This window comes from Phaenicophaeus curvirostris, chromosome 1, assembly GCF_032191515.1.
Source record: "Phaenicophaeus curvirostris isolate KB17595 chromosome 1, BPBGC_Pcur_1.0, whole genome shotgun sequence".
NCBI classification, from domain to species: Eukaryota; Metazoa; Chordata; class Aves; order Cuculiformes; family Cuculidae; genus Phaenicophaeus; species Phaenicophaeus curvirostris.
The window spans coordinates 137,553,105-137,624,954 of record NC_091392.1 but is presented as its reverse complement, the minus strand read 5'-3'; the positions used below and the strand labels follow the sequence as shown (position 1 = coordinate 137,624,954).

The following is a 71,850-nucleotide window of genomic DNA, read 5'->3' as shown; positions in this document are numbered from 1 at the left end:
AAATAATGTCTGGCCTCATGTTTTCTGTGTCTTCAGATAAATAGGTACTTGAAGCTCAGTAGATCAAAAAGGCATATTCCTAAATACACAGTCTATCATATTAAATAAAGATGTTTGTTTTGTTTAACTACCAATACACGTACAGTAGTATTGTGCTTCTGTTTTTTGCCTGTCAACATACAGAGACAAGCCTGTGTGCCAGTTTCTCCCCATAAATATAGCACCCTTCCATTGTACTACTTCCCCTTTTATACATCAAGCAGATTATGCATAGAGAGGCCCTTTTCTCGGCATGGAAAGCAAAATTTTCCCTTGTTAGCAGTCAGATGTTAAAATCTAGTGGAGGAAAAGTATTACAAGGCTCTTGTTTAATTTGTGCTGAAGTTAACTGTAAGGGCCAGAGCATATATATTTAAATGAGAGCTAAACCATATCCTACCTCTGCCAGATAAGAAATTATTCCCCTGATGTAGTAAAAGAAATGTTAGACTTAGTCCTTAAGGACTGTGTCGCTTCATGAATGCCATGACTTTTGTAGATTTCTTGGCTTACTAACTCCAATTGAAGGAATTTGTAGAGATGCTTGGGCTGTCCATTGCAAGGCAACTGGGGCAGTGGTTTTGGCTGCTGACCATTAATGTTTTCTAAAGTTTGTGAGGAGTCGGATGTAATTTACCTTAGGAGAACATCCCTGTGCTAGACTGCCTTATGATCAAGGTAGTTCAGTTCATTAGAACTGGACTGTCTTGCCCCACAGCACCTAGAGCTGTGTGAGCCTGGTGCATGCCATGGACCTCCAGGCACTGTCATGGTACAATAACACATTAAGGAGAAGAACAGATGCAATAATTAGTTAAATACAGTTGAATGATAATAACATATCTAATGATAAGGGTTATGAATAGTAAGTACATGGTAACTTACCATCATAAATAAATACTGGTTCACTCCATTCACTCCAAATCTTGTTCCTTATGCACACCTCTTTCTTTACCCTCACTTGTGCTGCACATTTTTTCACTGGTTTAGGAAGTGGATACTCATATTTCTCTGCAGTGACATCTACAATCTATCAACATAGGTTAGGAAGGTTATCTTAGGTGATTTCACACTACAATTTAAACTGATGTTAATCTAGGGATGTCAAATACTCTTATTTACATCTCAAACCTAGTGGGAATAGTGTTTCTGTAGAACTAGTGTTTCTGCCCAGACTCAATCTGATTCTTTACCTGGAATGTGTTACAACTCAGGACTGAAAATGAAGTAGACTCTGGAACTGATAAGACATTGGGAGGTATCATCTATAATAGGACTATAAGAATTTGAAACATTTATTCACCTTTTTTTTTTTCACAGTAAGTGTAGGATAAATACAGTAGCTATGAAATTGCAGATTTCAAGGTTTTGGTGTGGTTAGTGTGCCACACTTGGTTATCTGGTAGAATAAAATCTTGTGTTTTTCAGCTGACTGGTGGTGAGGGATGCTCATTATTTTAGGAACTATCTTGAAACATCTTTAATTGTGCCTATAATAGAAAGCACATCATTTCTTACTCACAAGTTGATATGGGTAGGTATAATAACTATGACCTTTTATTTTCCCGAGATGGTTAACATGAGTTACACTCCACTGTGCTATGTCCCTCCACTCCTACAGCACAATTTCAAAGCTTATGATCATTTTGATAACTCTCACTGATGTTCTCTGAACTGTTTTGCAGCATATTTAAATTTTGCAGTGGTGCCCAAAGCAGTTTCAAATTTCAGGTAAAATTCAGTAGCTAGAAGGGCAAATTATTCACAACCTACATCTTACATGTGATACGCCTGTCACATACACTTGAATAACATTTGACCTTTGTGTAAAAACATGGAATGATTGACTCAGTTTGTGGTTCAGTGTAATCCACAGGCCTTTTTTCTTCTGCTTTTCTGCCGACATGTTAATTCCTTATTTTGTATTGACGTATTTGACCTGCACTTGCTAATCATAGGTTTTTCTTTATTACTGAATTTTGGCTTGTTGATTTCAGACTTACCCATCATTTCAAATTCCAGTCTTTCTTTCCTTTAGTACATTGCAACACATCATATATTCTCACTACACGCAAAATCAACTCTCTGTTTTCAAGCTTTACCAGTATGTGTCACAGTATTATTATTTTTGTGCATAAGTATTCAAAAAGTCATATTTTCATAGATATTCAGAATAAAAAAATATAGGCTAATGTATTTTTATCAGTGTACTCTTACATGTCCTTCAACAAATGCCTACAAGACTGCTTAGGGACACAAATACCTCAACTCACTAAGTATCTGCAACAGATATTAAGACCTTGCTTTAACCAGGAAACAGAATTTCAGGCTTGTTCCATTCCTCTTCTTCCCGTGTCACCTACAATACTTCTGCAGTTTTCTTCTTTACCTTTACACACACACGTCTCCTCGTTTTGCTCCTTTGGCTAGGTAACTACCATTTAAAAAAATTACTAACTTTGACACTAATTCTCTTAAAATCTACCTTAAAGCCCCCTCATTTATCTCATGCCCTCATGTGTCTTTTTTGTTGTTATTTCAGCTCCATCTCTTCTGTATGCTATATGTGAAAAAAAATCCGTGATTTTCTACTATTGTTGGTGTTTATTCCCTTCCAGGCTCAAATGATTTTTTCTTTGCTTTCCTCTCCTATATTTATATCCTGCAGATATGTACAAAGAAGAGGAACAGCTGTATAAGACAGGGGAATTAAGACAGACCTATTCCAGTTAAGTAAGGATGTGGGATTATGTTACGTATTTGATATTTCCTTTCAGAGAGTGGAACATTTTAGGAAGCTGGAAACAGAGGCTGCAGTGGCCACATGAGTACTGGATTGAAGCATCCCCCTGCTCACCTTGGGCATACCCCAGTCCCATTGTGGGAGGGGATACCTTACTCCTGGCGCTCCCTATTTCCACCTCCCTTGCTGTGAGTCTTGAAACAGGAAGGAAATCTGCATGCATGGACAGAATGGGATCAGAAGGACCTTAGTAAAAGTCTAAACAGATACCAAGGATCCACCATGAACCTTGCTTTCTCCCTCTTCTTGCAGCCTTTGGTGATTAGGAACTTTGTGAATGGCCGGGGCAAATCCTTGGATGTCTCTCACAGGGTTTTTGAAGACTTGAGAACGGTTAACAGGACAATAACTATTTGCAGAGGTGGCTAGACAGAAAAACCCAAAGAGGAGTGGGAAACTTTATTGTGTCTATATACAGACCTGAGCTCCTTTTCCACATGCCACAATGAGGGAATGTGAGAAGAGTCAACCCTGTTCTGGAAGCTGTCTGGCACTATGATCAGCACTGCATCTGACTTAATAAATCCTGCTGTAATTTGTGAAGATAACATTATGTGATCAATAATATATCTACCTCATTGCACTTCTTTCTACTATGTCTATCAAAGAATGCATGCACATTAATTTAGTCATATGTTCTTTCAGTCTTTAAGTGTGTCTTAAAAGTTTGCAGCCAGCTTAGAGAACCTTTTTATCGCTAGAGTACTGTGCACTGTCTGAGGTGTGTGTGTTATCTAAATTTTACGTTCTTAAAGAAAAACACAGCTTCAAAGACAGCTTGAATGAAAATACCAAAGATTCACAAAAGTCACCTTCCACTACATATCTGAATTTCATACCTATTATATTCTGAATTAAGTGCTTGGCTTTCTTCTCTTTGAGATGTAAAAGAAGAATCTGTATGAAAAAGCTTCAGCTTTTATTTCCAGGTAATTTAAAAATGTCACTGGTAGTACCAGGTTCAATATGGCATAATCTAAACTGCTATATTGTTCTATTTCTTCCTGGTAAGACTAAGAGAAGCTGCTGATATAACAGGAAAGATTTTTAAATATATGTATTACGTATGTAAACAGTAGGTATGATTGTTTTAGTGATACATGTAGAAATAACACAAATAAAGTGTAATTTTTTCTTTAAAATGCTATCAAAATATCTGTTAAAATTTTCTTCTTAGCAATGCTTCTTGTTCTACAACAAAAAAGTCAATATCCTCAACCAGTCCATCTCAATGCAAGCATGACTATGATAAACTTAATGAAATGTGTTGTTTTTTCCATTTTTTACTAGAAAGATGAGAAAATGTGGATTCTTCATGAAAGAGTTTAGGATTTCTGTAATGCTTGATTGACTTTTAATTCTGCTAAATTCAAGGGTTACCTAGTTTTTATAAAAGTTAAGCTATGCAGATTAGGTATATTACCAAAAAAGTTATTACCTTACTATCTGTTATTTTCACTTGATACAAAAAGCATTTGCTACTTGCAGAACCAATAGTAGGTGGGGGTTTCCAGCGAATTTTAACACTTCCATTTTCAAGGGAAAAAGAGACATTGATTGGCGGGTTCAGTTTCTCTGGAAAACCAAAGAGTACAGAGAGACCTTTAGTACTTGGTGCTCTTTGTCATATTTATGCTGATACATAAACAAATGCAGTGTGTTAGTCTCTAACATACAGAGCTGACTATTTTGAAGTCTATCATGCACAAATAAGGAGTTCAGTGAGTGATACATTTTCTTTAAAAATGCTGCTTACCAAGTGGCATCCTTTTCTGTCTCACAACAAAGAGAGGGGGTTTTCTTTTTCACCTGCCTTTCCAGGGAAGATGGCAGGAGTGGACAGGAGGAGCAGGACCCTTGAGTTCACCCTCCAGAGTCTGAGTGGGTGTCTAAGGAGACCTCTGAGCTGCTACAGGCTCCCTCACATGTCAGATTATTTTCACTGTGTCTTGTGGGATGCCACTTCTTCTCTCACTAAGGGGTTACTGACAGTATACCAACTCCTGGCGGGTCTTATATGATACATGAGGTTTTCTAGATACACTTTAGAAATCTTTCTACCTTTTTGGTAATTCAGCTGGTGAGCACTTGCTACAGAGGAAGAACTATGTGATTAGGCAGCTCAACTAAAGAAACAAAACCATCTTTTCCACCACTCTGCTCCTGTCACAAAGTGTAAGGGGTGTGATGGCAATGGGGTTTTTTTCTGGGAGAAATGGGATATAGATTTGGAAGCAAGGGACATTGGTGTTCCCAAGATTTTTGCCTTTAGTTTAGATATGCAAGTCTACAGTTTCTTTCTAGCAAGATGAAAGTTAGGGAACTGGTCCTAGGTGTATGTTGGAGCAGGCTGAGCCCTCTCCAGGTGCTGTTGCATTGCTGTGAAAGGAAAAATTGCAGGGGGAACTCTTCAAAAAAAGCCCTCCCAGCAGAAGCAGAATTGCACAGCAAGTATCTGTGGACAGGGGCAAAGTGGTCTGGGGCCGATATAGTTGCAACGCGATGTTGGAGAGAAAAAATGGAAAAGGGTGTGGGGGGGTGGGGGTGTGAGTGACAGCATTACTGGTCCATGAAACCATTGTGCTTGCTCTGGCAGCTGTAGCTGCATGTCTTTATGTCTCTCCACAGGCGTATATGTCACAGTGGGGTTTCCTTTTTCGTTTTTCTTCTTCCTTCCCCTCTTTGAGAAGTCCCCTCTTTGTGAGTAATGATCCCATAAAGTTAGCAAAAATCACATCTCCCAGGGTTACATTGGGCTTGTAAAACTGTTCACTTCTGCCTGTACTTGAAGCTGTTGACAGTGACCAACACACCTGCCTTTGAGGGTGAAGGAACACAATGAGCAATGAAAGGTGATAGGAGCAAGCACCAGCTTTTTTTTTTCAGTCTCTGTAGCTTGAAATATATTCCCAGAGCTTCTTGCCCTTTTTTGAGTACACTAAGAGAAGGAAAGAGGAGGAAACAATTTTTTTTTTACTATTTAGTCACCTGTCATCTGTGAATACCTTCAGTCCCCACACAAAGGGCTGAATTATTTTTTGACTATCTGCAACATAGCATCTGCATAAGTTCTGTTTTGTCAGACTGTACATCATATTACTAGAGGATTGCCACTTGGATTGCAGGGACATTTTTGGTGCCTCATAAACAAAAATGTAAAACTGCTTTGTTGGAAGAAGACAGCCATGGTAATGATGGAGCCTTGCAAAAGTAATTCCACTACTTATTATGAGTAATGTTCCCTGCACACTCACTTAGATTTTTCTGTGCCCTATCAAGACTTGGCAATGGATTTAGAGGCAAGGTGAGCTAACAGGGTTTGTTCCTGGTATCGAGACAGGAGAGGAAGCTGTTGGTTGAACCAGCTGGCACACACCCTGCACATAGCTAAAAATAGCTAAAATGGGAAGGGAAGAAGGTCAGAGAAGAAATACTTGCAGTCTGGCCTCTGCAAAGAGGAGGTGGTGGCTTCTCTGAGCAGGAGGAAAGAGATCGAGTGGATGGAGAGAGAAGCGGGGAAGGGACAGCCTGCTCCCACCTACGTATTCCTCCTGCTCATTCCTGCTCCCCACAGCCCTGTGCTCCTTGGGGAAGGCCTGGGGGGAAAGGTTGCATCATCAGCAGCAGAGGGGTGGGAGAAAGTGTGAAACTGCCAAGGTGAGACTGGGAGAGCCCTCAAGAGGTTGTCAGGCAAGCTAGAGAAATTCAGGCATCACCTCTGAACACTACATGAAATCATTTGCTGTTGCGCGAAGCGTTCGATCCTAAACCTGAGTGCACTATGGCAGCTTTCTGCTCTGGAGACTGCAGGTGGAATCAGACCCAGGCAGCCAGTTTAGAAGTGAGCATTTTCCACTTTGGACTGAAAACACTTAATATAGTCTTCCTGCAGATTCACTCATGCTCCTCCCTCCCCCCCCACTGCTTTTCTTTCTTTTCAGGAAAATTTGTTTATTTGGAATATGTACTATTTTGCTGAAATGGAAGATTTTTCTTGTAGCTGGCTCTGACTGCAGTGTAAATCTTCAGGTTAAGCCAATAATTCTAATGTATTATAACAGAATAAATGAGATGTAACTCAGAATAAATTTTGATGAATTTGAATAATTTTTTTGATAAATCTTCGCTTGTGATAGATTCCCGTGCTACAGGTCTGGAATATGATCAATGTGTTTATATCTGAAAGGTATTCTAATTTTCAATCTGTGCTAAAACTCAGGTGAATTTCTTACCCATGAGATTAATTGAAACTTCCTACAGAAGTAAAGAAAATGATTTTTTTATGAATATTCAGAACTGTCACCAATTAAAAATTACCATCAAAGTATTTTTAACTGGAAAATGGTGTCATAAGTAAACAGAAATCTTACTAATGTTTGAGACATTCATATTTTAAATTCAGTTATCAATCAGACTTGTGTCTATTTATATTTCTTTTTATCACATTTTCTTCAGCACTATAAAATAAGAAGGAAAAGGTACGGAAGATAAAAAATTGAGAAAAGAAAGCTATAATGCTTTTCAAATTGCATTTTCTCACACTAGCCTACCAATTTTTTTAAAATATCAGTTAAAGAAAAACCATGATATTGCATCAGAGGAAAAAAATAACAAAATACTTTGAGTAATAATCCATTTTGTTCAATCTTCATGCAAAATTCCCAAAGGGATGAATGCATATGGTTAGAGTTAATATTCTGACTTTGTCACACTTCCCTCTTTCCTTTCTTTGCTTTACAGACCAGTGAAATAACCAATAAATGAACTTTTCCTAATAGACAAAAAGATAACACTTACCTATAGTCTGAGGTGTAAAAGATTTATAATAAGACAGTCCTCTTGAATTATTTCTTAGATCTCTTACAGTTATGTTTAAATTGATTTTTCTTGATGGTTGAAAAAATATTTCTTTCATATGACATCCAATGTTTTCCTTTCTTGTACTTTTTATGTATTGCTGGCATTCAAAATATTTTCCTACATGTCTGTGAGAAGGAAATATGAGTCTTGTAAATCAAGAACCTGGGTACAAAAATATGGTTACATACTTATTTTGCACAAGAACCTTACCTGTACGAAAAAAAGATCTGTATATCTTCAGGAACTTCTGATTTAATGTACCATGTACAATTGAAAAAAGAAAGGTTATATATGATGCATGAAAGATTCTGAATATATACTGCAACAAAGAAAGGGGAAAAAAAAAGAATGATGTTTATTTTACACAGATTTTCTAATAACATGATGGTTGCCTTTACAAACCCATTATATTGCCTTATTTCTGGAAGTGCAAATAAGTGGTAAGTGAGAACAAATGAGTCTTTCAGCTTTTTGGCCAATGACACTCAGAGGCACATCTGTTACTGCCACCAAAAGGCTTACTAACTCAAAGAAAAAATATCCAGAGTGGCAGCTGAAAAGCTCTGCTTTTTTAAGATTTACTGAAAGCAGGTGATAGAGAAGACAATCTTCAAGTGACATGAGTTGCAAGGGAAAATTGAGAGAGTGATTGGGTTCTTCTGACATCTTTCTCAGTAGAGCTGGAGTTTACTGAATGTGAGCATGTCTAATACAGAAAATAATTCTGCAATATTCCATGGTGATATGTGTCATTTTAACAAATCCACACCAAAAAAATTAGCATAAATTAATGATGAGCTTTCAGAAATTATTTATCTCCAAGTAAGACAGAACATTATTACAAATGCTGAATGTCTTAACGCATATAGGAAATAGCTGACCTGGAGGTGCCTTGTAAGTAAATTTTGTCCAGCCACTCTCCTTAATTACGTTTTCTGTGTCTTTTGCAAAAAGTTGTGTTTTAACTTTAGCATTAAAACCAGAATGCAACTTAAGACGTATTAATTTTTTCTTCTCCTGAAGTCTTTCCTAAGAGGAGGAAGAAGGAATTTTATCAAGGTAGATGGTACTAAGTATTGAAAGAGAAATTATACAAAGTCATCTACTGAATATATGCAATATATGCTTTCACTTTAAACTATGCATAACAATTGAACAACTTACTTCCCTTTCATAAGTGGTATTGAAGAATTTGTAACTCAAAATATACTTCACAGTGTACTTCTCAGTTTCTTCTTTTGTCAGGTTGTTGTCCCAGGATAGAATAACACTCGAATCATGCTTGGTAATCCACAGAACATTAAGTAACCTGAGATCATCTGCAATTACAACAGAGTTACACAGAGGAAGAGAAGGCCCACCACTGTGTACACAAAGGATTTGACTCTTAGTAAGGCTTGTATACCCAATAGCTCCCCAAGGAGCTGTGTTCTTACATGGAGCAGGTGGTTGCAGAGCTCTGTTGAATATGACAGTGAGATTCTTACATACCTATCTACAGTTTTCAAAATGTTACATGATTCACTTTATCAGTCTTGGACACTTCACCTCACATAGGTTCCTCTTTCACTCTATGGGATGTAGAAAGTGCCTTGACAACAAGTTCGGAATAGACATCTGTGATCATAGAATAGTAGAATTGTAGAATCATAGAATCACAGAATCATAGAATAGTTTAGGTTGGAAGGGACATTAAAGATCATCTAGCTCCAACCCCCCTGCCATGGTCGGGGACATCCCACTGGATCAGGCTGCCCAACGCCCTATCCAACCTGGCCTTGAACACTATAAGGGGTGGCAGATCCACAGCTTCCCTGGGCAACTTATTCCACTGCCTCACCACTCTCATGGTGAAGAAGTTCTTCCCTATGTCTAACCTAAATCTGTCCCTCTACAGTTTATACCCATTATCCTATTACTACAAGCCTTTGTGAACAGTCCATTCTCGGCTTTCTTGCAGGCCCCCTTCAGGTACTGGAAGGCTGCTATAAGATCTTGGAGGCTTCTCTTCTCCAGGCTGAACAACCCCAACTCTCTCAGTCTGTCCTCATGTGGGAGGTGCCCCAGTCCTCTGATCATCCTTGTAGCCCTCCTCTCGACCCATTCCAACTGTTCCATACCCTTCTTATGTTGAGGATTCCAGAGCTGGACACAATACTCCAGGTGAGGTCTCACACGAGAGGAACAGAAGGGCAGAATCACCTCCCTCAATCTGCTGGCCAGGTCATAGAATCATAGAATCATAGAATCATGGAATCATAGAATAACCAGGTTGGAAGAGACCCACCGGATCATCGAGTCCAACCATTCCTATCAAACACTAAACCATACCCCTTAGCACCTCGTCCACCCGTGCCTTAAACACCTCCAGGGAAGGGCACTCAACCACCTCCCTGGGCAGCCTGTTCCAGTGCCCAATGACCCTTTCCGTGAAGAATTTTTTCCTAATGTCCAGCCTAAATCTCCCCTGGCGGAGCTTGAGGCCATTCCCTCTTGTCCTGTCCCCTGTCACTTGGGAGAAGAGGCCAGCACCCTCCTCTCTACAACCTCCTTTCAGGTAGTTATAGAGAGCAATGAGGTCTCCCCTCAGCCTCCTCTTCTCCAGGCTAAACAACCCCAGCTCTCTCAGCCGCTCCTCGTAAGACCTGTTCTCCAGCCCCTTCACCAGCTTCGTTGCTCTTCTCTGGACTCATTTTAAAATATGTAGCATACAATAGTTAGCATAGTAATGTTCAAACGCTTTAGATCAGAAGTGGGTCAATTATACCAAGGACTACATAAACACACACGGTACTTCAGCTGGCAAGAATTCATTTCAGACATGGAGCACCATGCCATGGTTAGCATAGGATGAACTGTTACTTAATATTTTACTTACCGTCTACATCTGGTTGTCCACTTGCCAGGCTAGTGGAAAATAGCATCTTATGCTGAAAAAAGCTTAATAACAGCATGACAGGAATGACTGTAACACGTGCCATAGTAAATGCCTTAGGCCACAGGTCTGCAGAAACTGAGACTCTTTATTTCCAAATTTGGTTGAAAAAACACTTAGAACATGATGTTTTCATTTTGCATCTGTGAAACAATATGAAACAGTTACTTAACCACTTAACTGATGTCTGAAGTCTAAGAAGTAAATATGATATTATATATGTTTAATGGGTCTTGTTGATCTGTGCCTTCTGTTCCCAGGATATTTGTATTTAAGTACACTCTTTAACTGGGTGCCAGGGCCTGAGCTGGTTTTGAATGACAGTATTGCTTAGATTGCAAGGCAGGACCAGAGACATGATGCTACTGACCGAAAGCAAGACTACAGAAATGTCACAACTGATACTGAAAGCAGACAGTTTGTGTAACAGCTACCTGACCCAACTTTGGCTAGATACAAAACCAACATCTATAACTGTATGAGTTATCTAGCTTCTGGTGGTAGCAGAACAACTGTCACTTCTAAGTTGTGATTCATGTTACCTGGTTTAGGCATATGCTTTAGGAGGATATGAACAGCCTGAGAAGAGATGAATTTGCCATGTGCAAAAGCGACTGTCATCGAGAATATACCAGCTGTTTGATAAAACTGGGATACAGTGAGAAAACAGAATCTGCACTAGTCAAAGTCAGTTTTAGAGAGACATAATTGCTCTTTGATGGCTGAGTATTCATTCAAAGGTTGCACTAATGTAAAACAGCCTCTGAGACCTTACAATTCTCCACAGAATTAATATGTCTTTTTTAGGATTGTTCACTCACAAACTAGCAGATTTATCTTGACTCTGCTTGTTTTCAATACGAAATCCTCAAACACACTCTGTTTGTGCTATTCAGGGATCAGCAAAAGGACCCCTGGAGCCATATCCATATGTTCACAATACATGGCCAACTCTAGGCATCGGTGATGTAGAGGAAAATGGTTCAGCACATTCAAAAAATATGCAATGAGGTTACCTGGAAAAAGACCCATACACATACAGTTTCGTTTATGACGCTATTTTGGTACAATGCAGTGAACAAGAGGTCATTCAGTGAATGCTGTCATTGTTTATGAAGTGTTATGAAAAATCATAACAAAATGCTTTAAGGCAACAATTCCCCTGCCTGGTTCATTCTGGTACTGATCTCAGCTGTAGCAGCAGCAGCAGCTGTAGCATGCGTGCCACACCATGTCCATGGCAAACAAGAAAAGTGTTTAAATTCTACTTGGTGCGTCTGGGAAAGAAGTCAATGTTAATTTCCTGGAGAGGGAAGATGTGAGCTGTTCTCACGCTCACTTCTCATTAATGATATCCCTGGAATGGCAGGGGTGAGACCAAAGTCGTGTAAAATTTAAAATGAAAATGAGAAGCTTTCAAGGGCTGATAATTCAACAGTCAGTGTCTCTAGTGGGCTCATCCATTCTCAAGAGACAGAGCAATCAAAAGTAGTGCTAGGGATACATGTATACTTTATTTAAACTTGGAGAAAGGGGAAAAAAGGATGGAAAACCCTAAGCAAGTTAAAATATTTCAGGCTGTTAGTAATACGTGTATTTTAGTGGAAAACACGAGTCAAAAGAGGACTTGAAAAAGGAAAGGAACAAAAAAAATCTTGAAGTAGCAACAACTTTTTGTGCTAGAAACAAAACCAGATGTCACCTGTGAGGTAATATAAACGTATTCAGTTGGAGAAAGGAAACGTAGAGGCAGCGAAGGAAGATTTTTAAAGTAAGTCTGAACAAACTCAGAAAAAAAGCAAGCAACTTGAGTCAAAGAAAGACATTTCAGGAGAGACCATTGTTGTTTCCTGGAGCTGACTCCTTCCAAGGAGCACCTTTTATACAGCACTGAGAAACAGTTGTCCACTCAGTGTGCACTGAACTTCTGCACCTCACTCTCACAGATACCGTGATAGCAGACAGTGTTAACAATATGAGAATAGGATTAGACAAGTTCATGGAATGTACTTCCAGGAAAAGCTATTAAAAAGTGTTAGAGATGGATGTACCCTCTAACAACCCTAACTCAGCAGCTGTGCGTGCTGAGGGAATATTTGTAGGATGGGTTGCAGGAAGTGTCCAAAGTTGTAGATTTATATTTAAGTAATAACTCCTATTGCCACTGCTGCAGACAGAATAGAATCATAGAACCGTAGAATAGTTTGGGTTAAAAGGGACATTTAGAGGTCATCTACTCCAACTTCCAATGAGCAGGGGCATCTTCAACTAGAGCAGGTTGCTAAAAGCCCCACCTGACACAATGTTTTTCCAGGGATGGAGCACCTGTCACCTCTCTGGAAAAACTGTTCCTCACTGTAAAAAAATGTCTTCCTAATATCTAGCCTAAATCTACCTTCTTCTAGTTTCAAACCACTACCCATTGTCCTATCACAACAGACCCTGATAAAACGTTTATCCTCATCTTTCTCACAAGCACCCTTTGACTACTGAAGGACTGCAGTAAGGTCTCCACAGGGCCTTCTCTTCACCAGGCTGAACAAACCCAACTCTTTAAGCATTTTTTCATAGTAGAAGTGTTCAAGCCCTCTGATAATTTTTGTGGCCTTCTCTGAATGTGCTCCAACAGGTCCGTGTCTTTCCTGCTTAGGGCTCCAGGGCTGGATGCAGTACTGCAGGTACAGTCTCGCCAGAGAGGAGTAGAGGGGGCCATCACTTCCCTTGACTTGCTGGCCATACTTCTTTTTATTCAGGCCAGGATATAGTTGACTTTCTAAGCTGCAAGCACACTTTGCCAGCTGATGTCCAATTTTTCATCCACCAGTACCCTCAAGTCCTTCTCCGCAGGGCTACTGTCAATCCTGTCATTCCCTAGACTATACTAAGACTAGGGGGTTCCCCCACCCAGATGCAAGACATTGCACTTGGCCTTGTCATCCTTCATGAGATTCACATGAGTCTGTTCCTTAAGCCTGTCCATGTCCCTCTGTGCTGGTCTCAATATGGACCCCTGAGGGTCACCAGTCTCCACTAGGACATCAAGCCATTGACCATTACCCTCTGGATGCACTCATCAAATCAATTACTCATCCAGAAGTGGTCCATCCATAAAATACATATCTGTCTAATTTAGAGAGAGGGATTTTGGGAGGGACCGTGTCAAAGGCCTTACAGAAGTCCAGATACATGACATCCACAGCTCTTCCCTTGTCCACTGATATAGTTACTCCATCATAGAAGACCATTTTTCAGGCAACGTAGTTACTCCATCACAGAAAAATGTTTGGCTGGTCAGGCAGGACTTGCCCTTGGTGAAGCCATGCTAGCTGTCTTGAATCACATCTCTGTCATTTATGTGCCTTAGTATGACTCTTGGGAGGATCTATTCCATGACATTCCCAGGCACAGAGATGAGACTGACAGCTTGGTAATTCTCACAGTCCTCCTGTCTACCCTTTTTAAAAATATGTGCACTGTTTCCCTTTTGCCAGTCACCAAGGACTTCATCTCACTGCCATGACTTTTCAAATATCATGGCCAGTGCCTTGACAACTACATTAGCCAGTTCCCTCAGGATTCTGGGATGCACCTCATCAGGTCCCATAGAATTATATACATTCAGGTTCCTCAAGTGGTCATGAATGTGATCTTCTCTTACAGTGGGAGGGACTTTGCTTCCCCAGTCCTTCTCTTAAGGTCCCTCCACTCAAGAGGCGGGAAAAGAAAGATTGCCAGAGAAGAGCGATTTTAAAAAGTGTTGAGTATCTCATCCGCTTTTAACAATTTGACAGTCCTGTTCATCAGGGGGAGTACGCTTTCTTTGACCTTCTATTTCTGGCTGACATACTTGTAGAAGCCCTTCTTGTTATTCTTTTAATCCCTTGTCAAGTTCAGTTCTACCTGCTCCCTGGCCTTCCTGACCCTATCCCTTCACAACCAGGCAGTGTTCCTATACTCTTCCCAGGATACTCATCCCTGCTTCCACTACCTGTGCATCTCCTTCTTGCCTTTTAGAGTGACCAGCAAGTTTCCACTTAGCCATGCCTGTCTCCTACCTCCCTTTCCTGTTTACTTACATATGGCAATTGATAGGTCTTGCACTCTTTGGAACACATCCTTAAAGATCTTGCAGTTCTGTGTTGCTACCCTGAGTGCAGTTTCCCAGGGGATCATATTGACTAACACATTGAAGAGCTGGAATTTTGCATTCCTAAAATTCAGAGTCCTGACTTTACTTTTTGCCTGCCCCTATCCCTCAGGACTGCAAACTCCACCAGAGCGTGCTCAATGCAGCCCAGGCTGCCTCCAATCTTTATGTAACCATTTAGCTCACTTGCATTGGTGATGAAAAGGTGCAGGCTTATATCCTCTTTGGTAGGGCTGTCTATTATCTCGCTTAAGAAGTCATCCTCAGTGCATTCCAAGAGTCTCCTGGATTGCCTACAACTCCCTATGATAATTTTCCAGCAGGTGTCGGGGTGGTTGAAGTTCCCCATCAGGACGAGAACCTGCAAATGCAGTGTCTCCTGTAGCCAGAGAAATAAGGCTTTGTCAATAGTCTCCCTTTCATCGGGTAGCCTGTAGAAGACACCAAACACAAGATTGCTTTGCTTTTTTGGTCTCTGATTCTTAACCACAACCTTTCAACCTGCTCATAGCTATTCTGCAGAGACAGCCTTTCACAGTCTATCCATTTCTTGATGCAGAGGTCAATGCCTCCATCCTTGCCTGTTCCTTCTGCACAGCCTGTAGTCATTGATAGATGCATCTCAGTAATGAGATTTATCCCACCAAGCTTCAGTAATGGCAATTAGGTCATAGTTTTCTAGCAGCACAGTGGCTCCCAGCTCCTCCTGTTTGTTGCCCATGTTGTGTGCATTGATGTAGAACCACTTCAGATGAGTTGTCGGCTGTATCATCTTCTCAGAGGAATACTCCTTGATTCCTTTGAGGTATTTCACTGGTGTTTCTTTGTTAGCTTCTATTAACTCTGGAACTCCCACTATTCTCTGTAAGAATTCAAGTGTGTTGCAGTGTAACCAGCATGTCTCAGAGCAACCAGCTGAAGGCCCTCACTACACAGCTTATCACAGGCAGACAGAAGGACTGCTGGGCTGAACCCATAGAATCCTTCTCATGTTTATATGTAATGAACTAATCCACAGAAAACAGCAAAGGAAAAGCACTGCAACATAAAGGCATTCAAAATTATCAGGATGAAAAAGCCATCCATATGTAAAAGTCTTTTGATACATGACTTTACAAAGAATGCATATTTATTTCCAATTATGACAGCCAATACCTGTTTGTTGATGGCTAGTAACATCTGGCTTTACAATAATGGATTCCTGGAGTAAGAGAAAGTGGAGGTGACATAAGGAGAGCTGCCAGCCTATGTGCCATTGCAGCTGCAGAGATTTTAAGGGCTTGTGAAAAACCCATCTGGTGAATCTGGGAAGTAGACAGTTAGGGCAAGAAAAAAGAAAGTAGTGAAACAAGTCTTCACCAACCTTGCAGTTACTTTGAGTGTGGGGAAAATAAACTGTTTAATTTCAAAAATTCAAGAGATCTGAGAGTTCCCTGAAGTGTTGATCTCTTCACTCTCCATGTGTCTAAATAAAGTAACTTTAGAAAATTTTGTGGAGCTGATAATTCATCTTCCTAGACACAGAAGTTAACATTTAAAGAAATGGATCTTTTAATATTTTCTTAATATTTTTAATATTTTCTTAATATTTTTAATATTTTCTTAAAAAATTAGTAAAATTGTCCAAAAAGACAATTTCGAGTGCTCTTGAAATATACATTAGAACTAATTCAGAGGTTATATTCAACAATTAAGCAAAGAAAAATTTTATTCATGGCTCTAACACAAAATCTTAGCAAAAGGAAATCAGTAGGAATGTTTGTGTGATTAAGACTACCTAAAACTTACGCTTCATTTAAGGCTGTCAATTTATATTTTTCAAAGCTCTCATATTTGATAGTAAACAACGCTTAAATTGATTAATAAACAGTGAAATAAACAATATAGGTCAGATACATTTTAAAGATCTGAGTAGCTGAAGAGTCAAAGTCAAAAAAGGCAGTACCATTTATGTTCTTTTTTCAATACTTACCTTCATTTTATTGTGTGTTCAGTTCTGAATACCTGTGCATTCTTTGGTCTGAGAAGCAGGCAAGGTCAGCTCTTGATTGTCTTTATTTAAGATTATAATGAGAAACTCATTTGAGAGACTTCCCTTTTTGCAAGACACCACCTCAAAAAAGCCCATTTCCACGGCCACTTCCTGCTGTGAGACCTCTGCATATGCAAACATTAACTAGAAACTTAGCCAATTTCTTCAAAATACCTTGAAAGAGGAGCACCTCTGTATGATTAACTCAGTTGTCAGAGCTGTTACTAACAACCAAAAAAAAACCCCAAACACCACAAGATAACCAAAAATCCTAGAAATAACAAAGGAAAAAGAATAAATACATTTTGGACAGACACCATTGTCTGTTTTACTCTTCATATCTGAAGCTTTGCCCAGTCTAGTCTCTGAAATTGTCCTGCTTTTACCTTGTTTACTTTGTAAATGGGGTTAGTTTGCTTCAATCACACTTGTATTTGCAAGCCATAATGCATGGTATGATTGGCATTCTGAGAGATACGACTTGATAATAATGGGTTTGAAATCAACTTATCTCTTGCTTAATACAAGCTGATAGCTCACATTCCAGCTTTGCATATTAAGTTGAATTTGGAGGGGGAATAATGGATAAAACTGTTCAATATTTTTTCTGGGAATGTGGCTTTAAACAGATATGCCTCTTCATTCATATTTAAAAGTATATGCTCTAAGATTCTGACCCAAAGTTTTGGGACAAAAACGAGCCTAGGGTGTCAAGAATTTACTGTCTTTTAAACATTTCCAAAGTTAGACAGGCTCTGCTTTGTTTTTCTGCATCTTCAGCTACTGTTATGTTGTTACAGTGAAGTATAGAAAGATTTTTATTCTTTCAGTATGTATGTTAAAAATATATGTCAAAAAAGACCAACCAAACAAAGAAACCCAAAACCTAAACATAAAGATGTCATAGAAAAGCCCAATGGAATGTTGAAAAGCCTTAAAACCTGCTGTTTTCATCTTGGGCATAAACCATGCGCCCCTTTCTTTTAATAACAGATTTTTTCTGCGATTTTCCTTATACATAGATTCAATAAGTCAATCTTGGTTTTAGAGTAGAAAAGAATGTATTTATGTCTGTGTGTTTATTGTTAACACTAAGTGATTCAATCATCCTTTATGTCTGTTTTTAAGGTGGTTGTGTACACACTCCCCATACTTTTCTAATTATGGACTAGGTGAAGGGAAGTATTTTTTTCTTGAGAACTTCATCTATATTTAAAAGTATGCTGTATTTAAGTGAGAAGAGTGTGACTTAGAATCTCAAATCTAATGTTAATTGCAGCAAACCTGATCACAGGTCCAGTACTCTAATTTTTAAACTGCAGAAAACTTGCTTTCTCATTGTGTCTTGTGCTTATTAGCAAATCATGTAAATTTTATCTGGTTTAAGTGTGGTTTGTGCATTGAACTGACGGTAGCACAGCAGTAATTGAAACATGCTTCTTCCAGTTTCCTTAAATCAATAAAATACTACCATTGGTGACTTCAGAAAAAAAGCCATTTGCTACCTCCTGCTATGTTGTCTGGAGTTTACTTGTAATATAAAATAATTAAAGATGTGAAGAAAGCTACACCTCGCGATTTATTTTTATCATTACTGTATTTATTTTCTCACATTGATAATTTATCCAGAAAAGCAAGGATAGTAGGAGTTCAATGCTTTTTACCATCCTTATTAGACTCTCATACTGAATTGAATAATAGTTCCAGTTCATCAAAGTGGTGCGTTGGAACAACATGAATATCTAGCTATCCTGTCTCATGAAAAAAATATTGACATTAGTCTTACTGTGTATTACTTGTAGAAAACTAAGTATTGACCTCTTCAGTTAATAACTATCCCTAAGTGAGTAAAATGCTCTATGGAAGACTGTATAATTTTCATCAGTTAGCTAAATTAGTGGTACAGAATCTTGTACAAAAATCTGTACCACCAGCTACAAATATTTATTTTATATCGCATAAAGTATTTTTGTATTTATGAAAATCTATATTTAAAACCTCAGCGGCCTGTTTGAGAAGTGTAGTTAGGTGGCAAAATGGCTGTCTGGCAACACTATTTTCTGAAAACTATTTCATTTTTAATGGCATATGTGCTACAAAATTCTATTTTCCTTAGTTATGAGTTGTTTTCGAAGTTATGGTGCTTGGGGACATGGTTTAGTGGTGGAGCTGGCAATGCAAGACTAAGGGTTGGACCAAATGATCCTAAATATCTTTTCCAACTTAATCATTCTATGAATTTGGGTGATCAAAATGGCATGTCATAGAATTAAATATATCCATAAAGCCAATGCACTGTGCAATACTTCATCCAGGCTTTAGTTGCCTGCAAAAAGAAATAACTGCTAATAATTGATTAAGCCAGTGTTTTAAGCAAATATTAGTACCTAGCAGTCATTTCTTTCATATATATATGAACCCTGTGCTCAGCTAATTCCAGTGAAGTCCCATGTGTATGACTAAAGGACATGGGTTTTCCCTTCTCGCATTCCCTTGAAGCGTACATTGTGGTACCTCAACTAGTGTTTGTAGTCATATGTTGGGGACATTTGGGTTGCTCTTTAGTTCCACCTTTGTTTACATCAAGAGAGGAAGAGGGTAAAAATCTGATCTTTTGCTTTGCACTAATGTGAAAATGAAGTTTTGGAGATCTGGTCTGTTGAAAATGAAATGTGTCACTGCAAAGGGGTAGTGAGTCAGGCTAGAAAGGTATCAGTAAGGTAAGGGGAGTGTCCTGAAAGTGCTTGTTAGCAGAAAGAAGTTTTGACATCATAGTTTACTACTACAATGACTAAATTACCACCATTTGGGTTTCTTAATCATGTTTTGATACTAATCTTATGTTTCTATTTCACATAATAGAGATGACAGCTGTCCATGTGGCTTTCTACTCTGCATCTGCAGTCTCAAAATGTAATGTTTCTTTTATTGTGGATTACTTTTTCAACACTTTTCAACTAAATAGGTGCATACCTACATATTTCAACACAAGGCTTGCCAAAGGAAGCCATTTATTGGAGAAGACATCTCTACTTCCCAAAAATTATCAGCTACAGCAAATAATCATCTGTTGACAGCATAAGTAAACTTCAGGTACAATGTCTCTGTTCTAATTTCTCTGTTTTTCAACATCTTTAGAGGTTAATATCAATCACAGTCAAGTCCAACATGCAGAGATTTATGAGACAGAAAAGTGCAGATTTGGAGTAGACTCTGGGAAACTTTGACTTTGTATTAGAGGTGGGAATGAGCCATGTAAAGGTGTGCTCTATTATATAGACATCCTTGTTCTCAGCTAATCAGCAAGAATCCGTGAAAGTTTTGAATTAAAAAGGTAGTGCTGATAGTATTGTGATTACAAATCCATTAGACTAAAGCACTAACAACACAATACTTAGTATATACATCAGCTACAAACATATGGAAACAAATCAGAGACTAACAATATGTGTCACATTAGCCTTTATTTATGCTTAGCTCTTGGAGGCTCTCAGAATGGTTCATTCTATTTTCCTTCCCAGGTAGTATGCAGAAAACTTTTCAGGTGCTCAAAAACTATCTTTTCCTTACATCTTTAAACTTTATGTTTTAGTTTTCGTTCTTCCACCATTAAGAGCTAGGACTGCCTCTGGCAAAGCTTCTCTTCACTCACAAATCATTAGTAAAAAACTGCTCCCTATCTACATTACTGAAGTTGGGGTTTTTTTTAAGTGCTGCCTTTTGTATCCTTCATCTGATTCTTTCAACTCACAAGCCATATTTGAAAAGGAGTCTTCTAGTGCTACTGTGGGGCACTCTTTGCCTAGCAAAGGAAGAAAACTTATTTGTGCTTATGACACGTTCAGTGAAGGCAAGCACACACATGCCCTTTATGTAGCCAAATTCAGAAGGGAAAAATGTTTATCCACTTCCTATGCCACCATTTTTGGAAGAAATTTCTTGTCCTCACAACACTCCTCCCCTAGAAAATTCTAGTTGCCTAAGATCACAATAGTGAAGAGCAGTAGTTACCACTCAGTTGAAAGAAAATTGCCTTATTGTTAAACAGTTTGGTGATATAAGATTCACTAGAGACAGGCAGAGGGAACATGCCTGCCCTTCTGCCCAGCACAAGCAAATAAATAACTTGTTTGTGAAACAGCTTTTGCTAATCTCAGTTCCAAAACAAACCTCTTTACAACAGAACTGTCTAACAAAATCATTTCTCATTGACCACTTCACCTAGAGAGATTTTCAAAAATTAATACTGTAGTAGTGAGCAATATATGTCTTGGTGCCCTGCTCAGTACTCTTAAATATTGGCCAAATTTGATAACTGTGCTTGTTCAGACTTCTGTCTCCCTATTACAACAAAAATTCTCCCTTTGCATTCTTCCTAGAAGTCTCTCTTCCTCCTGTCAGTGAGAATACACTGAGCAAGAAATCACATGGAAAGACACCAATTCGTGTCTCTTTGTCACAATATTTCTGAAGCATTGCCATATCTAAGCTCAGAGTAACCATTACACATGCTCTTTGAAGCAGCTTTATTCTCAACCTAAAGACTGACTTATCTACAGGTACTGTTATTTGTCATGGGTAGAAAAAATCAGGAAATATGTTGATAAAATCTTAAAATGTTAGACAGTTAACTTCTGATTAATCTAAATTGTAGGAAGTTTTATAAGAAGGGCCTTCTGAAATCTACAACTTTGTCTGAAAATAATTTGAGAGTTCAGGGAGATTTTTTTCAGTTTCCCAGTGGAGGGTACTCAGTTTTTCTCACTAAGCAATAAGTTTTTTTGCTTACTTGATAAAAATACATAGGACATGGCGGTGAAGGTGTGGTGGCATCTGTCAGTCAAAGGAGGGATGCTCTGGCACAGGCCTGACTTCCTTGAGAGAGGAGGAGGTGAGGGTTTCTGCCTCTGGGAAGAATTTGCAAAAAGGGAAGGAACCTTGCCCGAAGTTTAAAAAAAGGAGTGATGTTGGGACCTACCGTTGGCAGGGGTTCACAGCTGTTGCAGCCCATCCATGATTGACTCCTTCAGTCTCACAAGAAAGGCACACACTTTTCTGATGGAGGAGATGAGAGGATACAGCCCTCTATGATGCTATTTCCAGCTTCAAAGCTTCAGTAATTCCCCATTTAAGATGCTGGAGAGTCCCAATCAGACATGCTTCTCATTCTGAGGTGATTTCTCAAAGCCGTATCTTCCAGTCTGGATCAAGCTTGCCTAAAGTTTCCAAATCCTCTCCTGCACTAAGTCTAATGTTACTTGCCCTTTTCCCACAGAACAGCTTACTCACTTCCCTGCATTTAAGCAGATCAACTAAGTAGTAAATCAGTCAGATCCTGGGCACTACTTCCTTTTCCAGCCCTTAGTAGTGAATTTGATCATGCAAGCAGTACTGGCTTTCTTGACACAAGAGGACTGAGTTTGCCCAACTGAGTCAAGGCTGTCATCATGCTGTTGAAATGCTCCCTGTGTTAGGCTTAGTTACATTAATTTAGCCACTTCCATCTTGTTTCATCTGACAAGTACATGTGGCTAAATGGTTTTCTTCCTTTTAAGCAGTTGTTTCTTAGTTTAACGAAAGTTTATTTCTGAAGAAAAAGCTAGAAAAACATGCAAACATGATAGAGCTAACTAATATGCAGACAGTAACCTCATCATTGAAATTGCCAGTACTGGTATTTGGCTCTGTGTAATGACCTATCTCTACACCAGGAGGATAAGATTCATCTGCCATTACTTAAGTATCTGTCAAAGATCCTTAAGTTTGGGCTTTTAGCCTTGGGCTCCCCTCAGAGAGAATAAGCATTAATGAACTTGTCAAGACTTAGGTGGCTGTTACAGGTTTAATCTCATTCTGTAAGCAGAATGAATGAATGATCCCCTGAATACTTCAGAGTTTCACCACCTTGAGTGAGATGCTGGATCAACTTGGATGTAATTTTTAGATGGTTAACATTAGACATGAATCCTATCCTATGGATTTAGAATTACTTGTCAAGTAACAACTGTCCTGTAGGTAACTATTAGGATCTCAGCTTTGGGCTAATAACTCCATTATTAAACCAAAGACTCTTATGAACACATCACATGAAGACTATTCAACATTTCATCTCCTCCTGAAATTGCCGATGATCTGTCTTGATCGGGTCATTTTTTCTGATAAGCACAGTATTTAAATCAAGGAGCAAGAAACATCCCTACATATTCTGATCTGTAACATTTTTGCTGGTGAGAATGACTGTACAGTTGACATCCCAGAGAAAGTGCTTTTCAGACCTTGCTGAATTTTAACTCACTGTTCTGTTTATTTTGGGAAGACAAAAACAAAAGACTAGAAACTCACTTTAACATGCATTGGGTGTAGGTGGCCAGATGTGGTGATAGGTGCGGCCAGGACTGCTGGGGGGGGCCCCTCTGAGAAGACATCAGGGGCTGTTCTGAATCCTACTCCAGCTAGTTCAAACAGACCCATAGCAGGACACAGCTGAGCCTAGCAGCCAAGGTGCTGGCATCTCTGGAAAAACATATTTAAGAAAGCAGGGGAAATGCTTGATAGAGAGAGGAGGAGGAAGCAAAAAGTAAGAAAAAGCAGAGGGAGCACCAAGACTGGAGGAGAAGGAAGACCTGGAAATGCTCTGTCATGGAGCTGAGTTTCACTACAGCCCACAGAAGGCCTGTGCTGGAGCAGAGAACTAGCATGAGGAGGAAGGAGTAGTGGAGATTAACTGTTCACATATGGATCATGGTCCCCCTAGTCCCCAATATCCTGTGCTACTTGGGGAGGTAGAGGAGTGTAAAGTGAAGGTGTGAGGTGGAGTCTGGGAAGGAGTGGGAGAGGCAGGTGATTTTAGTGTTTGTCTTTCTGTTTCTTACTACCCACATCTATTTTCATTGGCAGTAAATGAAAATAAATTTACCCCAAGTCAAGTCTGTTTTGCCCACAGTGGTAACTGGTAAGCAATATCCCTGTCTTTCTCTCAATCCCATAAGCTCTCATTCCTGTTTTTTAACTCTTTTCTTACCCTGTCACACTAAAGAGGGGAAGTGAGCAAGCAGCTAGGTGGGAGTTTGCCTCCTAGCCAAAGCTAAGCACAACAAATTATGATTTTTAAGTGATATAGACCATACTGTGTTAGAGAAGAAGGTGATGTTTGCTTATGGCATAAATATTTTTACTTTATCTCACTTAGTGTTACTGACATCTGCAAAAGACATTGCTGAAGAGGTGCTTTTCTTCTAAATCCAGCCCTGGATGGAAGACTAACATCAATCATCTGTTAGATCAGACTTTTGTCCACATGGCTGGGGTTTTGACTTGTTCTGTTTGGACAGAAAGTAGATTAGCCAAATCAAGAAAAACAATGTGATCAACAGGTCAGCAGAGAAGGCCACTAAATCTGAGAATGATATGTCAGTATGACAAACATGAACTGCAGGCAGGCCTGGGATCTTTTCTATTCAAAAATAGTCTGGGAATGTTTAATACTGTAGATATTATGGGAGCCTTTATGGATTTAGTCAATGAACACCTTACTGTTATAAGGTTTTAACCTAACCTTTGGAGAAGATTTGTTGTCTTCGTTTGTCATGAGACTGGTTATTGCTTCCTGTTTACAACTTTGTTGTACAAGTATTATATCCAGGCACACCTCCTGTGGAGACCACTGCTGGAAGCATTCAGGATATCTGGGTCTGACAAAGACTATCAAGACCTTTTCAGTTGGCCTTTATATGTGGTTTGTACTAAATAAGCATTACCACTAACATAAAGGCTTTGTGGTAAGAGGGGATTGTAAGAGTTTGAAGCATGGGAGAGTCACTGGGCAGTTGTGTCTTCAAGAGCACTATGGGTGTCCTGGCACTTCTGAACACATCGCTACCACCAGGTGTCACATTAGAGATGCTGATGCACTAGGCTAAAAGAAGAGTTATTAACAGCTCCCTGAACTGAGTGCCATAGAAACAGAAAAGGTCTCCTTCAAGACCTTACTACCTGCATTGCACCCAATTATGTCTTGTTGAAATAGTACCCCATTGCTAATAAGAGAAGTGCATATTAAAGAGGCTGTGGCTATTAGAGAGGCTGAGGCAGTCTTAGAGGGACAACAGCTTTGAGTGTGCTGTCAGTTAAAACCAGGGTTGCTCTAACAGAGAGACTACAGGCTACCTCCCATGTGGACTGAAAGGGTGCTAACAACTATTCAGTACTTAGGGTTTGAAATTGTTGTAAGTTTTCTGACTATCTCAAGGAAAAACTGCACAAACCTGAATGGCAAATAGTTGTTAAAAAGAATTAAGAGAAAAAAAAGAAAAGCAGAACTACATTGCATAGTATATCTCACAAACTTGAACAACACATTGATGAAACAGATACTTCTAGAACAAACTTGCTGTAATGCAGAATCCCACTCGAAAGTAAAAGTTAGATCATGAGAAGCCCAAGTTTACCAAGAAGTACAGTAAGGTAGAGGAAGAATATCATTAATTTACTTACTTAATGTTCTCTCACACAATAGTCAGCATAGCTTAGACTGGAAATGACTGAAGAACTGGAGCAAAATTCTCTGTGAGTCAGAGTATAACAGTGACTGCACAGGAAAGAAATAAAAGTGCTTACATTAGTGCTGTATAACCACAATTTCAGGCTGATGCATATCATCTTCTTGAGAATAATCAGATGACTGTCATTGCAACTTAAATGGTAAAGGAATACTAAAATGAAGAAATGTCTTTTCAGTGGAGATATTTATATTTGCACAAATCAGTTTCAGCTATCATTATTGCCAATGAAGAGGAACGTACTCTAACAAAAATAATATTCCTCTCACCCTGTTCATTTTCATCCAAGATGTACCCATTTCTCTTCACAAATTCTGAAGTGAGCACAGAGATGAGGAACAAAAGTATAGATGACCACAATATGCAGTTTTACTCTGCAACAGAAATTAATCATGTCCTTGAAGTCATATTTAACATTAATTGTAAGGAGCTATAATACATAACACAACTGTAAACAAAAGCATAATTTAGTCTGGTCAGTCACCCTGCCTGCAAATTCAGCATTTACTTGCTCCTTATCAGTGTACAAACTCCATTAACTGAACTTATGAGAAAAAGGTTTAAGAGCTTTAACTCTAGCAAAGCCAAAATAAAATAAAATAAAATATAAAATAATATAAAAGCTAGTACCAGGAGTTATCAACGTCTATATGTCTGATTGAGAGTCCCTTGGGCGGCAGCTCTGAAAAGCTTGACATTCTTCAAGGAGGAAGGGTTAAATGTGCAAGCGCAGGCTGCCCTCCTGTGTAGAAAGAGAAGCCAGTGGGGAAGAAGACCAGCCTGGCTAAAGAGAGAGCTCTGGCTAGACCTCACTTGAAAAAGGAGAGTTTATGATCTTTGGAAGAAGGGATAGGCAACTCAGGAGGACTACAAAGATGTTATGAGGTCATGCAGGGAGAAAAAGCACCAAAAGGAGTGCTAGGGAGAATCTCCAGCTTTTATTAGCTGTGGGAGGAAACATAGTGACAGAAGAGGAGGAAAAGTCTGAGGTACTTAATGCCTTCTGTGGTTCAGTCATTAATAGCAAGACCAGATGTTCTACAGGTACCAAACCAACTGAGCTGGAAGGCAAGGATGGAAAATGGAATGGAACCACCATAATCAAAGGGGAAATAGTTAGTAACCTCCTAATCTACCTAGACATGCATAAGTCTATGGGGCCAGAAGAGGTCCACCTGAGAGTCCTGAAGGAACTGGCAGAAGTCCACATTAAGCTTCTTTCAGTTATTGATCAGCAGTCCTGGACAACTGAGGAGGTTCCACTTGACTGGAGATTAGCAAATATGACACCCATCTATAAGGACTAGAAGGAGGATATGGGGAACTACAGGACTGTCGGTGTGACCCCAGTGCTGAGAAAGGTAATGGAACAGATCATCTTGAATGCATCATGTAACACATACAGGATAATCAGATGATCAGGCCCAGTCAGCATGGGTTTAGGGAATGCAAGTCCTGCTTCCCTAACCTCATCTCCTTCTATGACAAGATGACCCACTTAGTAGATGAGAGAAAGCCTGTAGATGCTGTCTACCTCCACTTTAGTAGAGCATTTTACATCATTTCCCACAGCATTTTCTTGGAGAAACTAGCTTCTTATGGCTTGGATGGACATAGCCTTCACCAGGTAAAAAGCTGGCTGGATGGCCAGGCCCAAGGAGCTGTGAGGAATGGAGTTAAATGCAGTTGGTGGCTGGTCACAAGTGGTGTTCCCCAAGGCTTAGTGTTGGGGCTGGTTCTGTTTAATACCTTTATTGACTATCTGGATGAGGGGATCGAGTGCGCCCTCAGTAGTTTTGCAGATGACACTAAGTTGTGTGGGATTGTTGATCTGCTTGAAGGCAAAAAGGCTTTACAGAGGGATCAGGGCAGGCTGAGGCCAACTGTATGGGGTTCAATAAGGCTAAGTGTCACGTCCTGCACTTGGACCACAACAACCCCATACAACACTACAGGCTTGGGGAAGAGTGGATGGAAAGCTGCCTGGTGATAAAGGACCTGGGGATGTTGGTTGATAGGCAGCTGAATATAAGCCAGCAGTGTGCCCAGGTGACCAAGAAGAACAATAAGCATCTTAGTCTGTAACAGAAACTCTGTACTTTCCAGGCTGAGTCTTTCTGTTACTTCGGGAGATTCTCAAAGTGGCCACATGATGGTAGCCTAGGATCAGAGACAAGCAAGATAAATCATGAAAGCAAAGGAAAGGTGGTAAAAAATTACTTCTTGTAAACCGAAATCAAAACAAATGTCAGTACAAGTCATCACTACACAGTGAGGAGCTGAACTGTATTTCGGCTTCCAAGTAGTGCAGTATTCACTTAAGGCTATCTGGTGTACCTACTGGATAGCTATTGGTGTATGGAGCTCTGAGCTGTTCAGACAAATCAACATCTAGCTAACTTCTGCTTACACTTCCCTTACCAAGTCAGAAAGGTATAAACTCTGCATGTAAGATTTGAAGCAGTCATCTAAAGAGGTGAAGACAGTGTTTGTATTCTACAGAGAACACCACTGGCCCTGAAGCCGGCTTGAGGTTCAGATAATTCTACTACAGAGATGTGTATATTTGCTGATGGAATTAAGAAAGAAAAAATTTTCAAGAAGCAAAAAAAAGTTCTAAGCCATATCCAAGCTCCTAATATTGTTTGCTTTCTATGTCTCATACCTCCCATAAAAAATGATAGATTTAAAATATATTAAGCCAGACGTAAAAAAAAATAAACAAAAGGTTCTCTTTTGAATATCAACTTCTGGACTGTGACAGCAGTGGTCTCTCTTAGAATTAGCAATGAATTCTTTCTTAGAATTAGCAATTAGTCTAGTTTTAAGAAGAATCCAGGTTGACTCAAAAAATCTGTGGCAAAATGTGCTGGTCTAGTAAAGAATGCTTTTAGACTACTCTGGCCTGAAATTCCACTCCCTTTTATTAAACAAATCAAACCATTCTTCAGTCTGTGCAGCAGCTAAGAGGAACTTCATCTTGAAGTTTTCTGGTTTGGTGAAAATGTGCATGTCTAAGTCAAATATTGATTATGGACTCTGAATGACAAGAATGGGATGCCTACATAATTCCTGAAATCCTATGCAGAGATGATATTGTGCATTTTGTGAATTTTCATGAAGTCATACATTCCATCTAGTTAGTTAAATTGCCTGTAGTGAAATGGATAGCCTATTGTTTTTCCTGAATAAATATTGAATGTTTTAACTTTTCCAATCTAGATGAAAAAAATTCATAATTAAAGAAATTGAATTCACAATAAATTAAGGCTTTTATACCAGCTCAGTTCCCTGTATTCTAATTCACCGTAACTGTTAAACCATGACCCAGCTTCCCCAGTTCTGGGACTTGATGTTTCCAAGAATAATTCTGTTCTGAGAATCTGCAGTTTTGTTTTTTTTTTCAATTCCCCCGCAAAGCAGCAATCAGAGCAACTAAGTTTTTTTTCGCTTCCATTTCATTTTTTATGTTGAAAATAATTGTACTGAATAAATGCATTGGCCCATAATTCACAAGGTCTCAATATTTCAGACATTGCCATAATGCAATTCATCAAAATAAACTTTTAATGTAATTACAGACTTCTATTTACCTGCTGTTTAAGTGCATGCTTGATGCAAACTTTCTTTTAAGAACTACAAATAGCCACCAAACGTAGCTCTTCCTGATCAGTGCTGCTATCATTCCACATGTTCTAGCACGTGTGTCCTTCAGCCCCTCACTTGTTTTGGGAAGGTGTTTCTCTTCCTGAAGTGACTCTAGCAAGAAGCAGCAGAAGACTGAGCAAATTCTGTGCTTTTGTACGGACATCCCTTGGGTTCCTCTGCACTTTGCTCATTCTACCATGCTCAAAGAGGCTTTCTTGATTTGCATTTGAAATCATAACATTAACCTCGGTATGTTTATCCAGTGAGATATTTTATGCAATCATGTTCAGTTCTAACATGAAACTACCACTAAAGAAGAAATAAAACCTAAGCCATGAAACCCTCTTCATATCATCCTCATGCTGGTAATATCTATGTTTCTCAGGGGAAGCCTTTTACTGGAAGGCAAACAGACACAAACAAAGAGCAGGTTTTCTTTGCAGGGTTCACATGAAGTCTCACAGAAATATGTCTTCTTAATGATCTGCAGTTCTTCACACCTCTGAAATGAAGTTGAGCACTTGTTTCCTTTTGTCTTTGGATTTTTTCTGTTGCTATATTTTCACAGTAATTCCAAGTGTCTTTTGCATCTGTTCCCACAAGCCTCCAATGAAAAGTCCCTTGCAGAGTCTTTTATGCAAACTGGCACTCTTCAGAAGGAAGGGAATAAACAAGGTGCAATGCTTTCTCTTAAATATGAAGTGGATGATAACCCTCGGTCATACTGCATTATTTCGTCTGCTGCTGACCACAACAGGTACATAAACACCATTCATTTGTCTGTATTTTCTGTTTGCTAATCAGAAAAAAAAAGGAAAATAATTACAATTGAAGTAAATTCTCATTCCTCTGTGACTTCATTAGAGTCTCCTAATTAAGAAATTCAACCGGTTTCCCTTATTTCCTTCTGCAGTTATTCTAAAACTTTTTGATCTGTTTTGCCAACCAAGCTGCCTCTTTAAAATACAGCTTTACAGTGAACTTTCAACTTATCGCCATTCATTATTGCATGGAAAGTATCCCAGTCAGGGCAACTTCACAATCAATGGACAGTGGAAAAACATGTTTTAAACCTTTTCTCTCTCTTAGAGAGCTTGCCAGGGAGAGATTTCCACCATTTCATTTGGAAATTAACCACATGCCTAAATAGAGCTTGAAAGTCAGTTCTTCCCTGAAGTATGAAAATAGCAGAAGTTCTCTGAAAGGCAAACAGGCACAATCAGTTCTGTGTTGAGCTCAAAGTGTAAATCTCAAGTGTATCCTAAACCTTTCCTCAGCACATGGGATAAACACTAGTAACGTGAATCATACTTACAGTAGCTGCATCCCTCGAGAAAGAGTGTTGTTCAGTGGACCATTGTAGAGGTTTTGGGGGAAGTCATTCTGGGGACTTACTTGCCAAAGCATGCCCTTCCCACATGGATGCTCAGGAAGCAGAAATGCTGATACAAAAGAGAAAGGTAATAAAATTGGTATTTTGCCTTGCAGCAGTAGACTACCATTTGATGCTTGGGTTTTTTTCTTTGTCTTATCAGTAAACAGAGCATGAATAGTTTGCATACTGAATTGCTATGAGAGTACTTGTCTTATAAAGTATAATGGCTCTTCTAGTGTCAACTTCACATATTGCCACAGGTGCTACAGAGACAGAGTTGGTTTGACTAAAATTTCTCTAGTCATTGCAAGTTGTCATAACAATGAAATTGCCTCAGTGGCTAAATGGAGAATGCATGCCAGTCCCAAGGTCACCAATTAATTTTTGCTCTACCTGAACATAATATTATAAAAGCATACTTCACAACTTGGTGGTTATCTTTCTGTATGGCGCAGAAATTCTTGTCTTCCATAAGACCTGCTAGCTTGTCTGAAAGATGCACCAAGTCACAATTTTTGGGTTCTAGTTGAAAACAATTCACATATTATTTCAGGGAAGGCATAATGAGTGCAACTTGCACAGGAGTTCACCAGGTACCACATCTTGGAGCTTAATCATTTACTAAGGCCTGAACCAAATGCAAGGACAAGTTCTTCCACTGTCACTGATGACTGTGAAAACATTTCAATTTTTATTCTGCATGATCTCAGTCTACTGTTTTCATGAATGACTTCACCTAAAGGCTCATATGTTCACCTACTGATGCCTAAAGTTGTGAATCAGGTCCCATATTTTTCCTCTTGGTTGTCATGTAGAGACCACAATTCAAGTGTCCAATGGTCTAAGAGATTCTATGTAACACTGATGGAATTTTTTGTGCTCTGGCCTTTCTACATCCTTTGATTTCTTTAACTTCCTCCTTTTTTTTCCTAAGCAATCTGTCCTTAACAGGTACAAGGACACTGTGGTGTCCTTTGTTGATAGTTCATTAAAAGTGAGTGCAAAATTAACTAACACTTAGGAAAGCAACTCTGCCAATGGACAAAAAAAGCATAACCAAAAAAATGCAGGAAGTCACTGGGCTCTTACCGTTGTTTTCCTGGATACTTCATCCCTCTAACAATGTTAAATGTTCTGAAAAATTCTTATTTTTTAAACTAGAAAATAATAGCAGCAGGGTTGCAGATTGTGTCCACTATACAGCAAGTATTTTCTGCCATACCCAAAAGCTTTAACGTCAGTGTGACTACATGCTTACCATCCACACAGAAGACCTGTTTCATTCTGTGCATCTTACAGATGCATATGAGAATCAGTTGTTTATCTTCCAGCCTACAGAGCACTATTCTTAGTTGCTGAGCAGGTTGTACATACCTTATAGAAAATGAGGTTTCAGATTCACTGATACCAACCTATGCCAAAATCATAATTCACTCCAATTTTACAGAATGTCTGCAACAGAAAGTGAGAAAGAGAACAAAAGGTCTTACTTCTGCAGCTCCTGAAATGAAGTGTCTTGGCAGGGAATGTGCTAGTGTCCTTTTGCCTAGTCTATGAATAAAATTGAGGAATTGAGACCTGAAGAAGAGGAAATATCTTCTCAAGAAACCCCCTGATTCCTTCTTTGTCCATAAGAGTGACAAAAACAGACGCTGAAGCAGGACAAATCTGGTTTTATTTACCACTGCTCCAGATACGTGTAGTAAGCCTGGTGCATTCAGTAATTACTCTAAGTAATAAGATTTAAACATTGTTTTCTTTAATAACTTCATTTTCCTGTTCATATGATTTAAAAGTGAAAAAGACAGAGAGATCTGTAATCAGACTGTACTATGAGGTACATGAAAAGGCACATGCTACATTTCTCAGTTCACAGAAAGTGGCTTTGTTAGAAAAAAAATGTTATTCTGGACCCAGTCACACTTTTCAATGTCAAAAGCTGCCAAGATGGGGAAAAAAAGGCTTGGTCTTGGTCTTTCTGGAGCAAACTGACTTGGGTAGTTGTAGATCTCCATGCCTAGGCAGTGTACAACAGACTGTGTTAGCAGCACTCTGGATGTGTGTTCACATACAGTTGGAAAGAGGATGTTCAGACCCTTTAATCAGAGTACAAGGGGAACTGAACACCTTCCCGGAACCGGAGCATGAGCCCAGATAAGTGACATAGTGTTGATATACTACACTCAGGGTATTTGCACACGTGAAGAAATTTTTCTTTGTCTGTTTGTTGAGTTCATTCAATCCAGAAAAACTGTATATGTCAAGTGGAAAAGTTGGTGAGAGTTGGTGAGTTGGAGACTGGTGACATCTACAAGAAAAGAGGCTGACTAGTACAAATCTGGGAATGGCTATTATGAAGTCTAGGTTTATTCTCCTGTACAAGGCAGTGACTTTAAGCAATAAACAGAAAACAGTGGTGTGGCTTGAAACAATAGTGCCTAATATATACCTGAGCCAGAAGGTAGAATCATACAACCTTTGAGACTGTGCTCTGTACGAACACTTACATGAAAAACGCGAGAGAAATGAGTGAAAATTATAGGAATGAAGTGGTAAAGAGGGTGCCACTCTATTCTGACCTATTTGTCTCCCTGCAGAAAAACAATGGCTGTAACTGTGCTTTCTCCTCTTGCATTACAAAGAAGTACAGGATAAGGAAATGAGTAAGACGTAGGCGGGATTTTACACCCTGTTACATCAGTGGTTCAGAAGAACTTAATAATGAAATCACATTGTCAAAGCACACAAAAATATGCTAACAAGGCAAATTCACAGCTTCTGGGGGTTTTGTGCCCCGTCACTATAACTGTCACAGGGAAACGGGTTTTCAAGGAAGAGGTAAGTTTTATTTTACCTTTGTCTGTGGTTTACTCCTACTTCAAAGAAGCTGGGGAAAGAAATACTGGATTTTGTTATTTTTGCTAGTTTTAATGTTGCTAAATAACTATGAGGTGTGAATAGACTCTACCTGAAAATGCATGCCTTTGTCTGATGAATGCCTTAGCCAAAATTTTGATGGTATACTTTTTTTTTACGGTCTGAAAATAATTATGTTTTTTTCTTAAATTAGGATAGTTTCCAATATCAAAACTGTCTCATCCACATAGTAGTATTTAGCTTTTTAAGTTAAAACATGTATTACAGCGTTGAAGAGTGCCTATGTCACTCTTGAAAACACAGTTGAACCAGAAATGGATTTAAATGTTTTTTAAATCCACAGAGAAAAATTGTATGCAAAGTGAATCCCTTTCAGGAGTACTGCAGTTAGGCGCCAGTAGAATGGAAGTATGTCAGTGTCTTTTATCTTATATATGTGTTTCATTCTGTATATGTGAAATCATCTACTTCATTACTAAAATTATTACAGTAATTATTATAATTTTAGTACTGAAGTAGATGATTTCACACATACAAAGTTCTCTTTAAGTGTCACAGGTATGAAGGCACAATTTAATCCTTACAGTACATCTGATCATGGTTGTTTGTAGGCAAAGTAACAGTCTAGCTGTAGAACTGAGGCTAATTGAAGAACATGTCAGTATATATGCTTCTCTGGGAAATAAAAAACTGAGGCTATTGCTGAAGGTGCCTCCACATGTAAATACACAGCCTGAACAGTCTTGTAACTTAAACAAGCTGTCTGCTTCTATCTTGTTTTGATTTTGCACTAATGACATGGATACTTCCATCAAGTTCAGTGCAATCAAAATTCTTAACTGTCCTTGAATCCAAAGTGCCAGAGCAGATTAGCAACCATTTTCAATTCAAGACAGAAAAATACACCAGTCTTTATTCAAAATCATGATACTTCTGCAGGTACCAGCTTCAGGAAGCAGTCTCAGGATTAGATTGTAATCACCCAGCTGTTACACAGAAAAAAAGTGGTAGACAGCTTGTTTTAAATCCTTTACTAGTCAACCAAGAGTCAGACTATTTAAGACAAACATATGAGAACTTGCCTTGCCCATGGTTATAGAATTTATATTCCACTGTAGACTGGGCCTTAGATAAGCAGGGTATCTAAAGAAAATACACAACATTGACTGTTATTACTTCCACTGTATCACTGTGCCTGAGCTGATTAAATGGTTAATTAAATCCTAGTCATATCTTCAGCGTCTGTAACAATGGTAGATAATCAATCGTCATGGCTCAACACAACTAAAATCATTGCTATCTTAAAGGAAGCACATATTTACAAGACCCAAACAATATGTGCTGGATTTCCTAATCAGGTAGCTAAAAATTACTAAATGAGCTTGCAGAGATCTGCATGATTTGAGCAGTTACACAGTCTTTCCACAGAGTGGACATGGGATATTCTTCCTGTGCTTGCAGGCATGAATGGGACAGCCACTGAAAATTTTGTCTGTGTCATTTTTAATGTATCCTTCATGAACTGTACTTGGCATGTGGACAGTTCTTCAGGAGATATCCAATATTTCCTATACTGGAAAACCTCAAGGTAAGTATGTCTGCTGGACTGGAACTTAGGGAATTTTATTGGCATGTGACTTTGTCAGTATTTAATTTACGCAATATGTCATGTAAAGGAAAGAAGATTTCTCAGGATGCCAAAATTACATCAAAGATGGTTATGGAAGGCACACAGGATGTAGATTCCAGAATGTGACAATTGAAAAAAAGAGAGCTTATTTCCTGCTAAATGTGTCTAGAAGTGGACAAAACATTCAGTCCTATAAGAAGACAATTATTCTACATGAAATTGGTAAGGATTTTTTTATTCCATTTTATTTCCAGTTTTATGCTAAGGGAGTGAAGAACTCTTCTCTGGAAAAACAACATCTATCTTTAAAACACTACTCCTTGGAACAGGTTTTTCTTTCCCTTTTCCCAGCCTTGATGGCTGAAAAGTCAAAAGTATAAAAATGAACAAAACCATATTAATGCAGAGATAATCTGAAACCATAGATTGGAGAATCGTGAACATTTCAGTTAAATATTTATTCTCCAAAATAAAGGTGTCACCTTTTGCGATTAAGCAGCTAAGAATGCCCAAGTGGGACTGAGATATTGGTTTATAACACTATCTTATAATTCACTTCATCCGCATAATAAAAAAGAACCAATTACCACAACACTGTGAGCAAAAACCTTCATTTTTTTTAATGGAAGAAGTTAGCTAACAAAAAATAACTAAATAAAAATGAAGAAATTACTTCTGTTTAATATGAACACATTATATAAAAAAACCAAAAACAACCCACCTTGCCCAGTTTGTATAATGAATTCAGTAAAATCTAACAAATGGCTCCTCAACTGGATTATTAAATCAGGAAGTCCTGCTTCAGAATTTGGGGTGAATATAATTGTGGTAAAGCTGCATTACATCTTTTTAGACTGGTTGCTTGAACATCTACCTGTATTTTTAAAAGATAGAGTGAAGGGAGCTGATTATTAATCAATAGTATTTTTTATTATTTTGTTGTAGAAAAACTCACTCCTCCATTAAATGTCACTGTGAACTGTGCAAAAGATTCACATGGTTGTGAAATTCGGTGGCAACCGCCTCGCACAAGTCATGTGAAAAGACATTCTTGTTTCAAATATGAAGTCGCCATAGAAAACAAGGTAAGAATAATTATGACTCTTAATAGTATTTTGTATGCTTGTCTTTCCACACATATTGCCATACAACCAATTCCCTATTCTCTTTCCCTACATACGTAATCTCTCATTTTTGATGGGTAGTGTCCCTTTTGCACATGAGCTGAGGTCTGCTGTCATTCACAAACTATAGCTGTCACATATCACACATAGGGGGATGGGCCATATTATCTGATGACTTTTTTATCAACATGAGTGCATACAATACATGAGTGTCCTGTGTATCCTATGAGTTAGGATACATCAAATAAATTATGGAACACTATAAAAAGAGCAAAGGTACTGTTAAATCAGATATAATCCATTTTACGTGTTCCTGTAAGGCAATTTGGGTCCCAGTGTAATTTTTCAGTCCTGCTGCTGTTTTTTGATTAAGTTAGGTCAGGACCTGCTGTTCTGTCATTTTCTTCTCTGACGTCTCTTATCCCATCAGTGACTTCTTATCATGTCTTTTACAAACTCATTTTGCATTTGTTCCTACTTCTTGAAATCACCATTACTGTTCAGTCAGGTTTATGGTGTTATTAAATTAGATCCAAAGAAGTAATATGTGTTTTATTACACAGGTGCACCTGTAAGTTAGGATATGCTTCAAGAGCTCTTACCTATTTCCATCTGGACGCCTGTACTTTCCATCCTGTTCTTTTTATATACAACCTTGCCTTTTTCTTTTATTGCCTTCATTTACAGTCAACAATGTCGTACTGCTGAAGGAATTTAGATTTATCTAAAGTAGATCTGCAGCATACACAACCAAGATGTTTGCACAACAGCTACCAAAATCAAATATAAATGGCAGCAGTGCAACATCTATTCATTGTGGGATTTTATTAAGTTCTGTATCTTTTCTTTTTACCTTAAAGTGCAAAAAGACATCCATTTCTTTGAATAAAAAGAAATATTCTGGTTTTGGTACAGAATATCCAGGTTTTCCAGATATAAGGCTGTTTTTATACCTTTCAATAATTGCAAGTCTTTTGAAGAATTTAGAATCATAGAAACATAGAATAACCCGGTTGGAAGAGACCCACCGGATCATCGAGTCCAACCATTCCTATCAAACACTAAACCATGCCCCTTAGCACCTCGTCCACCCGTGCCTTAAACACCTCCAGGGAAGGGCACTCAACCACCTCCCTGGGCAGCCTGTTCCAGTGCCCAATGACCCTTTCTGTGAAAAATTTTTTCCTAATGTCCAGCCTAAACCTCCCCTGGCGGAGCTTGAGGCCATTCCCTCTTGTCCTGTCCCCTGTCACTTGGGAGAAGAGGCCATCACCCTCCTCTCTACAACCTCCTTTCAGGTAGTTATAGAGAGCAATGAGGTCTCCCCCCAGCCTCCCCTTCTTTGGATGAATATGGAAAGTAGAATTACATCCATTGAAAACAAAGTTTTAAATATTTGTGGAAATATTTGTGAGTTTGTTGTTCCAGCAGAAAAAAAAATAATAATAAAAAATGGAGGCATAACATAGCTAAATTAAATGTCTAAGAATGTAAAATCTACACAGGTAAAAGTTTTCCTGGAAAAATCCTTGTTCAAGTTTACTAGTATTTTTATAGATACTTTTTTTGGTGCAAGTAAATCATAAAATTTTAATTGGTGGGCCAAATGAGCTTTTTTTTTGTTTAGTTCTTTGACAATTATTTCTGTAGTCCTGTTTAAAGGATACAGTACTTCAGAGCACCAGTGGTGAAGAAAAACCTTTCAGTGGAGAAACAGCTTACTTTCACAGACTTTCAAATAAATTATTCAAAACATTTGATTTTTTTTTCCTGAAAATCAAACATTCATAAGACAAGACCCCTTATTAGATAGTAAAAAAAAAAGAACAGTCATAAAAATTAAATTTTTCTTTTATTGCTAGGTTGATCACGAGAAAGACATCAAAACCACTTCTAAAACAGTAAGTCTTTATTTCTGTGTTAATTTAATTTTTATGCTAGATTGCAATTTCTTCTGTATCAGAGCATCCTGCACCCAAATAATTTTAGATTCACACTACCAGTTTCAAAATACTACATATGCTTCTTATTGTCAAGTTTGCTAAACACAAAGCTTTAAAATGATTCTTATAAAATATGGTACCAAAACAAACCTGCACATCTAAAACTTTATACTGCTTCTATGCAAATCACAAAATCTTCTATTCTAAAGTCTTACGTACTTCCTACCAAATTCATATATAAATGTAGAAACATGGATCATAAGTCCACATTACACTTAGACACACAAAATATGGGAAATTTTTTCTCTATTCATGAAGAAGGCAAGAAAATACCATGTGAAAGATTAAGCCAGTAAAAAAAGAGTGAGAAAAAGAAAAATCAAGTTTTCAAGAAGGCTTAGTGTTCTTGTGAGAAGGATTTCAATGTATGTTAAAATTTTCACTTCTGTACAATCCAGCTGTTAAACTTTACTTCATTTTTTAGAACAACCACAGCAAGAGAATGCCAGATCTTTAAAAAACTACCTTCTAGTAAAATAAATCATTTACAGACTGAAAATAAACTGTATTGCTTTTTTCCCCAAAGTCCTATTGTTTAGAAGAGGCAAAGAAACATATTGCAAATTTAATCTCTGTATCATCAATAACAAAAATGTTCAAACAAATGGAATTAGGATGCAATAGGCATTTGTTCATTCATTCTACTCTGTCCACACAAGTATTTGTAAAATTTTCTTCTATAATTGTTCACATAATTAAATGAACCTGATGTGTTCTTAACATCCACACATCTAGTGAATAAAATTTCTCAGTCTAGTTGTTCTGTATTTAGGAAAGAAACATCACAGGAAACTCCTATGTATTTGGGAGCATCAGTGCAGAGAAAAGATACAGAGTCAAAATCAGAGCAACCGACAATGGTTGCTTAGTGAGCACAAGCTGGGGAGAGTGGAGTACACCCATAGAGTTTGGTAAGAATGGAAATCACTTCCTTGACCTAGCGTTCCCTCAGGTACTGCTTGTCTGTCTCATTTATTACTTCACAGATAAAAATACATAGACACTTGTGCATTAATTTGCTAGTATGAAAAGGAGTGAAGAATTGACATATCTCTTGATATAAGGGTGGCCTCCATGCATTCTGGTGTGAGAGTGGGTGCTTCTTACGAGGAGACAGTGAATAAAATAAACCTTCTTTACCAGCTCTTTTCCTTCTTCCATTTCTTCTTCTGGCTTTATAAACTTCTCTTTCCCCTATTACTTTCTTGCACCTTGGATTTTGAAGCAGTCTGTAGGCCTCAGATTCTCACAAAATGTTTGGTAAGCTTACCAAGTTATGGTAGACAGTCTACACACTGTCAGCCATCCCATTATTTCACATTATAAGGCAAAGAGGGGCTAAGCTAAAGAAGAAGATACTTCATACTGGTGCTTGACACAGTCATGTAAAGAAAATTGAACATAACTATGCAGTCATTCTGGTTCTGTGATACTAATCAACACTTCAACGACTACTTGCCTTGCAGGAACCGAACAACTTACATCTACTACATCATATATGATATTTCTGATACCACTTCTGACAGCAAGTCTCGTACTTTTTCTCTGCACAGTGTAAGCCTTATTTCTTGTGCAAAATTTTTATTCTGTGGTTGAACACCTCCTTCCCCCCAAAAAAAATTTCTGGCCTCCTTCTAAAGGAGAGGAGGGAGGGGGGAAAAGTCAGGTATATCAGGAATCGTGACCTGCTGGGTGTTCCTTGAGTGGGCTCTGTATTCCTAATTCTCAACCTTCTTGTCTATTTGATCAATATATAACACAAGGCTTTCCAATACTAGGACAAGGCCTAATATCAGTGCCACTTTCCTGACATCAGGTCCTACAATGAAGATGGGTTTCCCTGTTTTGAGGATATTTCACTTCCAAATACTTAAGAAAACAACTTCCTATGATAATTTAATAAGTCATAAAATAATTATAATTCAAATTCTGAACAAAGAAATTATACCACTGTATTCAGCCTATGTAATTTTAGTTACTCTTTAAATACTTTTACCATAGAGGAATAAAATAATAGTCAGGAGCCTTATTATATAGTACATGTTCATATGTTTGCATTCTAAGTCTTTTCTTCACCAACTCTTTTTGTGACTGCAGAAGCATTTACTTGAAAAAAACTTCTGCTGCAATACCACAGCCAAGAAACCTATTCCACGAACTCTCTCCAGTGGATTTCCAGGTATGTTTTCTTTCCATTTGCCTGAAATTTGCCCTAAATAAGGATCTATTACAGTCTCGAAAGTTTGATCCAAGCATCAGAAAGACACACAGAAGCATGGATAATTTTTTTTACTTGTTCTTGTGGTATTAAAAAACAGAGAGGTCTCTGTGCAAATGTTTTTTTTTCTCATTTTCATTTTGTATTCTGAAAAAATTGTCATCCATCTACCTGGACCACAGCAGAAAATACAGTTTCATTGTGTATGGCTGCTTTTGCCATAAGCCATATGCTACCACTAGCATATCACTAAAATAGTACTAAACCTAAGCTACTCAGCAGAATAACAGTGCAGAATTAGACTGTTGGTCAGCTATAGTGAGAGAAGGGACAAAGAAATCTACTGCACCATAGCAGATGTTGGGACCAATGTTAGTATTCAGCAATGACATCGAAGGAGGAAATGCTTGGAGAGTATGGTAGACAAGAAAGCATAGTAGAGAGCTGAGAGGTTCTAGTTCATGTGGAGAGCTGGAGAGACTCATGAGAAGAAGGAGGAATAGGAAGACAGACACTGCAATCAACAGATGGGAACTGCCCATCTAGACATTGTGTTGCAAAGTTTGCTGTAATTTGCAAAGCTGGATACAGCTTGGTCTGGAAACAAGAATGTGTCTGCAAGGACACGCTGGATCACTGGTGAAACTTTATAAATCCTTTTACTTTCTGTTCGTTGGTCATGTTAATTGTTCTATGTTTAAAAATAAGAGCTATCGGGCTTTTGAGTTGAAAAATCTTTTGTTCCCCTTTGGGGAGTTCATCATAATTGTAAACTCATAGCTAATCTCATGCATGAAACACTAATGAAAACTTTTATTCTTCTTTTAATAGACAGAAAATAAGAATCAATTAATAAAACATGAAACTGAAGAAATAACAACAATTACTGAAGAAGTGACATAGTGGCATGCAAGTGAAATAAGCAATCTTTTATCTTTTTCAGACATATATATCTTGTTGGCAGTAATATACAGGTTTTCCATATTCTTTGCCTCTTGTAAGCACAGACACTAGTGTTGCCTGTAAGGCAATTCCCCTGGAGCCTGTCTTTAAAAGTCTCTTTGTATTTGATTGCATTTTCCATAAATCATTTTAATTTTGTTTCTTCTTGTGTTAAGTGTCCTTGGAATGTTTCAGAAAAAATATTTTGGTAAAGCTTTAGAAGCTATGACGCTTCTGTTCAACATCGTGCAAAAGAATAAAATGAGAACAACTAAACTTAAGGAGTTTATTCAAGATATCCAGTGGTCCATTGCCTTGAAAATGGTATTCATATTGATATAGTGATCAGCAATGAAAAATTGTCATCTGTATGAAAACCCATGGAAAACTAGCCAGGATTAAACCTCTTAAAAATGATCATTTGCTCATGCAAAATACATATTGCTAACGAGTTCAGGAGATAATTTTTTCATAAGTCTATTTGTTGCCTTCAAACTATGTCATTATAACCTTCAGCACAGCATGCCCTAGATGTTGCTCACAGCCATTTACAAAACCAAAAATTTCCTCCCACCTTTCATCACTTCGCATCTGTGGAAGATGAAAAAGTATCTTAAAATATGATTGCTAACAGGTAGCAGATAACTAGATGTATGTGTGAGGTGTAGGAAATCTCAGAAATTGAACTTTTGAATTCTTCAGCTGAAGCCTGCCACTTGCTAGCTGCAAACGTTGCAGGCTGGTTGTGTAGTTTTATAGCACCTGGGCAAAACAGCAGCAGTACACCCTCTACTTTCCAATTAGTAAGGAGATATGAGACAAATCCATCAATTTGGAGTCTAATCTCACACTGTACTTCTGTAGATGGATTGTTCAGATTGAGAAAACCAAGAGTTAGAGGCCGTTTATAGCCATGAATTCTTCAGTGCTAAGCCTGTATCTGATCTCTTATCCAGCTCCATGACTCTACATCTCTATGACCTGTTGTGTTTTTCCACTTCTAGGGGCCTCTGCCATCATCCAGATCTACATGGCATCCATACATTAGAATTGTAATGCCCTGGTGGTAACATATAAATATAAACAAAAGTAAAACATATTAGTCATGAACACCTAATCAAACAAAACTATGAACAGGCTAAGATTCTGTTGAAGCCGAGCAAGCTTGACAATCATTACAAAGATTATAGTCTGTTACTAGCAAAGGTAATACCTTTTTACAGGGCTACATAGTTAAAACAGTGACATTCACTTATTCTGCTTTACCTGAGGCTGCTAAAATGACTTCTCCCAAAATTGCTTTGATCTTTGCTTCTGTGTTTCTACCAGAGAAAAACATAAGACGCACTCTTGCACTGTGGAATGTCTGATGTGATTTGCACGTTCTAGTAAACTGAATCCCTGAAAAACAGAAGAGGTGCTGCCAAGGCTAAGAAAAGACTGTGTCAGGTGAAAAAAATTAGTATGGTGACCCTTAAACTGAGAAGCTAGAGTCAGTTTTCTTTATCAAACTAGAGCTTCTCATGGGAGTCTCACTTCTGTCTCAAGCAGAAACATGGCTGGAGGGAGGCATGCCTCCAGCATCCCATCCTGCCAACTGAGCTCCAGCAGACAGGTACCAAGGCAGGTCCTGTAGTAGTGGAGATGATATATATAGATATAGATACGGATAGAGATAGAGATAGAGATAGAGATAGAGATAGAGATAGAGATAGAGATAGAGATAGAGATAGAGATAGAGATAGATACAAATATAAACATTAGAATAGAATAGAATAGAATAGAATAGAATAGAATAGAATAGAATAGAATAGAATAGAATAGAATAGAATAGAATAGAATAGAATAGAATAGAATAGAATATTTCAGTTGGAAGAGACCTACTATGATCATGTACTCCAAATGCCTGACCAATTCAAGGCTAACCAAAAGCTAAAGTATGTCCACTCATCTTATCCAGCACCTGCATCAAAATAGTGTTGCTGATGATCTCTGTGTTTCTCCTGGCTTGCTTATACCCCAATATTTTGCTGTTCCAGCAGGTCTCAGGATGGTTAAAATCATCTTAGGTCGTTGAAATCCTCTCATGGTAGATAAGGTTCTCTCAGGGTGATAAAATTCCACTGAATCAATTTATCTCCAAGATGCCACCTTTGAAACCAAAATTTTCTAGGATTCTGTGTTTCTAAGTAAGCTTTCATTGACAATTTCTCTTGAGTAACTTTTTAAAATAGAACTGCAGCAGGATCCTGCCTAATTTATAACTGCCTAAATATAAGAATACCTGCATCAGAAGCAGCCAACTAAATCCAAAACTTACTTTAATTGACAAGGAATTAAACAGATATTATCTATCATATCCTCTCCATTCTACTTCATTCACAGTTGTTCATGGACATTGGTGCACCTCTAACATCCCCACTGCTTTCACTATGAAAGCTGCTGAGAATGCAAAGCCATTCAGAAAACTTGTTCACTACTAGCACCATGATTTGAACAGAAGAAATCCGATCCATGAAACACTGGAGATGGGCAGGGGTAAGGTTTAAGGTACGTCTTTACCATTCCTGGGCAAAGACCTAATAAAACATTCACTGGGAAGACAGTCAGGCTAAATAACTTTCTTACCAAGGGGCTCTTAGATTCACAGAAGATCACCTTATTCTCGTCTCCTATGGCTGTTCTTCTGTTGTGTGGAAAAAGATGTCTGCTAGAAAACTAGAAAATTCTTGCTGCAAGGACCAAAGAGAGAGTCTTGTCTCCCATTTGTATGTTTGCAATGTAAAATGTCAATGCAAAAGCTGTACCAGACCGGTACAGCAAAATGCCCAGCCAGTTCCTCTAAGCACTCCTATTTTTGTTGGAGCAATAAACAACTCTTCAAGATTTTGACACATTTAAGAAAGGTTGGTTTTAATCCTGTTCCTGCAATGAGTCAACTCCTTGTAGAACCAGAAGTCTATAAACAGTCCTGTCCAGATTTCTCTTCTTTCTCTTCTTCTTTCTCTTTCTCTTCTTCTTTTCATTTGTCTTCCAGTTCCTGCACCATAGCAACACCACTCAACACTGGGTTTCTGGGCTTTAAAAGATAACAAACTTTAGCAGCACCATCAATAACACCAGTTTTGAATGAGGAATTATTTTTGTTGTTTAAAATTTGTTTGGATTGTAAAAGCCTTGGTTAAGGACTTGCCCTAAATATAAGCAGGCAAAAAAACCCCCGGGGTAGGACGCTTCCTTTGTCTGTGGTAATACCACTGTCTTTGTGGGCTGTTTGGATTGTTCTGCTGCAGTATATTCCAGTCTAAAGACAAAAAATACTCAAACCCCAAAACCTCAAAAACCAAACTTCCTCATTTTGTTACAGAGATGCATAATTTGAGAGACTACCAGGGAGCACACTGCTCCTCTACTGCTTGCTCGAAAGGCTCAGGAAATCTTCAGAGTTGGGGCATGGGGATTTGCCTTGGGAGCACAAGTAGCCACACAGTTGAGAGTTCAACTGGAGAAAGAGAACCTATCATTGGACTGATGTGTTTGTCCTTGTCCACCCACTGCAATATGTGTAATTTCACTCAAACTCTGGAAGATGATAGAGCTTCCCAGAAGCAGATCTAAGCACAGAAAAAGCACACAGTTGGCCAGGGCAGTCAGAGTCCCACTGCACCAACACTAAACATTGTGAAGAAAGGGTGTCTCAGATACAGACGCTGCCCATAAATCCAGCCACAGCCATCACTGGGTACAGCCTTGTGGTCCAACTGCTTCTGCCAACTGCTTTGCCATAGAAATGTTGAGCTGCAGCCCACTCACAGCAACATCCGCCCTTAAACACTGTCCCAAATATGGGGCAGGATCAATTCATACAACTTTGGTGCAATTGATGGTAGTTATCCTTCCCAGCCCAACCTCTGGGCTGCACGGTTCACCTGAACACTCTCCTTTTCCACTCATGAAATATTAGGTGCCAGAGTGTGAGTGGAGCTCCTAGTTTGAATGTGTTTATTGATGGAGTGGGCAGGAGACTGCTTAACACTTTGGGAACAGACCTATTGGATGATGGAGACCAAGGAAGGACAAAGACTGGGGGAAAGGAAACAAAAAGGCAAATACATGGAAATTCTGACTGCCTTCATTTTCCAGAACTCTGATTCCTCAGGAAATTTCCTGAGGCTCTGATCTTATTATCCTGGGCATTTTTCCCTTTCCTTTCCCATGAAGTACAGTCTGCTACCACTACAAAATTGTGTTCTTTCACTCATTGTGGTCAGAAATCCTTTCTTCCACCTTTAAGGCATAGTAAGTGTTAAAAAAATGCCTACATGGGTAAGTACGGAATTTCTTTAGTCTGGAAGTACAATGCAACTTCTGACAAAACCTTTTTCCTCTGAATGATTCATAGGTCCAGACCTGAAGTCTAAACTTGCAGTTGCTTTTTCTGTTGACACTTTTAGATTTGTTGTACTGCACATGCTCCATTTATACTGTATGAGTTGTGAAGAAGGAAGCAGGTCAGATGGAGATAGTCATAGTGATTCTTGTCAAAAAGAGCTGCTGCTATGACTAAATCTGCTTTTTGTTAGAATATCCACCCCTTCTTATTTCCTCCTCATTCCCACTATTTGCTTTGTAACTATGCTTCAGAAAAAGTTTGTCACAATTTTACCGTCTCCTAGCATATGAAGAAAGTGAACTCTCATGAACTGGTCCTTACAAAGCCACCATTGCCTTTGACCTGTCCCCCTGAAACCACAAAACATCAGGTCAGGCTTTGTTGATTCTCTTGTGGTTACCCTTTCTGGGGATGTTTGTATTTTCTTAAGTTCCGGATGTTCAATGTTAGCTGCTCATCTCCTCAGCCAATACTGATTTCCTGACTGACACGATTAAATGCATGAACCCAACCACAGGGTGTCACTTAGTGCATTATTTTTCAGTCGATGCCTTGCTCTATGCTTCTAGTACTGCATGTGAGCAGAAGTGGAGGTGGTTCCACTTTTATTTTTGTAGAAAATACTTTTGCAGGTAAAAAGTTGCCAATATAATGAGTAGATTTGTTGTGCTACACCTGTTCCCTTTATACTGGATGAGCTGTGAAGAAGGAAGCAGGTCAGATATTCTCTTTGGGATGTTGGATGGCCTCAGTGACAACTCAGTATCATTCATGACTACAGGCAATGTAAAACACTGAACATGGAAAATTACAGTCAACTAATCATCAGTGATGAATCTCACACTCTAGCAGGAATGTAGGAAGCAGAAATAATCATGAGCCCCACCATTTCAGGGTGTCTAGAAAGTAATCCTTCTTTGTCCCCAAAGACAGTTATCACTGCACTATCTTTGGCTTTAACTTTGGAAATAACTATGCCTTAGTTATATATGAGTAGCTGATATATGAACCACTGCTGATATGGTTACATCACTCCATGTGGCAATAAAAAAGCAGTAAGATAGGAATGAACTTTGGATTTTGGTAAAGGTGAATCCTGGAGCATCCTAGAAGGGTGCAGGACAGCAGGTGATTTTTCCATATATAATAGGCAAGAAACAGGAGTGGTAAAAAAGCACATGCAGTTTTTTGACTGGTTTTGCAGTGGTTTACTTTGCGGCTTCTAGCACTGGGAAAAATGGACTAAGAAGAAAGCCAGAGCACAATTTTTAATAGTGACAGTTCTTATTTGAAGACTTCCTGTCCAAGATTTAAAATCCTTTTTCTCTACAGGCTTCAGGAACTTCTACAATTTGCATTGTTGTCTCCATGAACACCCCTGTAGTCCATCCCTGCATAAGGGTCTGAGTCTCCCCTTACCCTGGCCAGGGCCCAGGACCCTATGGCGGACCCTGGTCCATCAGCCTCCGCCCCAGCAATGCCACAGCAGGCCCAGAGTCCAGCTCCCCACAGCCCTACCTGCCCAGCCATGGTCTCCATGGGCCCATGTTGCAGCCTGACCCCGGTTCATCCACAAAGACCTGCCCAATGTCCGGAGCTTGGGCTGTCACTTTGCCTCTAGCTGTCCTGCTCCCATCCGCAGTTGGAATACACACTGGCTGATCCACCATGGGGAGCCCCCACTGCTCCCAGCCCCCAGACATTGCTTGTATTGACAGACACTTTTAACTACTCAGTATTATTTAGACCTAGAGAGAAATATCTGTAAAAGAAATTATTCTTATGCACTCATTGGATTCCCAAGCAACAGTGGACTTTGTACAACAGAAAAGAAAATCGTAGAATCATAGAATCATAAAATCATAGAATAGTTAGGGCTGGAAGGGACCTTAAAGATCATCTAGTTCCAACCCCCCTGCCATGTGCAGAAACATATCCCACTAGATCAGGCTGCCCATGGCCTCATTCCACATGGCCTTAAACACCTCCAGGGATGGGTCAGCCACAACTTCCATTGGCAACCTGTTCCAGTGCCTATCCACTCTTATGGTGAAGAAATTCTTCCATGTGCCTAACCTAAACCTACCCTTCTCCAGTTTATACCCATTCCTCCTCATCCTATCACTACAAGCCTTTATGGATAGTCCCTCTCTAGCTTTCTTATAGGCTCCTTAGAGGTACTGGGAGGTCACTATAAGATGTCCTTGGAGCCTTCTCTTCTTCAGGCTGAACAAGCCCAGCTCTCTCAGCCTGTCCTCATATGGAAGGTGCTCCAGCCCTTGAATCATCTTTGCAGCCCTCCTCTGGACCCGTTCCAACAGCTCCATATCCTTCTCACATTGAGGATTCCAGAACAGGACGTAGTACTCCAGATGGGGTCTCACAAGATTGAAATAGAGGCACAAAATCACTTCCCTTGACCTGCTGGCCACGCTTCTTTTGATGCAGCCGAGGATACAGTTGGCTGCCTGGGCTGTAAGTGCACATTGCTGGCTTATGTTGAGCTTTGCATCGATTAGCACCCTCAAGTCCTTCTCTGCAGGGCTGCTCTCAATCACTTCATCCCCCATCGTGTACTGAATCATAGAATCATAGAATCATAGAATCATAGAATCATAGAATAACCAGGTTGGAAGAGACCCACTGGATCATCGAGTCCAACCATTCCTATCAGACACTAAACCATGCCCCTTAGCACCTCGTCCACCCGTGCCTTAAACACCTCCAGGGAAGGTGACTCAACCACCTCCCTGGGTAGCCTCTGCCAGTGCCCAATGACCCTTTCTGTGAAAAATTTTTTCCTAATGTCCAGCCTAAACCTCCCCTGGCAGAGCTTGAGGCCATTCCCTCTTGTCCTGTCCCCTGTCACTTGGGAGAAGAGGCCATCACCCTCCTCTCTACAACCTCCTTTCAGGTAGTTGTAGAGAGCAATGAGGCTTCCCCTCAGCCTCCTCCAGGCTAAACAACCCAAGCTCTCTCAGCCGCTCCTCATAAGGCCTGTTCTCCAGCCCCCTCACCAGCTTTGTTGCTCTTCTCTGGACTCACTCCAGAGCCTCAACATCCTTCTTGTGGTGAGGGGCCCAGAACTGAACACAGGATTCGAGGAGCGGTCTCACCAGTGCCGAGTACAGAGGGAGAATAACCTCCCTGGACCTGCTGGTCACACCGTTTCTGATACAAGCCAAGATGCCATTGGCCTTCTTGGCCACCTGGACACACTGCTGGCTCATGTTCAGTCGCTGTCAACCAACACACCCAGGTCCCTCTCCTCCAGGCAGCTTTCTAGACAGACTTCTCCTAGTCTGTAGCACTGCATAGGGTTGTTGTGCCCCAAGTGCAGGACCCGGCATTTGGCCTTGTTAAACCTCATGCCATTGGACTCTGCCCAGTGGTCCAGCCTGTTCAGATCCCGTTGCAGAGCCTCCCTACCCTCCAGCAGATTGACACTCCCACCGAGCTTAGTGTCATCCGCAAACTTGCTAAGGGTGCATTCAATGCCTTCATCCAGATCATTGATGAAGACATTGAACAGAGCTGGACCCAGCACTGAGCCCTGGGGAACCCCACTTGTCACTGGCCTCCAGCTGGATCTCGCACCATTTACCACCACTCTCTGGGCCCGGCCATCCAACCAGTTTTCCACCCAGGAGAGTGTGCGCCTGTCCAGGCCAGAGGCTGACAGTTTCTCAAGCAGAATGCTGTGAGAAACTGTGTCAAAGGCTTTACTGAAGTCCAGGAAGACCACATCCACAGCCTTTCCCTCATCCAGCATCCAAGTCACTTCGCCATAGAAGGCGATCAGGTTAGTTTGGCAAGACCTGCCTTTTGTGAACCCATGTTGACTGGGCCTGATCACCCGGTTCTCTTGCATGTGCTTCATGATAGCACTCAAGATCACCTGCTCCATGACTTTCCCTGGCACTGAGGTCAGACTGACAGGCCTGTAGTTTCCTGGGTCTTCCCTGCGACCCTTCTTGTAGATGGGCACAACATCAGCCAGCCTCCAGTCCAGTGGGACTTCCCCAGTCTTCCAGGACTGTTGGAAGATGATGGAAAGGGGTTTGGCCACCACATCTGCCAGCTCCTTCAATACCCTTGGATGAATCCCATCCAGCCCCATAGACTTGTGGGTGTCTAGTCGGGCTAGCAAGGCTCTGACCACCTCCTCTTGGATCACGGGAACCTCATTATGCTCCTCTAGCTCCTGGGTTTGTACACAGACGGAACGACCCTCCTTACAACTAAAGACTGAGGCAAAGAAGGCATTAAGTACCTCAGCCTTTTCCTCATCCCCTGTCACTGTTGTTCCTTCTGCATCCAATAGGGACTGTATGGTCTCCCTAGTCCTCCTTTTATTATTTATATATTTATAGAAGGATTTTTTGTTATCCTTCACAGACTTTGCCAATCTGATTTCTAGCTGAGCCTTAGCCCTTCTGATTTTTCCCCTACACAATCTCACTTGCCTCCTGTAGTCCTCCCAAGAGGCCTGTCCCCTCTTCCAGAGGCCATAAACATTTCTCTTCCTCTTGATATCCCTCAAGATCTCTCTATTCAACCAAGCTGGCTTTCTCCCCTGCCGGCTTTTTTTCCGGAACACGGGGATGGCTTTCTCCTGAGCTGCTAGGATTTCGTTTTTGAAGAGCCCCCAGCCCTCATGGGCTCCCTTGCCCTTGAGTACTGTCTCCCATGAGACTTCGCCAATCAGCCTTCTGAAGAGATCAAAGTCTGCCCTCTGGAAATTTAATGCTACCGCCCTACTAACCACCCTCTTCCCTTCACCTGGAACAGAAAACCCTATCATCTCATGGTCACTTAGTCCTAGGCGTCCACCTACTGCCGCATCCCCCACAAGGCCTTCTCTGTTCACAAAAAGCAGGTCCAGGAGGGCAGCCTCCCTTGTTGGTTCATTCACCAGCTGTGTAAGGAAGTTGTCTTCCACGTACTCCAGGAACCTCCTAGACTGCTTCCTGTCTGCTCTATTGTACTCCCAGCAGATATCAGGCAGATTGAAGTCTCAAAAACTGAAAACGATGCTTGCCCCAACCCAGGTGTAGGACCTTGCACTTGGCCTTGTTGAACGTCATGGGGTTCTCACAGGCCCAGTTCTCCAGCCTGTCCATGTCCCTCTGGATGACATCCCGTCCTTCTGGCACGGCAACTACACCACTCAGTTTGGTGTCACCTGCAAACTTGCTGAGGGTACATTCAGTCTTACTGTCAATATTGATGAAGATATTAAACAGCACTGGTCCCAGTAAGAACTCCTGAGGGACATCACTTGTCATGGATCTCCATCTGGACTTTGAGCCATTGACCACTGCTCATCCAACCAGTTTCTTATCCACGGAATAGTCTACCCATCAAATCCATATCTGTTCAATTTAGACAGAAGGGTGTTGTGGGGGACTGTGTCAAAGGCTTTACAGAGGTCTAGATAGATCACATTTGTCAGTTTACCCATGTCCACTGCTGCGGTCATCCCATCATATAAAGCCACTAAGTTGGCGATACAGGATTTACCCCTGGTGAAGCTGTGCTGGCTGCCATTTATCACCTCCATGTCGTCCATGAGGATCTCTTCCATGATCTTCGCAGGCACAGAGGTGAGTATGACAGGTCAGTAGTTCTCAGGGTCATTTTTCCTGCCCTTTTTAAACATGGGCACAATGTTAGCCCTCTTCCAGTCACCAGGAATTTCTCCTGACTGCCATGACTTTTCAAATATCATGGAGAGTGGCTTGGCAACCACATTAGCCAGTTCACTCAGGACTCTGGGATGCATCTCATCAGGTCCCATAGACTTATATAAGTTCAGGTTCCTCAGGTGGTCATGAACCTGATCCTCCTCTACTGTGGGACAAGGTTTATGCCCCTGGTCACTGTCTTGCTGTCCCATGACCGAGGAGGGGTGAGAAGAACAGTTATCAGCGAAGACTGAGTCACAAATATTGTTAAGAACCTCAGCCTTCTCCTCTTCTGTTGATATAAGATCACCATTCCCAGCCATCAGTGCAGGTATGTTCTCTTTAACCTTCCTCTTTTGATTGACATACCTGTAGAAGCCCTTCTTATTAGTCTTTACTTCCCTTGCCGTGTTCAGATATAGCTGCACCTTGGCCTTCCTGACCTCATCTCTACACAACCAGGCAGCGTCCCTATACATGTCCTAGGTTACCCATTCCTGCTTGCACTGCCTGTGTAGTTCCCTCTTTTTCTTTGCTTTAACCAGCAGGTCTCAACTCAGCCACGACAGTCTCTTCCCTTTCCTGCCTGAGTTTCTACATACGGGGACTGAGTGCTCATATGCTTTATGGAAAGCAACCTTGAATATTTTCAAGCTCTGTTCTGCTCCCTTGTCTCAGAGGACTACGTCCCAGGGGATCCTACTAAGTAATTCCCTGAAGAGCTGGAAGTCTGCTTTCCTGAAATTTAGTGTCCTGACTATACTCCTCACCTGTCCCATATCCCTCTGGACCTTAAACTCCACCAGTGCATGATCACTGCAGCCCAGGCTGCCTCCGATCCTAATGTCACTGAGTTTGCATATCATTGATGAGTTTGCATATCACCAATGAGATGAAAATGTAACCAATTCATGTAATATGAAATCATGAGTTGTGCAATTATGTGGATTTGGTAAGAACTAGGAGGGAAGTGATGAACTTTGCAACTTGCAACACTTCCGATGGTACAACAGTTCCCCAAAACACATCAGCAAGGGAAACAGCCCTATTTATAGCTACACAACCATTTAAAATACAAGTCTTTCCATCTTCTCTGAGCCTGACGACTGTGAAAGAAAAATAAGTGAGATAAAGGCATTTTGAAATAAAAGGTAGGTCTATCTTTGTCTTTCCAACTACTTTGCTTGCCGAGGTATTCACTGACAATCTAGGAAGTCCAAGGCTGAAGGGGTGATGTCTCAAGCAAACTTTGAAAATTTCTCAGAGGAATACACAAAGCTAAGTTGAATGAAGTATTTTTGCAAATACAGTACCTTCTGCCTGCTAAGAAATATCCTGCCCACAATTTCTTACTGGGTTTGATACTGAATTTATAGAAGTTAGACACTGCTTCTTTATCCATTTTTAAGACCCTACTCAAAAACATCCTTAAAAGTAGATGAACTAATGCTTTCACCAAACTTACCATACTTACCATTGGGTAAATTGAGCTGATTGATATTACTATGACATACTTTGATATTTTCTGTTTACTTGGTGATTATTCATCCTGACCTTTGTACCAGGCAGATCAAATAAACTTTAGACCTTAGGACAGCAGTCGTCAAATGTATATGTTTAACATATGTATATAAACAAATGTATATGTTTAACATCTCCTAAGTTCAGCAGCTTTAGAAATCATCACACAAATTGCTTTGTTACAGAAAAGGACAACTTCTTTTCCTTTGTTTCTGTTTATTTGAAGGCTACATTGTCTGCTTGAGAAGTCTGTCTAATCTTTCCTCCAACCAGAAGTGAGAGATAGTCAGATAGTGTAGAAGCAGATCAGGCTAGACAAATTCAGAGCAGAGTACATCACACTGGCATCTTTTATCTTGACCAAGGTTCCCTATTCTCTGTGTACAAGGAGGAAGAGATGGCTTCTCTTGCACTCATCTTCATGACTCAGTGGATGTTGCTGACCACACAGTTATGTGTTGGCTGGAACTGCATAGACTGTGAGTAGAACATTTCTACGGTGCAATTGTCAGCGGTGGAGTGTAAAGTGCTTACTACGAGCAGCTGTGCTTAAATTGCCTTCTGTCTTAGATGTGCTAGGCAGTAACTTCTGCACCCAAATAATTAGGAATCAGTCCTGCACCTTACTGATTCTATTATGTGACACTTGCAGCATTAATGCTAGATTCAACTACTGAGTTTCTTTCTAGAAAATCCTGACATTTGGAGACTCCTCTGGTACTCCACGCAGTTATATCACCCGTATCAGTAATCGCAGATTTGAGTAGATTCATATCACCTTCATTTCAAATACCTAAGCATGGAAATTATAGTTCTCTAAGCTTTGACAGGAGCTGCTAGAGAGATTCAGCCCTTGCCTGAAGGCAGTGTAGCCCATGCATCTTATATGCCACTGTCTGATACTCCCTTCATCACTGCATAGAAAAAGCACCAATACGACTCGCGCAAATTAGGTGCTAGATTTTAGCAAGCTAATGTTAATAGACATGAACAACAAGCCAGCTCCTTGCCCAGGCAGTCATTTGTGTAGTGTCTCACTTTGTCTTTTAAAGGAGTGTAAAGCACATTACAGCCATTTGTTGAGTCTAATGAAAGCGCATACAATAGTTTTTAAGGTGATTCAACTGATTTGGTGGAATATGGTTAGAAGGAGGGGAGGAACTACTATTCCTAACACGGCTGTGAGATTTTCTGGAGGGAGGGACTGAACTCTTCAACTTACACTGGTAAAGCTTCATTACCCAAAACTTCTGGGTAGAGGATTCTGGAGTCTGGTAAGACATTAATTACTTCACTATTGTAGTGGTCCCACTGTTGCAAATCAAGCACAAGATTAAGCTCTTTCTACAGTGAGTAGCACTGTGTAAACCAATACATAAAAAAATAAAATTAAACCTTCTGCAGGACATCTTTCAGGCAGAGACTGTGAAGTGCATGTTTGGAAATATATCACTTCCTCTGCACGATGGTGCAAGCTTTTCTGTCACAACAATGAACATGCATGTCACGTACTCAAGCATATGCAGATATATTCCACAAGGTAATATGCTAGATTTTTGGGAAAGTTTTTGCCTGCTTCCAATGGCCCAAGGGTGGAAGAAAAACTGAAACCCTACACTCCTTAATTAATTTATTTTCTGTAGGATGAGCAGGTTCTTGTTCACAGCCTTTTGCAAATGTTTCTATGAAAAGGATTTTCCTACGTCTAGCTCAGCAATTTTTCAGTCCTCAGTTGTTACCTGGCTTTGTGTCATATTTTTAATTGTTTCTAATTGTTTGTGCTAATACATTGTTAATTGTTTGTGCTAATATGTTACTGATTGTGTTTGACTATCTTTAAAATATTTTTACAAATCCAAGTGAAACAAGTTTGTGGCTATAGTATTGAAATTCTTCCTTGAGAAATCTGTGACATTTTGAATTTTGTCACAGTTCATCTCATGGTATAGTATCCAGCACTTTGCAGTCTATTATTCACAATAATGAAAGGTCTGAGAGAATTACTCTTCTTTGTATGAGAGGGGTGACACTTGAGACTGTTAAGAGAATGAGGTACAAGATCTGTTCATTTAAGCACCATGGAGTTGGCATATACAAAATGACACTAGTCATTCATAAAGCTCAAAGTATTTGCTGATTCTTTATGAAAGGATGGGTAAGTCACCCTTCCTTTTAAAATGTATGTTTAGTTTCCTTATTGAGCTTTGTTGAGGGTGGGGTTTAAAGAGTAAATGGATATGTTTGGGATGAGAAGATTCCTCGTGTTAATCCCAGATGGAAGGAGATATTGCTGCAGAGCACAAACATCTCACAATTTTACATTCACACAAAGTCTTGTAGAATTTCACAGGTCTGCCCTTGGGTTTCTCTCCCTCTCTGGAGTTCACAGGGAAGCTGCTTATGCTCTTCACTCATTTAACAGGGGTATGAAGAACATCCATGAAGTAGAAATGCTACAGCAGGTATCAAAGGATGACAGGGAAATGTTTCAGTTAGTGGTGTTGTGGGACCAGTGCCTCCTTTGGAACAGAAATGATTTAAAGTACAGTGATAGCCGCTTTAGGTGTCAGCCTGTATTACAGCAGTGTAGACTCCCCGGAAACTTATTCCATCAGATGCAGCTATAATCATTTCTTTGGAGGATTTATTCCTGACAAATTCTTAATTGAATCTGCCAGTGTAAGTATCTTCCAGTGTTACTACCAAAAATGAAGCAAGTAATTCCTAATCCATACAGTAACAAGCTGGAGTTGAAGGTGTCTAACATGTGTAAGCATGTGCCAAAATCCTCCAAATTGGAGTACTCATATGATTTTTCCTCATCAAAGATACTCCTGTGTTGCAGGTTTGAATGGATCAGCCATTGAAAACTTCTCCTGTGTGATTTATAACATTTCCTTCATGAATTGCACTTGGCAGGCTGGCAGGGATGCTCCAGGAGATACCCAGTATTTTCTCTACTGGCAGAACTCGAGGTAAGTAGGTCTGCTTGAATCGAGGGAAGTCTGAATTCTCACTCAACACATCACACTACAATGTTTAACTAAAATACCTTGCTATATACAGATACGACAATGTGATGGAATGTGAGCTTTACATTAAAGATGAAAATGGCAGAAACATGGGATGTAGATTCCAAAATGTGAGGATAGATATCGAAAAAGCTTACTTCCTGGTGAATGGGTCTAGCAAAGGCTCCCTGATCCAGTTCTACGACAAGTACATTCAATTGTATAAAATTGGTAAGTAAATAATTTCTTTCTGCTTCATTTTCATTATTGCATGAGGGTAGTAAAACATTTATCCCTAAGAAAGAATGAAGTGCCTTGTCTCACCTACAGCTGAAAATAAGAGACTGTGGCTTATTCCCACTGTTTTTGTTATTGTCTCAAAAGAATGGACAAACAAGGCTTCATTCTGCAAGGAGGAATAATTAAGCTGCAATGTCACTCTTAGCAGATGAAACAAGACTGTTCTTTGACCAAAAAGCCCATTGCAAACAGAACAGGCCTGTCTCTTAAGATTGATGCTAAGTGGAAATCTAGTGGAAACTAAGCTTTCCCCTTCAGAATTTTATGATCCTTTCTCTTATAAAAGGCAGAGAGGGACAAAACCAGGCTTGATAGAAAAAAGCCTGGGAATGTCATTCCAGTGCCTGGCGAATGGGGTGCTGGTGAGGCCCTTTGGTTTGCCACCTCTGAGGAAATGGGGGACAGCACTTCAAATGGCGGCACAGATGTAAAGATTACTGATGGATTAGAAAGTTCAACAAGTACTCACTTAGAAACTAAGACTATTCCCCTTAGGAGTGTAGCGGGGTCAACAGCCCAGCTGAAGTGCCTCTACACCAACACAAACAGCATAGATAATAAACAAGAGGAACTAGAAGTAATTGTAAAGCAAGAAGACTACACTATAATTGCCTAGTGATTCTATGACTCTATGATTCTATGAGTGACTTGCTATTACAATAAATCCTCGGTAATGATCAAAATATAAAGGTTCTCATATTTTGTTCACATCTGTGAAATTAGGGGAGAATTGTAAAGAAGCTAGCTAGACTTTTAAAAATGAGGCGTCTGTCCTAAATTTGCGTGGCTAGTGTTTTTGGAAGGAATGAATATACGACATGGTTCACACAACCAAAAAAGAAACACATTCATGTCACTGGAGCATAATGTTAAGAGAATTGAAGAAAGAAATTACCCTTGGATTTCTTGCATTAGGGTTAACATCAGCTTATTCTTCCATAATAGAAAACATTTTTATGAAAAGAAGACAAGACACTACCTCCTTCATTCAGAAAATAAATTGAGGGGGCTTGTATCTTTGTATGCTCCTAAGTCACGCTCCCTGGCTTAGTCCCCATTTTTTTCTGATCCTGGGGACAGGACAGAAAGAACTATGGTCTTTCAATTATTTCTAACAGTTCCTAAGAAAAATAGATACAAGTGAGTAACTTTCTTCATAGAGGTGTTACTTGCAGTTGCACTCCGTTTTTTATCAAAGGAAAAGAGACTAATTGATTTTGATTATTTTAATTCTCGGGTATTTAATTTCAGAAAAGCTCATGCCTCCATCAAATATTGCTGTCCACTGTGAAGAAATTAAAAATGATTGCATAATTCAATGGCAACGACCCCAAATAAATCATTCTAACAAAGACAAGTGTTTTAAATATGAAATCAACATCAAGTATAAGGTAGGAGGAATTTCTTCACTTACATTTAACATTAATACATATGTTTTCATTTACCAGTACACATGGATAAAAAGAAAATAAATCTACCTTGTATACTGTTGCCTTCCTCATACATAGCACCATATTTCTTTGTGGTTGCACCTTTCAGGCACCCTGTTGTGCCATACTGCCCTATTTTTCTATCCCTTTTCCCCTTTGTGACATATTGCTGGAAATACATTGGATAACTGTGACTGTGCAGGACTGAGAGGAGAAGCATAGTTAATCAAGACTTGAACATATTACAGCTTTTGGCTACGACAAAATTCAGAAAAGGCACTTATTTCACTAAGACCTGCTGGAGCTGTCCTGCACTGGAGCCCTTCCAATGGTGACTGCATAGAATCATAGTCATAAAAATCATAGAATGTTTTGGGTTGGAAGGGACCTTAAAGATCACCTAGTTCCAACCCCCCTGCCTTGGGCAGGAACACCTCCCATTAGATCACGCTGTTCAAAGCCTCATCCACCCTGGCCTTGAATGCTCCCGGGGGGAGGAATCCACAGCTTCCCTGGGCATCCTGTCCCAGTGTCTCACCACCCTCATAGTGAAGAATTTCTTCCTAACGTCTAATCTAAATCTTCCCCCCTTCGATTTATAGCCATAAATTGGCATCTCCATGCCTTCTCCACGAGAGGGCAGGGCTAGGCTGTAAATACTGGACAGAGAAATGTGCATCCACTTAAAAAGTATGAGCTGATAGAGGTGAACGAAATTTCTTAATACATGAAATGTAAATAACTTATCCAGATATCATACACAAGCAACACACCTGTTGATCCAAGAGCTGAAGCTGTATAATGTTGAATAAAAGGAAAATAAATTTGAGAGAAAGCAGAGGGGCAGCGTGAATAAGCACAGGTTACTGAGGGAATCATTTAAGCTACTGAAAGTCAAATTCAAATTGTGGCTTTATAAGCCTTCTTTCAGCAATTAGGGAAGGAGTGAGATTGCTGTGTTCTGCTGCAAGAGGAGCAGACTGGAACTACTGTAATTGTGGCAGGACTGCATCAAATGACACTAGATAGTGAGTGCAAAGGAAAAACCTGCCTATGTTACAACAAACATCGGCCAGTTAGTGGCTGATTGAAGGTATTTCCTAGGTATCTGTTATTTGGAACTTCTAAGCCTGGATGGGGCTTGCTGCTTCATAGATGTGTTTTCTTGCAAGCCCAACTAATTTCGAAAAAAAATGCATTACTTCTCCAAATCCCTTGGCCGTTGCAGCAAAGAAAGCTTATAGAAAACTGTATGAGACATTGGAATAAAAGTGCATTGAAGTAAAGTAATACATACTTAAAGTTTTTCAATATACGCAATATATGGTTTATAAAGAATATTCAACTCACATATAATCTGAGTTGCTTAGCATTTTTTAAATAATCATTAGCATTTTTCATGTTACTAATCCATCATTTACTATGTTGTAAAATTTACTGCTTTATCCCTGACAGGTATAAATTTACATTGTTTACTAATACACTATGACTATATTTTATTACAGTTAGCCTTCAAACTTTATTTCGCAATTCAAAACTATTTGCATTGCAGGCAAACAAACGGTAAGACTGTGAGTAACATAATTTCAATTGTATTTTTTCACCTGTGAAACTGATAAACAGAATCTGCAGAGAATCTTGGATTCTTATTCAGTAATGTTTCAAGTTAAGGCTTTGTAGATCAGGATATCTGGGAAATCTGAAGGGAGGTTGTTACAGAAAGAAATACCTTTCCATAGGAAAGTTAGTTACTATATAAACTTGCCATTATAGCTGAATTATATATTAGATACTAAGTGTTAGATAAGTTATCAGTTTGTCTGAACAAGATATCAAGTACACAAGAAAGAGTAATGCAGAAAAAGGAGAGTAGATAAAAATTACTTATTATCTAAATACAAAACAAGCAATCATAAAAATAAAGTTTTTTCTCAATTTACAGGATAGTCCTGAGGGAAACCCCAAATATACTTCCATACAAGTAAGTCTGCTTGTTCTGATAATTAGCAAGATATGTTGTTTTCATGGTCACTTGTGAAAAGTAAATAGTATGCAAATACCTTTAAGTCAGTATCTGCTCAATGGCCTGTGCTTTATGTGATCTTTATTTATAAATTTCATGAATCTGTCAAACTGTTAAATCACCATGATGTATGTCATTTTTTATACATTCAAGGACTGAACTTTATTATTGTTCTCCAAGCATTTTCCAAAACCTTCCATTTTCCATTATGTCGTCCATTCTCCTCCTCAAATATTTGAAACAGACTTTGAGTTACACACGAGTGACAGTAGAGAAGAAAGACACAGTGAAAAATCAGTTTTTGAATGAAAATTAATTTTCATTATTAATTTTTATTATTTATTTATGTATTATTTATTTCAATTTTTTTTAATGAAAAACAAAGACCACAAAAGCACTTTGGGATGGAGAATCCTTCTAATCAGTGCAGCATTTGCACCCCACCTCTATCCTGAAAATCTTCAAGAGCAAGTGTGTTTCAGTAAATTCTAGAAACACTAAGTATTGTGGTCTTCTGCTTGTTTTACAGATTTGGGGGGAAAGTTATACTTTTCCTGAAAAGTCATAGTGCAAAGGCTGGGGAAAGTGAGGTGCACCATTCAATTCTAGCAGTATTGAAATGAGAGAATCCAAGACTTTTTTCTGTCTCTTTCAAAGTACCTAGGGAAATTATCAATAAATCAGACTACATCATGAGAATTTACAAAGACAAAAAGCTTCTAAATTTAAAAAGCTTAGTGAGTGAGAGGTTATTTTTGAGATACACAGATGGGTACATATTACATACATAATAAACACAAATATGTTTAATTTTTGCTCTGGAACAGCAGTCTGCTTTAACAAGGAATGCGCTCATTGTCTCCTAAGTGTTTCTTTGCTAAATGACACTTGCATACCATCAACACCTAGACACTGCAACAAAGCAAAACAGTTTTGCTTTTGTTTTAGGAAGGAGGAAATAGTCACGTATTTCAAAGATCCAATACAAGGAAGAAGTACTACCTGAAAATGAGAGCAGCTGGCAGCACCTGCTTCGTGAGCCCAGCCTGGGGGGAGTGGAGTGCACCTATTGAGTTTGGTAAGAACAAATCCACACCTCTGGCTATTCTGCCCCCAGAAATCTCCTATTTTACTCACGCGATTCTGCACACCTATGGACATATACAAATATAAAGGATTGGCAAATGCTTTATTTCACTCCACGCAATACAGAAGAGAAGGAAGGGGCTTAATAAATCTCTTAACTCTCCAAAACTGGAAATAAATCTGAAAAGTTACACATTTGTGGCTGAAGTGCATACCTGCTTACTGCAGGGGATGAACCGACTCAATCTCTCCTAGCAGACATTACTGCTAAATTGTTAAATTAAGGGGTTGATTTTTATTCCAAGTGAAATCATGCAGACTGACATTCACCAGTCAGTCACCAGAGCAGATGTTTGACACAGCTGTGCATCTAATTCTTCTTTATTAACAATAATATTTATGACTGTTTCTTTTTCAGGAAATGAAGACATTATTTCTTTTTCAGTATGGATTTTACTTGTGGTAGCAGTTGCAACACTCTTAGTGTCAAGCATCACAATTTTGTTCTGCAAAAGGTGAACATGATTTATGTATTTATTTTAGTGTGTGTGTGTGAAACATCTGCACTTCATAAACAAATAGGGTAAAGGTTTCTCTCTAGCATAGATAAAACTTTTTCACTCACACTGTTGTAGAAATCAATCCAAACAAGTGATCCTGAGGTGAGTACAGTAATGCTGATGCCTGAAGTCCCTCCACACAACTTTTTCCAGGGCCTCTTCGGTTAAAATGGCAAGGAGAGCAAAAATACACAATTACTTGTATTAACAGTGCAGCTGTTCTGAATACTTGCAATGTAGACCATCTATGCAATAACTTTTTTTTTCTTGAACCGTTCAATTTATTGCAAACTTGCAGGTTGATTGTACTTATCAGTGAAGATTTTGTAATGTTCAATAGAATTGTCCTAGAAAACTGAATGTATATGAAAGAACATATGCTAAAGAGCTTGCTTCTTGAAATAAATGATGTAAGTGAATCAGAAATAAAAAGGATATTCTGCCATATTGTGCACTTTGCATAGAAAGAGACAGTAATTCAGAGAAGATACTGTTCTTCCAACTTGTTAGAATATTTACACATACCTTTCTATAGCTGCAGTGTCTTAAAGAGCAGGAGGATTTTATTTTCCTTTCAAAGAAGAAAATAACTACTATTGAATCTTTACCACCCAAATTCTTAGTGTTTTTCTGATGTGTGTCCATTCTGTGCTGAGATGAAGTATATTTTTCATTTCTCTTCTATGCTGGAAGAGGAAGAAAAGAGTTGGGTCAAGATTGCAATGGTTTTGACACATGATGATTATTTAATTTTTCTTTTCTATTCCATCCTTTTTGATCTCTAGGACTGGGTATTGGAAAGCAGCATTTCCACAAATACCACAGCCAAAAAAGTCATTTTGTGGACTACCTGACACATATCCAGAGGTGTGTTCTCTTTCTATTTTATCCTAAATGTTTGAAATACATTTATTACAGGTATTTTTAAACTATAAGGAAATTAATACAGAGAAGAACTCTTCTCATTGCCATATCTTGAGGACTACTAAGAGAAAATCATCAGGCAAGTTTGTTAAGAGTCTGCTGCTGATCCTCTCTGGCTGAGCAAGGCTTAAGGTTGCCAATGAGAGATGCATACACTCTCACTCTCTCAATTCACAATAACCACAAATTCAGAAGTTCCACACAGCTGATTTCTGTGCCCAGGCCCTGGGTCCCCACTACCAGGTCACCAGCTCTCACCTTGGGTCTTTCCCGTTGCAGATCTTCTGCTCATCCACTAGTTCAGCTTCAATGAAGTTCACTTTCAAGTTACCCACAGGATAGAAAGAGGTGACACAGAAAGCAGCTCAGGATAAGATTTCATAAGGTAACAGTGCAGACAGTGGCTGTCAGACAGTGTCCCACCACATCAACATACTGATTAGCAGCTCACTTGCACCCTTTTATTGTCCAGCAGCTTCTCACTTTCTGCCCAGTACTTTCTCATTGTCTGTTCAATTCTAAACTTCAGGCCAATGTGTGCTTATCTACTTTCACACTTTAGTGAAGTTAATCCTTTTGTATTAAACGTTTGAGATGATTTGTGGTACTCTGCGGTGCACTGGACAAAAGTATGCATTCTTCATGCGCATTTCCAAGTTAGTCAAAAAAAGAACCCCATGTGTCACAGCATTACAACGTTGATGTAATTTCACCATTCGGTTAAGGAAAGCTTATCAGCTAAGAAACAAAAACCTGAAATATTTCTATAAAATAGGCAAGAAAAAATTAAATACTCTCAGAATTATACATAAGTAAGTAAAGGCTAACCTAACCTTATATATAAAACTAATGAAGTTTTTCATTTTCCTTTCAGCTGATGGAGAGCAAAATTCAGTCAATAACATCTGAAAATGAAGAGATTATATTAATTGCTGATGTAGTAAAATAACCAAGAAAACCAGAGGAATTTGAAAGTATATTTCTTAATTCAGGCAACTGTATATTCCTGTGGCAAGTCTGAAAAGAAAAATAGGCTTTTTTCACTTTCCTCCTTTTCTTGGCAAAAACAGTAGTATAGCCAAGAGAGAATGATACCTCATATGTAATTTTTTTAAAAATACTGTATTTGTTTTTAATTTTGGCCAACTTTAACTGTTTGTGTAACTTGTCCTTATTTGATACCTTCCATTTTGTGAATGTGATTGATTGAAATATTTCAGTTAAGAAATTTTAGTTACATTTCAATTTGTTTAAGGAAAAAATGAGTTTGTCTCATATTTAAAAAAAAGAAAGAATTAATTTATTGAGACAAATAAAACTTTTTTTAAAAATCTGGTGACTGAATGCCATTTTTCTGCTGTCAAGAATGGGCTTATTCATACTTGAAGTTTCCTCATATCTCTTACAGCATACGTGGGAAAATAGAAAATTGAGAATGGAATTGAAAATGGGCTGACACATTGCATGGTAGCCTGTAGTCAACAAGGATCTCAAAGGACAGGAGTATGTTTAAAACCCTAGCTAATTCCAAAGCTTAAGTGTGTTACTGAAAAGTTAAATGATTAGCCATTATTAACTTTATATCAGTCCAGAATTTACTGCTGTAAATATCTAGCTCTTTATGATCTTACTGCTCCTTACATTTTTACTACTTTCATTCCTCTTATACTTCTTAGTATTTTAAAATATTGATCCGTTTTGTTATAACAAGCCTCTACTACTCAACTAGACAATGATAGTTCAGGGCTGTAGGATTAGGACAAGTATTGGGAAAATAGCCCTGTGATTGGTTATGAGCAACACTCTTCAAGGATCAGTGCTGAGACTCATAGTGTTTAGTATTAACAGTAACTTCAACAATGGGGTGAAATGTAGCCTTAGCAAGACTGCAGATGACAGTAAACTCTGGGCACTGCTTGATATGCTGCAGCGTGGACCTTCTATTCAAAGGGCTCTTGAGGAGTTGAAGAAATATGTTGATAGGATCCTCCTGAAGCATATGCAAAGATGAGCACCTGGGGAAAACTCACTCCACGTATCCTAGAGAATGACTGACGGACAAGTCTGCATAAAAGGATTTGATGTCCTGGTGGGCAAGAAACTGAACAAAAATCAGAAGCATTTCCTTATGGTAATGAAAACTATCCGCATACTAGCCTGGATTGGAAGGAGTGGAGTCAGCAGTTCCAGGGCAGAGATTATTGCCTCTGCTCAGCACTCAAGCATCTGCATGTGCAGTTCTGTGTCCAGACTTCAGCCTCTTAATATGACAAAGACATTGACAAACTGGATAAGTTCAGCATCAAAGTGATTATGGGTGTTTGAAGGAAGCGAGACTTTTCAGCCTGGAGAGTAAAAGCTAAGAAGATCTACTGAACAGACAGAACAGACTTGTCAGGGGGTTGCACAGTGTGAGGATGAGAGCAGTAACAAGCTGCAGCAAGAGGAAGTTCAATTTGATATAAAGGAAAAGAATGATTTACTGATGAGAGTGGCTGGATGGTCTCTGGAACTTGTGTCTGGAGAGGCTGTGAAATCTCCATCCTTGACATATTCAAAAAGCAACTGCACATTGAAGTTGGCACTGCTGTAAGCGAGAGCTTGGATACAATAATCTTCAGAGGTACAGTCTAACATAAATATTTCTCCAAATTACTCTTCTTGTTCCCTAAATGGATTTTTAATATTTCTCTAAATACTTCTCTAAATGGCTCTTGTTAAAGCTGGTCAGTCTCTCCAAGTCCCTGTTCTGAAACAATGGCACCCACTGGTACAACTGGGAGAGCTACTAGTCTTTACAGTCATAAATTGTGATTCTTATTCAAAGTAGAAAGAACCAGGTGTATTTCTTAACCCAGGTAATAGACACCTCTACCCAAAGGGATGTAATACTGGACCTGATGACCACCAATGCAAGTGATCTCATTAGTGACATCAAGATCAGAGGCATCCTGGGCTGCAGTGATCACACACTGGTGGAGTTCAAGGTCCCAAGAGATATAGGACAGGCAAAGAGTATAGTCAAGACCCCAAATTTCAGGAAAGCAAACTTACAGCTCATCAAGGAGTTAGTCAGTAGGACCCCCCTGGAATATAGTCCTCAGGGACAAAGGAGCAGAACAGAGCTGGCAAGTATTTAAGGACGCTTTCCATAAAGCACAAGAGTGCTCAGACCCCCGATGTAGGAAATCAGGCAGAGAAGGGAAGAGACCAGTGTAGCTGAGTCAAGACCTGCTGGTCAAACTGAAGACTAAGAGGGAACTGTACAGGCAGTGCAAGCAGGGGCAGGGAACCTGGGAAGAGTATAGGGATGCTGCCTGGTTGTGTAGCGATAAGGTCAGGAAGGCCAAGGCACAGCTGAAGCTAAACTTGGCAAGGGAAGTGAAGATCAACAAGAAGGGCTTCTACAGGTACATCAGTCAGAAAGGGTACCATTCAGTCACTCACTGTTATCAGGTTATTGGACTTCCTCACAGTCTCTTTGGTTTCTATTATCCCAAACTACTTGTAACTATTGAAGTGAGAATCCTCTTAGCTAATGGAGCTTAGACTTTTCTCCTGGTCTAATAATGTGATGCTGACTTTTTTCCTCTAACACCTTTCACTGGCACTTCATTTTGAGCCTGATCTTCCCTTGCTTTCCTCTTGAAGAAAAGTCCCAGCATGACAACATCTTTGCTGTTCCTTTTGGTCTGAGATTCAGATTTTAGGGGTCTTGCAATATTTTACCTAATTAGGTGAGGAATCACTGACACATCAGTTTTATTCTATTGTGTACAATTGCTTTTCATTTTTAGGCTCAGATTTCTATACTAGACATTTGAACATAGCTATGTGATTATTCGACTAGCTTTATAATGATACTGGACATATGATTATTAAACTAAATATTTCCAACACTGCCTTCTTGTGCTGAGACCAATTGCCCTGTAAGAGCCCAGGTACTTTTTATTAAATCTCTAAGCAACATGGACACATGCAAACTGGCTTTACAAATTAGCCCTCACCTGAACTAACCTCTGGACTACATCCAGAAGTTGTTCAGGACATTGCTTGCAAATCCTGGCCAACTCAGTGCTGAGAACAGTTGTTTCTGGACACGTTCCAGCACTGGGGAGCTTTCCAGTTACCAGTGCAGTCAGGGGCGATCCCTCACACTGTCCAGTTTCTGCCGTAGCATGATGTAAAGAGCTCTTGGCACATCTATTGCCTTTGGCAAAGTTAATGATTGCCTTTTGGTCAAAGACTTACCCAGGAAGATTTTTGCAGCAGATCAGAACCACAAGGTCAATTTCTTAATGAGGCTGAGTTCATGCTGGATACACATGCAACCCATCTTTGTATTTCCCTTGTTACGCAGCAGTGGCTAGAGTTTAAATGCTTGCAAACACCTCCTAAAGAGTGATGGAATTGTGCTAGACTACACTAGCTTATACAACCTTTCACAATATGTTTCATCTTGGGAAAAATTGCCAGAGTGAACCATAGTTTGGCTCTAACCCACCAAAGCCCAGCCATGAGCTATGAATCATTCAGTGTCTGTCTGTAGGGAAGGGAGTAGGAAAGTATAATGAAGACAATATCAAGCCACTCAAGAAGATGACTTTATGGTCTTATTAAATAGATGCTAAATACGCTTCTCATTTGTTTCCTGTTTTCTCCTGGAAAGGCATAACATATTTCAACTTATTCAGGAAAGTTGTTATACCCACGTTTGAAAAAAGGCCAAAAGTTCAACCCAGAGAACTGCAGGACTATCAATCTGGGAAAGTCATGGCATGAGCAATCTCAGAGCGCATTTCTGGGCATAATAAAGTGAAGGCCACTGGGAACAGTCCTACGCTGAGACATACCCAGTTTAACATCTTTATCAACAGCCTGGAGGAGGAGTTGGAGTGCATTGTCATTATGTGTGCAGCTGACACCAGGCTGGGGTGACTCGCTGATTTGCTCAAGACGAGGGTTGCCATCCAGATGGACTCAGACAGGCTGAAGGAATAGTCCAATATGGTTGGAGAGGCTCCAGGAGCCTTGAAATCATCTGCTACTCACTTGAATTTACACTGTCGAGAAGAGGAGGAGGTGAAAAAACATAACATTATTTTAAAAAACCTTTTTCAGAGAAGTGTTTTGAAAAAATGTGCTGCGCGTTTCCTAGAACTCTGCATTACAGCAGCCCTGGTTAGACTGTTATGAAAGAGCTTCTTACAACTTTTGGCAACTTCTTGAAGAATATGAACACAATTCTTCCATCTACTCTTTTATTATGAAAGATTGGTAACATTTCTGAAGCTTTTATTAGCCTGGTGTTTTTCTTAGAGCTCCACTTAATGCTGTAAATTTTAATGCTAAATTAAGACATTATTGTTAAGACCACATTGTTAAGACATTATTTAAGACCATGTAGAATTAATCTTCTGTCTTTCATTCAGAAAGGGTCATTGGGCACTGGAACAGGCTGCCCAGGGAGGTGGTTGAGTCACCTTCCCGGGAGGTGTTTAAGGCATGGGTGGACGAGGTGCTAAGGGACATGGTTTAGTGTTTGATTGGAATGGTTGGACTCGATGATCTGGTGGGTCTCTTCCAACCTGGTTATTCTATGATTCTATGATTTATGACAAGCTATTCATGAGTTGGCTAGCAACAGCTACATCAATAGCTTGGAACACCACCTGCAAGAGATCCCAGCAGACCACCCTACGCTTGTGGACCAAGAGCTCTGGTGCTGGAAGAGGCTGATGTGGGAGAAGGACTGAGTTCTCTGTCCATTCCTGACTACTCTTGGGGGAGTCTCAGCTACTCACATTGCCAATGCTAGAATAAACCACAGAAAAGCACATTAAACAAACCCCAATTCGTTGCTGGCTTATCATAAATACCAGGCTGTAGACTGTGGCAGTTCACAAGCTGTTGAGATGATTGTTCCCAGGAGAAGGTGGACCTATTTAAGGGAGACAACAAAGTTTTCCTATATACTGAAGATAGCTTGCCCCTAAAAGTGTCAGAGTCCTGATCTTGTCCAGGACATGAGTGCAGGCACAGAGCAGCAAGGCTGTGCTCGCCCCAACCAAAGCCCATCTCACACACTCAGCAAGGGAGCACAGGCAGCCCAAGAAAAGGGGAAAGATGACTATACCGGTTGGTGCGCACAGAGCACAGAGTCCAGACTGGAGTTTAAAATGGATCAATTAAATCTAATTCAGCCACTGTTTGGGTAGCCTGAAGGCACGGGCTAAGTGACAGTATAAGACCAGCTCAGGTACCTAGAACCTGAGCATACACACCATCACAATAGGATGCAAATCCCTTCATCAAAATTAGTCAGGCATATTGACACACTTTGCATCCCAAATATATGTGGTATCGGAGAATGGTGCTATAGAGAAATTATGTAAGGTGGTAGCGGTTACTGAGGTGGCAGCTAGTATCCAAGTATAGCATATTTGATGAGTAGGCAATTTCAGACCACACTGCACACGTACTAACTGTGTTCTTTTTAGGCTACATAAAATATGCAAATGAAATCCTTTAGTGAGTAGAAGATCTGAAACATGCCGGTTCTGTTCCCAAGGTACTGAAAAAAAGTCAGTGTCTGACTCAGTGCTAGATATGTCATTCTACAGAACAAAACCTGAGGCTGAGCCACTGCCTCACATGTGCTTTGTCTCCAGTGTTACACAACTTATCTGTAGGGGGTTTTGCATACATAGCCTCGAAGTTTTAAACCAGAAAATGTTATTAACTTGCCCTTCTGGTGGGAATCACTGGTTAATGGTGGGCAAGACTGACCAATATGGACTGAAAAGCAAATACATTTAAAATTTGATATGTCTGTGAAGTAATTTGCTTTTGGTGGAACTGCGCGCATATGTAAGCAGAAAAAAAAAAAAAAAAAAGTTCAAGGAAAGCAGGTTTAAGAATAGTTCTTCCTCTGCCAGGCTGCTAACAATCCTTCTTTACGCCTAAGCTTGGGGATTCTTCACCTTCCTGCTGTTGTGCTTGTGCTGGGATTGGAAGGTAGTGGGAAATTCAAATCACTCTTGCTACAAGCACTTCAGAACAGCAAGAATTAAAAATAATTACTACATGAAGGTTACGTGTCTGCATGCCAGATGTCGTGCAAAACAAACTGGGAAGTGGCTAACTCTCAGCATGAGCTAGAGCCACATCTAAAGTTGCTGAAAGTTAGAGCAAACATTGTGGCTTAGACACTCACTTCTATGTGACTACAAAGTCATTTGCAAACTTGACATTACTGAATTCAGCAAATGCTTTAGATATTTTCTTTTAATTTGAAAATTCTGACACTTTTGCACCTAACCCATAGTATTGCAACCTAAGATGAACCAAATAAAACCAACCAAAAGTCAATTGGGCAGAAAGTTTAGAAATTTGGATCTAGTATTTTCCTTGTCACTTTGACTAAGAATATGCAAGATGGTGGCTATTTCCAAATGCGTTCCAAGGACTGATCTTCCTCAAAGGAGAATCTGGGCTGGGACAGAGGACATAAAAGTCATGTGCAGCCAGTCCTGTCCTGACAGAATTAAGTAGCTATGTTGTAAGTTTAAACATGGATTAGTGACACAGCACCGCTGTTATTTCCAGAATATGTTATTTATGAAAATATATTTATTTGTAGGAGAGGTATTTCTATGAGCATAGTCACATGTTATAACTACTGAGTAGTCACAGTATGTATTTTTTTCTAATAAGTTTGCATATTATGACTATTAATGCCTAGTGCGATCAACATAACAGGAAAGGTTAGTTACATAATCAGTTCACGTGAAATTATTAACATCTCCAAATTAGGAAGTTTAAGGAAGTTCGATATCAGTAAGGGAAATGATAAACTGAGTCACTTTCTGACTTGCAGTGTTTGCTACTTTGCATTGTCATGCATTTAAAAAAGTTAACTGGCAGAGTAAAAGACTTACAGATGCCTGCTTGACAACAACTATAAGTTCAAGGCTGCTGCGATCCAAAATCAAACAAGATAAATGAAGAGGGCTTTTTCCAAAGGAGGTACGTCTCTCTACATTGTCTATTGTTTTTTCTTGTGTTTTAGAAGATTTTGTGCAGAATACAAATGTTTGCCGAGGTATTACATTTGCCAACGTGTAAATTAGACACAGTTATACTAGCACACATACAAAATATGGATTATCCTCCTGTTTAAGAAAGCAAAATTTTGGTGATGCTTAAGCCTATTTGATTGAAAAGGCAAATCTGTGTATGTACAGAATTCCTAAAGCTTTCTGCAAGATTCAAGGAGGACTATGAAATGTCTATGACTGTTGTACTATGTCGCATTTGTTACATGACACTTAAGTTGCAACAATTGAAAGAAATGCTACTCTCTGTACCCATTCTTTAAGTCAATCTAACTCAAAATAGGTTGATTTCTATTTCTTGCAAAAAAAAGTAAATTGCATAATTTTGAAATGGTTGAGACTGGAAGGCAGTTCTGGAGATTGTCTTATCCCACCCCTTGCTCAGTGCAGGGTCAGCTACAGCCAGTTGTTCAGGGCTCTGTCCAATCAGCTTTGAAGACCTCCAGCATTGGAGACTCCACTATCTCCCTGGCAAACCTGTTCTAGTAGTTGACTACCCTCACAGCATAAAGTGTTTTCTTGTGTTTAAACTGAATTTCCATTATTTCAGTTTTTCCCCATTGCCTCTCGTCCAGCCACTGGGCTCCACTGAGCAGCATCTGGTTCCATCTTCTGTAATGCTCACAGCTGGGTACTTATACACATGGATAAGATCTCCCTGATCCTTCATCACTCCAGGCTGATCAGTCCCAACTTTCTCAGCCTCTTCTTATATGACAGAGCATTAATTCATCTTTGTCGTTCTTTGCTGGACTCCCTCGTGTAGCACTACATCTCTCTTGTACTGGCCATCCCAGAAGCAGACTCAGGTCTCCACATGTGGCTTTGCCAGTGCTGAGCAAAGGAGAAGGATAACCTCCCTTGGCCAGCTGGCAACGCAGCCCAGAATGCCTTTGGTCCTTTTTTCTGCAAGGGCACATTTCTGGCTCATGATGAACTTGTGATACACCACATCCCCCAGAGCCTTCTCCACAAAGCTTCTTTCTGGTAGATCATCCTCAGCCTGTCCTGATGTTTGTTATAATTTCTCCCCAGGTGCAGGACTCACCATTTCCCTTTGCTGAATTTCATGAGATTCTTTTCAGCAAATTTCACAAGCCTGTCCAGGTCCCTCTGAAGCAAAATAGTTGACATATCAACTTCTCCTAGTTTTGTATAATCTAGAGAAATCAGAATACTGATTTAAAGTCTGAACCAATTCTGTGAAATTTGCATTTAGGCAGCAATTTATGAGTAATATTTCATTGCCTGCTAAGGTTTTCATTCCTATTTCTGTGCTTCCTCAAGCTCCACCAGAGGAGGTTTAGGCTGGACATTAGGAAAAAATTTTTCACAGAAAGGGTCATTGGGCACTGGAACAGGCTACCCAGGGAGGTAGTTGAGTCACCTTCCCTGGAGGTGTTAAAGGCACGGGTGGATGAGGTGCTAAGGGACATGGTTTAGTGTTTGATAGGAATGGTTGGACTCGATGATCCAGTGGGTCTCTTCCAGCCTGATTATTCTATGATTCTATGATTCTATGATTTAGCAAGTGTACAGTACTGTCCACATTTCTGCAAAGTATAAGCACCAGTTTGTTAGCAATGTTTAAAAATTAGTTTATCCTC

The 71,850-nt window shown here is 39.5% G+C and overlaps 3 protein-coding genes across 6 annotated transcripts in view; 2 read left to right on the top strand and 1 right to left on the bottom strand.

The window, feature by feature from the left end:
• LOC138716789 (interleukin-5 receptor subunit alpha-like) overlaps positions 1-16,847 on the bottom strand; it is a 23,899-nt gene extending 7,052 nt beyond the window's left edge. The window contains exons 1-8 of one of the 2 annotated variants that reach the window (XM_069849967.1): positions 16,757-16,847; positions 10,581-10,780; positions 8,867-9,021; positions 8,584-8,731; positions 7,913-8,021; positions 7,640-7,827; positions 4,281-4,417; positions 925-1,069 (exon numbers count right to left, since the gene is read on the bottom strand). In XM_069849967.1, coding sequence (XP_069706068.1) covers positions 925-1,069; positions 4,281-4,417; positions 7,640-7,827; positions 7,913-8,021; positions 8,584-8,731; positions 8,867-9,021; positions 10,581-10,683 — 985 coding nt within the window. In that variant the 5' untranslated portion in view covers positions 10,684-10,780; positions 16,757-16,847. Of the gene's footprint in view, positions 1-924; positions 1,070-4,280; positions 4,418-7,639; positions 7,828-7,912; positions 8,022-8,583; positions 8,732-8,866; positions 9,022-10,580; positions 10,911-16,756 lie in introns of those variants that run through there. The other variant, XM_069849968.1, reaches the window with a different exon arrangement.
• A 16,253-nt stretch (positions 16,848-33,100) lies between these two features.
• On the top strand, positions 33,101-41,350 carry LOC138716787 (granulocyte-macrophage colony-stimulating factor receptor subunit alpha-like). The gene is made up of 9 exons (XM_069849965.1): positions 33,101-33,235; positions 34,736-34,862; positions 34,951-35,126; positions 35,850-35,989; positions 37,891-37,929; positions 38,804-38,942; positions 39,498-39,585; positions 40,129-40,210; positions 41,081-41,350. The coding sequence occupies exons 2-9, from the start codon at positions 34,738-34,740 to the stop codon at positions 41,150-41,152; spliced, it is 861 nt and encodes a 286-aa protein (XP_069706066.1). The 5' UTR covers positions 33,101-33,235; positions 34,736-34,737; the 3' UTR covers positions 41,153-41,350.
• A 10,918-nt stretch (positions 41,351-52,268) lies between these two features.
• LOC138730386 (granulocyte-macrophage colony-stimulating factor receptor subunit alpha-like) lies at positions 52,269-63,601 on the top strand. 3 transcript variants are annotated; one of them, XM_069875556.1, is made up of 10 exons: positions 52,269-52,422; positions 53,181-53,271; positions 55,638-55,767; positions 55,859-56,034; positions 57,355-57,494; positions 59,476-59,514; positions 60,505-60,634; positions 61,061-61,157; positions 61,988-62,069; positions 63,001-63,601. In XM_069875556.1, exons 2-10 carry the CDS (start codon positions 53,190-53,192, stop codon positions 63,073-63,075), a joined length of 951 nt encoding a protein of 316 aa, XP_069731657.1. In that variant the 5' UTR covers positions 52,269-52,422; positions 53,181-53,189; the 3' UTR covers positions 63,076-63,601. The 3 variants fall into 3 exon arrangements, with proteins under 3 accessions (XP_069731657.1, XP_069731673.1, XP_069731666.1); XM_069875565.1 differs by having other exon boundaries at positions 52,280-52,422; positions 53,158-53,271; XM_069875572.1 differs by lacking the exon at positions 53,181-53,271 and having other exon boundaries at positions 52,271-52,422.
• The last annotated feature ends 8,249 nt before the right edge of the window (positions 63,602-71,850 follow it).

Coding starts and splice junctions, on each gene's coding strand:
- LOC138716787 (XM_069849965.1), top strand. CDS start 34,738: ATGAATGGGACAGCCACTGAAAATTTTGTCTGTGTCATTTTTAATGTA. Junction 37,930..38,803: donor TCAAAACCACTTCTAAAACA/GTAAGTCTTTAT, acceptor TTCTGTATTTAG/GAAAGAAACATCACAGGAAA. Junction 40,211..41,080: donor TCTCTCCAGTGGATTTCCAG/GTATGTTTTCTT, acceptor TTCTTTTAATAG/ACAGAAAATAAGAATCAATT.
- LOC138730386 (XM_069875556.1), top strand. CDS start 53,190: ATGGCTTCTCTTGCACTCATCTTCATGACTCAGTGGATGTTGCTGACC. Junction 53,272..55,637: donor TGGCTGGAACTGCATAGACT/GTGAGTAGAACA, acceptor CCTGTGTTGCAG/GTTTGAATGGATCAGCCATT. Junction 62,070..63,000: donor TACCTGACACATATCCAGAG/GTGTGTTCTCTT, acceptor TTTTCCTTTCAG/CTGATGGAGAGCAAAATTCA.